At 50.4% G+C, this 70695-nt stretch overlaps 2 protein-coding genes across 3 annotated transcripts in view; both read right to left on the bottom strand.

Moving 5' to 3' along the window:
• Window positions 1-15861: 15861 nt before the first annotated feature.
• Window positions 15862-49288, bottom strand: FGF18 (fibroblast growth factor 18). The gene is made up of 5 exons (XM_070569047.1): window positions 49080-49288; window positions 48872-48908; window positions 35337-35517; window positions 23639-23745; window positions 15862-16962 (listed from the first exon to the last, which is right to left on the bottom strand). Exons 1-5 carry the CDS (start codon window positions 49109-49111, stop codon window positions 16696-16698), a joined length of 624 nt encoding a protein of 207 aa, XP_070425148.1. The 5' UTR covers window positions 49112-49288; the 3' UTR covers window positions 15862-16695.
• Window positions 49289-56687: 7399 nt separating this feature from the next.
• Window positions 56688-70695, bottom strand: part of NPM1 (nucleophosmin 1) — a 15379-nt gene continuing 1371 nt past the window's right edge. Inside the window, exons 2-11 of one of the 2 annotated variants that reach the window (XR_011525068.1) lie at window positions 69518-69597; window positions 68826-68945; window positions 68383-68476; window positions 67947-68053; window positions 67765-67832; window positions 63938-63995; window positions 63500-63583; window positions 62481-62582; window positions 60055-61414; window positions 56688-57041 (exon numbers count right to left, since the gene is read on the bottom strand). Coding sequence is in view for 1 of the 2 variants with exons in the window: in XM_008509692.2 (XP_008507914.1) it covers window positions 57003-57041; window positions 60055-60129; window positions 62481-62582; window positions 63500-63583; window positions 63938-63995; window positions 67765-67832; window positions 67947-68053; window positions 68383-68476; window positions 68826-68945; window positions 69518-69597 (827 nt within the window). In the remaining variant the exon portion in view is untranslated. The remainder of the gene's footprint in view (window positions 57042-60054; window positions 61415-62480; window positions 62583-63499; window positions 63584-63937; window positions 63996-67764; window positions 67833-67946; window positions 68054-68382; window positions 68477-68825; window positions 68946-69517; window positions 69598-70695) is intronic. The other variant, XM_008509692.2, reaches the window with a different exon arrangement.

The raw sequence follows: 70695 nt of genomic DNA on the forward strand, positions 1-70695 counted from the left end.
GAACTGGAAGGCACCTTACAGATCATTTGGGCCACTAGTTAAGAGACAGGGAAACTGATGCCCAGAGAAAGGAAGGAATTTTCCCAAGGTCCCACAGTCCCCAAAACAGGACTGGCAAATAGGTTCCACTTCATATGCCAACTCTGGTCAATTGGTTGTGGCTGCCTGGAGGACTGGAAGAAGTTTCCTGAGGCTTTATCTGGGCTCAATGGGAAAGAACATCAGCATCGATTAGTCATGTCTGCCGCGGGTGGTGTTGAGAGAAGGCAGAGTGGGTATTTACTTGACTGCAGAACAAGAGGAAAAAATGCATTGGCCCTCCTAACCAACCTCTACCTTCTCCCTAAAAGATTTAGCAACATCCTTACTCATAGGAAATGGTTCCAAAATAAGTCAAAAGGACTTAAAGGGGCAAAAAGCTAATGTCCAAAATTGTGAAATCACTTAGTAAAAGTTAGAGTGTACCAACAGCAATTCTTGACCATCACCCAGACCCACAACCCTGGAATCCAGGGAGTGGCTCGAGAGTGCTCAATTATAGTAGACACTTGTAGTTCCTATTTCCCCTTCCAGAACGGTGTCCCAGCTTCCTCCTACAGGACTGCCTGTTCCCCGTTGCATGCAGTCTATTCTCAGCTGTTCTGACCTGCCTCCCACCCCACTCAAGCCTGGAATTTGAATCTCACACAGAGAGACAAAGAGACTGGAAATGGTTGAGGCTCGTCCCCTCCAGTGGCGGCCTGCTGACCAGCTATCCAGGCTCAGGATGAAGAGGTGCCCTCGTCACAGATCACTGCCACGGTCTCTGTCTCCTGCTGGTCAGTAAGTTCCTTAAGGACAGGGGCTCCATTTGTTCACCGACGTATTTCCAAAGCCTGGCAAGATCTCTGCACGTAGTACGCATTCAATCATTTTTGATGTTCTTGAATGAATTAATGAATGCATGAATATAAGAAAATATACAAGTTCTGAATCAGAGGACAAGATTTGAACACTAGCTCTGCTTTTCACTAATCATTGGGCGAGACTTTTACCTCTTGAACCTTAGTTCTCTCATCTATAAAATGGATACAACTACACCCACCTCTCAGGACTGTTGACAGGTTTAAATGAGATAATGGATGTGAGAGTGCTTTATAGACTGTAAGTGATATGCTGAGGGTAATTACTCTCATCACCAACGTAAGGAAGATGTGGGTAATAGACCTGGATAATACAAATAAAAAGCCCACCCTAGCAGATAATTAGGGTCAGAATGAAGCAGGCATTGTCCTTGTCCAAAAACAGTTTGTGAGTCAATGTCTGTGTCAAGTTGAAAGTCACAGAAAACTTAATTCAAACACAAGGAGAATCTGTTGACTCAAGTCACTGGAAAATTTTTGTTACTGGCTTCAGGTAAGGTTTGATCCAGTAGCTTAAATGATGTCACCAAGGACCTACTTTCTAAGCACCAAAGACCCAGTGACTAAACACCAATTGGGTCCCCATTACTGAGCACATAGTAAGAAGGTAGGAGGTTTTTGTTGAGAAAAATTTAAAAATTTGCCTTTAATCCGACATGTAGAACAAATATAAACTTTGATGATTTAAGAGTTGGAGTCTTTCGTTGAGTACAATAGAAACTAACTTAGGTAAAAGAAATGTATTGGAAGAACTGATAGGGACGATGGAGAATGAGGTTTGGAAATGGACAGGGATCAATGATTGGCAGGACCAGGTCAGGAAGGGCCTTGGAAGCCCCTGTAAAGAGTCCCAAGGTCAATGGGAAAGCATGGAGGAATTCAACAGGAGAGTGACGTGCTTCTATTTGCGTTTCAGAAAAATCCCTCTGGCTGCAGCCCGCAGGAAAGATGGAAGGGAGAGACAGGACAAAAAGAGGCCAGAGATGAGGCTGTTGCTGTGTCCAGGTGAGAGGTGGTGGAGGCCCAGAAGCAGCAGTGGTGAAGTAGAGCTGAAGAAGCGCAAGGACCCGAGAAATGGTAATAAAGAGGAATCAACAGGATACGGAGGCAGATCGGATGTGGCAACAGAGTCAAGAATTACTTGCAGTTTCCGAGCCTGGCAGCTGAGTGGGCCATGGCACCATCCACTGAAATGGGGGATGTGGAGAGAGGATGGCTTCACACACCGGGTCTTGAGTGGAGGTGGTATAGCCGGCGCCATTTGTCCGGCAGAAGGCCTAGGCCAGGCAGCCTGCCCAGGGAACTGGCCAGAGAGGGATGGGCTGGAGAAGGATGCCCAGTTTGGTATCAAACGTCAGGGTAATTCCAAACTCTTTTGGGTACAGAGATGGGCCTCCAGAGCCAAGTTCTGGGATGCTCTCTGCCGCTGGCTTCCCGCCACGGGCATCATCTGCAGAGAATATTCAAAGATGTAAACAGGATGATTTCATCAAGGTCCGCGTGTCAGGGGACACATGTGCAGGCGATGGCAGCCCATCAAACCGTGGAAATTCTGACCCAGGAGCTTCAGACACAACAATGTGGAGGCTTCCCTCCCCCGTGTCCCCTCTGGCCTGAGCCCAGTTCTCAAACGTGGTTAATTAATGTAATGAATTATGACAAACGTGTATGGCGCCTCTGATTTGCTGACAGCTGATACAAACAGAGGCTGTGGCCAAGAATCCCAATGCGTACATTACACACACACACACACACACACACACATACACACATACACACACCACAACTCCACCAAAAATAGCTTGCAACTGGGTTTGTAATTCAGTGACTTTTCCATCTGTACTGGAACATGGCAAGAAGTGACTGCTGCTGCTAAGGGTGAAGAGAAGAGCTGGAAATAAATTGTTCCTCGTTTTTTTCTTCTCATGATGAAGCTGCTGCTCATCGCTGCCTCTCCCTCTGACGTATATTCATTGGTTACCTTTAGCCAACCTTGCTTTTAATGAAGGAAGGAAGGGACTCACATTCACTGAGGACCTACTATGTGCCAAGAACTTTATATAGTAAGTCAGAACTCTTTTGGTTGCAAGCAACAGAACTCCTATTGAATCAGCTTAGGGTAAAACAAAAGAGGGTGGGATGTAGAAAGGACCTTGAAATACCTCATATAATCAGCCAAAAATTGAATATTCAAACCAAAAGAAGGGCAGGGAAGTGGCTGGAGCCAGTGAGCAGAGCTGAGCAAGCTCACCCCCACTCGCTCTCTCTCTCTCTGTCTCTCTATATCCATCTATCCATCTATCTTACAGTTGATTCTCATTTTTCACGGACTCTATATTTGTGAAGTTGCCTACTTGCTGAAATTTATTTCCAACCCCCAAATCAATACTTGTGGCATTTTGATGGTCATTCAAGGACGCGCTCAGAGTGGCAAAAAATTTTAGTCTTCCAGCACACACTGGCCCGGCTAAGTTTGAACAATGCGACACTCCGCTTTCTTGTCTCAGCTCTCATATTGTAAACAAGCGTCCTTTGTAGTCTATTTAATGCCACATTTTTCTCATTTTCCTGCTTTCTTTGGCAATTTCACTGTTGAAAATGGTCCCCAAGCACCGTGCTGAAGGGCCGTCTAGTGTTCATAAGTGTGAGAAAGCTGTGATGTGCCTGCGGGGAAAATGCATATGGCAGCCAAGCTTGAGTTACAGTGCTGCCGGCTGTGAGTTTAACGTTAATGAATCAACAATGTATATTAAATAAGGTGTCTTTAAATAAAAACACAGATTAAACAAGGTTGTATATTGATCGGTTGGTAAAAATGTTGCGACAGAGGCTCACAGGGACCTAGCCGTGTGTTTCCCCTAGGAGCAGTGGTCCCTATCCCCAAATTCAATTTGTGGTGACTTCATAGAACACGATACCAGGAATCATGAGAATAGATTGTATCTCTTATTTCTCCTTCTCTCTGCTTGCCTCCCTCGCTCAAGGTCAGCATCCTTGGTGGATGACGGAACAGGCCAACAGCTCCCAGCCCTCATGTCTCATAGCTTCTGCCACTAGAGAGAAGCTTTTCATGGTTTGAAAACTCCTGAGTGAAAATCTGGGCCAATTCAATATGGCGGAAATCGGGAAGGTCGTAGTATACATGGCGTCTCCCACTGAAACCACATAAAATGCAGAAACAGCAGTTCCTAAAAGATCAGAAGTCTGTTCTCATTCTACTGAAAAAAAAGATTGAGCAGATAAACATACTAACACACACGCACACACACATGCACATTTGCGCACATTTATTTTATTCTCATTACACAGATTTTACCATATCTACAGACCACCTGTAACATTACCAACTAGTTTTCCTTAAATTAACTTTTTTTAATTTGCTAACATGCATTTAAAAGGAAAATTTATATTTCTGCCATATGAGGAAATTGATCATCAAAATAAACTTGTAACTGGTAAGATAAGAAACAAATGCTAGTCCGTGAGTCCAAACCCCCTCACCTGGAACTGACGGCATGCTGAGGAACAGAGGTTCATGTTTTCGTCTCTGTCACTGGACTGGAGCTCTGTTCGGGGGGACTATGTCTCGTCCATTTCAGCCCAGTGTGAGGCCTGCATAGAGCGACTGGGCAACAGGCATTCTAGGTCTAGGCTAAGATTGCTGCTACCCGCATCTCCCTCTCTTGGGAGGGGAGGAGAGGAGACTGACTGAAGAAGGGGAGCCCATCAAGAGGAGTGGAGGGACAGACGGAGGCAGAAAGAGAGCGCAAAGGGGCGCTGCCTGACCTGGCTGAACCCTGACTGGCCTCACCCCTCAGAATAGGCCTTCCGTGCACTTACAGGCCTCCCCACTCCATGCACACTCCCTGTTTCCTCGGCTCCTGTGTCTGGGCTGTACCCCTTCCTGAAACGCTCTCTCCTTTCTTATGACTTATTCTTCAGATTCTACCTCCTCTTCTGTATCAGCCGGGAAGCTTTCAGCAACACGTAGCAGAAAACCCAACTGAAAGAGATTTAAATACGAGAAAATTTTGTTATCTCAGACCATGAGAAGTCTCCAGGTGGGAAGGCCCCACATGGCTTATTTCAGCAGCTGAACAATGACATCAAGGACCCAGGTTCCTTCCATCTCTTTGCTCTGCCATCCTCAGTATAGCAGCTAGTTCTCTTCATGGTTGCAAGATGATTACACCAGCTCCAGCCATCACATCCTCACCAAAATCCAGACTCAGAAAAGGGATCACGACTTCCTTGTGTCTGTTTTTAAGAGTTAAGAAACTTCCATAGAATCATGCCTCACCACCAACACTCCCCCGTGCCCTGCCAACAGACTTCCCCTCACAGCTCATTGGCCAGAATAGAGTCATATGCCCCTGTCTTAAGCCTGTTGCTGGCAAGGGGAATGCAATTTGCATGATTGGCTCTGATCCATCAAGACTCACCCCCTGAAGATGAGATTGGGGCAGGCTTCTCTGAAGTCCATTGCCTCATAGGGGAGCAAGGAACCTGAAGCTGACCCACGTTCTGTAGTGAGAAGTCTGCCATAGTCACTTAAATAACTACCCTTCAGGCCACTTGGATAAAATCCCTCTCTGGTCCAGGGAAGCCTCATGTCTAATGCTTCAAATGTCTCCAGTCTTGTCTCCCCTTCTAGACTTTTCCGCACAAAGACCACTCCACACCATCTATCTCCTTTGTCTAGACTTGTTGATTTACTTTGCTCTTATCACACCACAGTGTAATTTATAACTTATCTGTTTATGAGTCTGTCTTTGTCACGAGGCTGTGTGATCCTTCCAGGGTGGGCCAAAATTGCACTGGGATCTAAGGTGCCGTGTGAATGCTGGTTACATTGAATTGACTGAATTGAATTGTGAGGGCAAAGGGGAGGGAGAGGAGGAGGGAGAAAGAAGCAAGAAGGAAGGAGAGAAGAGGACGAAGCAGTCAATAAAATACAGGCTTTGGTTGCAGACAAAACATAGGATGCCTGGAGGAGCCAATTCACTAACTGAGACGGAGGTTCTATTGTGGGAAATAATCATTCGTTAGCTTAAATAAACCCTTTTACCTCAATTACAGTGTAACAGCAGACAAAGGTATGGACTCAGCCTGGGGAGGGAGGCAGAAGTTCAAACCCACCACCGCTCCGCTAGCTGGCACTAATTGCCCCCAGGCTTAGGTCAAAGGTTATTGCAGGATTAAAATTGACAGTGAAAACAAAAGCAAGGCCTTGACTCCTGAATTAGCTAATTGCTCCCTCTTCTGTCGGCTTACCCTGGCTTCCAATGGAAGTGCTCTCTTGGCTGGCAGGTCCCTCTGCCCAACAAAGCAGCTATTTGCAACCCTCCCTGGCTAAGCTGCACCCTCGTTACCCTCAGGCTCCACCCCAGAGGGTCTGGAGGTGCGAAAGCAAGTGTGGGAATGCACTGGAGGCTGGGGAGAGCAACTTGGAGGAGCTGATTTCTATCCTTAAAATAACCACTGCATTCCATGAGTGCTCACTACATCCCAGGCTCTGTGCAAAGAGCTTTGTAGGGATCACATCTCGGGACCCTTGAAAAGCCCTGACGTTCTCCACTGAGGTGAACCGGGGCCCTGGGAGAAAGAGCTGACCCCAGGGTGGGATGGGAAATGTCCAAGATGAACCGGGGACATCTTGTCACAAAGAAAGGAAGCAAAGAAGCCATCAGAACATTACGGCAATGACAAAAGGACACAAGAGCCACCGAAAAGAGTCCTCACTGGTCAGAAGATATGATAGAATTAGAAAATCGCCATTTTGCCGTCTCCTGAAAGAATGGATTGAGGCCAAAGTTTTCGAACCTCAGCACAATTGACGTGTTGGACCAGATAATTCTTCGTTGCGGGGCCTGTGCTGTACATTGTAGGATGTTTAGCAGCATCCCTGGACCCTACCCACTAGATGCCAGGAGGAGCCCCCCAGTTGTACTACTGGAATTGTCTTCACATGCTGCCAAGTGCCCCTGGGGGACAAAATCCCCCTGGTTGGGAACCGCTGAGGCAGTCCCTGATCTTCGGTGGTTGCTGAAACCTTGAGGTGAAAGCCCATGAGGACTGCAACCACACCTGCCTCTAAGGCAGCTCCCAGAGGGCTTGAGGGAGGTTTGGTACCCACCACCAGCATCGATGTCCATCAGCCCAGGCCCCCAGCTTCCCCAACAAAACAGAAACCCCAGGTGAGTCCCTTAGTAACATCCCCTCCCCCATTTTTGCCAACCGAGTTGCCACTCCTACACTGAAACCCACAATGCCCCCCGGCCCTTTCTCAGCATCCTTCCGGAGGCTGTGCTCACTTAGCCAGCTCTTTGCACACGCTGCTGCTTCTACTAAAAATGCTTCACCCTCCCACCCCCTTCTGTTCCTGCCAAGGCTTCCTCATCCTTTCAGGTCTCAGCTTCAACTCTTCCCCTAGGACGCCTCTCTGACTCCCGCTTTGTACTCTCCTTGCCTATTGTGTCACTTGTCACAGTGTGTGGTCATTGTTAACTGTCTGTCTCCTCAATAAGAGCCGTGGGGGCAGAGGCTGTGCCAGATTCATCGCTTTTTCTCCGAGGAACCCAGTATAGCGAAGACACTCAGAAAATGTTGCAAGCAGGAAGGGGTGGGGGTGGCCTTGTGCTGTCACAGTGCTGGTGTGTGCACTTGGCTGTAGCATCGCAGCGTGACTGATGGGTCACACATGTGCAGAGCAGGGTGCACGTGAACCAGGATGTGCGTGCACAGTGCAAGAGTGCTGTGCGAAAATGGGGGACTCCGAAAGCCACAGCTTTGATGGTCTCACCTATCTCTCCTCCCAGCTTTGTCTCCCATCACTGCATCTTGCGCTTCCTGTCACGCTGTGTTTCTTTAACTTTTCATATCTTTTTGCTCCTCTCTGCCTTTGCACTTGCTGTTCCTTCTGCCTGGGCTGCCCTTCCCTGCTTTCTCTTTGCAGTTAAACCTCCAGTCAGCGTTCCAGAGTCTCCTGACCCCTCGTTCCATTCCCAGTTAATCCCGGTGTCCTCTGTGCATCCAAAGCTTTTGGGCCTCTGTCTATACGCTTCTCCAGTTGCTTCATAGTCCACCTGTCCACAGCATTGACCTCTGAGCCGCCCCAGGGCTACCTCCTGGGGTACCGCCAAGGGACTGTGTTGAGGTACCGCTGTGCTCCCAGCTGCAGAAGGCAGGCAAGCGGCCAGTGCCGAGGGGAATGTCTCTGGACATTTTGGCGGGGGGCGCGGTGCAGAGCCTACAGACGCAAGGATTGGACTAGAAGGGGTCTTCACACTTTTCTTGTTCATGAGTCCCTTTAAATAATTTTTTAATTATGTCATTTCAGTAGAATCCATATGACACACAATTAAGTTCATCTAAACCTAACAAATGCACACTGAGAAGAAATAAATGAGCAGTGACGAGTGACAGCAAATAAGAGATTTACACCCAAGTGAAAAATGAATGCAGATTTATAGTAGCCAGTAATCTTCTTGCAAAAGTTCAATGAAAATATTTCCCCTATAAGTCTGAATAAATGTTCAAGAAAATATAAGACACTAACTTCCATCTGATGCAAGATGATTTACTGGAAGATGGCTGTAGGAACAAGTCTGGAACATTTCACCTCCTCCTCCTGAAAACGGGGCAAAAGACTCCACAGAGACTGGACCAAGGAAGGCGTGGAGGAGAAACTCACCAGGCCTTTTCTTCGCTGAGAATGGTGACAGCACAATGGGACGCACTTCACCCAGATCGGCATTGCCCAGGATGCCTTTTCCAAATCCTGAACATTGTCATACTAAGATGGTTTGGTAGGTAGGTAGATAGATACACAGACAGACAGATAGATAGATAGAGAGAGAGAGAGAGAGAGATGGATAGATAGATAGATGGATAGATAATGCATGGAACTTAGCCATGAGTTCATGTCCCCTAAGTAAAATAACCTATAAAATAAAAATAAATGACTCCCTCCATTGACATTCCTTTTGCTTTTACAAAACCCTCCCTTAGTAGTAAATGCATTCTAGGACACATCTGGGGAATAAAAGAGACAAGGTAATTAAAAATTGTCCATACTCCCACCATCCCAATGTACAATCTATCTGAGTTCAGAATAACCCAACCTGGACCAAAACAGGATCCACATGTTGCCCTTCTGGAATAGATCAACACAAGACAGGGGGAAGCACAAGTTCTTATTTCAGATTCATAGCACCATGATTGAAGTGAGCGCCCCGCACTGATACCATCCCTCGTTCCGCGATCCGGAGTTGTCTACACCCCGGACACCGCCTGCATTGAGAAGCAGGGAGGATGAGAGGTGTACCCTTCCGTGGCAAAGCGGAGAAGGGCTCTGTGGAAAGGGTGGTGGGGAGGGGAGCCGGCTGGCACAGGGGCATTCTCCAGCACAGTTTAGGAAAGAGCACTGGGGAAGGCTGAGGGTCTGCGCACTGACTCCCACAAGATTTACTGTACCCTGGAGCTCGTGGAAAGCCCTCGCAGAGCCCGAGGCGTTCATGTCCCAATTCTGAAGGCCCTGGATTGGAACACATCCCTCATGGCAATAGGATAAGATGAGGGTGGGGAGAATGAGGGTCAGAGGAAGGTGCAGACCAGCGGTTCTCTAAGTACAGCCGCCAGACCAGCAGCTTAAGTATCCACCCGGAACTTGCAAAGTCTTGGGCCCACCCCAAGCCTGTTGCAGCAGAACTGTTGGGGTGAGGCCCTGAATCTGTGTGTTAACAAGACCTCTTGGGGACTCTGACGCACGCCCAAGTGGAGAGCCACTGAAATAGACTTTTCTTGCTTTTGTCCCTTTCTTCTGGTAGTAACACTTCCATATTCTTCCATATTCCTTTGAGAAACCACCCCTCCCCCACTTTCAGACCATATGGTTGGGGGGCTGGCCCGTGCCTCCCCGACTCCAGCTCCAGGGATTGGCCCAAGACCTAGTAAGGTCTGGCCACTGTCTCCCTGATTAGTTCAAAGTATGTAAGAGAGAGGATTGATCCAAACAGAGTCAGCCCTGGGACTTTTTTCTTTTTAAGATTTTATTTTTTCCTTTTTCTCCCCAAAGCCCCCTGGCACATAGTTGTATATTTTTACTTGTGGGTCCTTCTAGGTGTCCTATGTGGGATGCCACCTCAGCATGGCTTGATGAGCAGTGCCATGTCCGTGCCCAGGATCCAAACCCGCAAAACCCTGGGCCGCCGAAGCGGGGCGCACAAACTCAACCACTCAGCCACGGGGGCCGCCCCAGCCCTGGGACTTTTATTGGAGCATCTGGGAAAGATATAGTCTCTTTCCTCTAATATTATTAAGCCAGTAGGAAGTAAGCCTGGAACTACATGGGAAAACCTTTCTGAGGATGAAACCAACAGAGCAGAAAGCAGGGAGAGGAGACTAAGCACCTGGATCCAGCTTTGCCTGAAGCTGGATACCTGTGCACTTTTCTGTAACACAAGCCAATAAGTTTTCTTATTGGCTTAAGTCAGTTTTCATGTGCTTCTGCCACTTTTATCCAAAAGAATGCAGAATAACACAGGGACAATAGTGGAGAGTCAGGAGGAGCAGAGAGGTAAGATTCTAGAACCCAATAGACCTACTTTCAAATACTGGCTTCACTACTTCATCACTGTGTGACTTTGAGCATGTCACTTCACCTCTCTGCTCCTCTGTCCTTGTGTAAAACAGGGTAACATCAGTTCCCTGGAGGGCTGCTTTATGGTGTAAGAGTCATGGGCAAAATTTGGGGAATCAGACAGATGACCTTGAACAAGTGACCCCCCTTCTCTGAGCCTCAGTTTTCCCATTGGTAGGAAGCAGATAAAAATAACTGTCTCAGAGGATTGTGGTAAGAATTACAAAAGAGATTTGGGTAAAACGCCCACACTAGCCTGGTGCTCAATAGATGACAATCAGCCTCATGGGGGGTGGGCGAATGACCTTTCAGTCTGTGACGATTTTTTAAAATCAGCCAGCACCTCTGACCCGCCCCAGAGGGCTCACGCGGGGCCTGCAGCCACAGAGTGGTCAGCCTGGGAGGCTGGAACGTTGAAAGAGTTGCTCCTTCTGCAAGCAGAAGAGCTGGGCAGAAATTCTAGCAAGTGCTAATTGGGTCCACGAAGCTACCCGAGGGAGGGGAGGAATGCCTGATTAATTACTGGCCTGCTCTGCAGGGGGCCACACACCGGGGCTACCTGCCGCCTTCCCTCTGTGCCAGAGCTGGAAACCTCAGCCAGGGGGCCAAGCAGTTCCGGGACGGGACAACCAAGGGTGAGCCTTGCCACCATCTGGTCCCCAACTCCACGCCTAATGTTTGTAGCAGACCCGCTACCTAATTGCATGGTTGGGGAGCAGCCTTCACATCTTTAGCACCTAATTCACTATTGTTTCTTTGAAAGGCCCGGTCCCGGCTGGCTGCAGAGGGAGGGCTCTGCCTGTTTATGGGGCTTTCAAGCCCCGGGCATCCCAGCCTGGCCTTGTTAGGCTCCAGCTGGGCAGGCACCCGGGAGGGCATCTCCATCACTTCCTGCACTCAGCCTGGGCTCTCCTCCCCGACCCCAGGTTCACCTGGTGGGCAGGAACAGCCCCGGACACAGCCTCTCCTGGTTGTCAGGTCCTCCTCACTCACCCAGTAGGGGCACTTGACTTCTCTTGCCCCAAGTTTTGGTGCTTTATGCCCCTCTCCACCTCCAACTAAAGCAAGGATGAAGAGGAATGATGGGGGAGTGGAAAGTGGGAACAGAGAGGCCTGGCTTCAAATCTGGCTCTGTTACTATCCACCATGGGACTGGGGGCCAATCACCTTCTTCTATGGGCCTCAGTTTCCCCATCTACAAAATGGGCCTCCTAACACCTATCTTGCCAGTTTCTTGTGCCAATAAAATGCGATCATAGTAATAGTAAGGTTCCAAGAGCTCACTCTGCACAGGACCCATCCTGAGCCGGGCGTGGGCACAATCCTGGGATCGTAAGCGTTGATCCAGAGCAGGTGCCTGACAGATGTCTCTTCTCTCTCCTTCTCCAGTGGTGGGGGTGGGGGGAGGTGGCCACAGAGGCAGGAAACTGAATCCAAACAATGCCCAAGGCTGGGGCAGGCAGGTAGAGGGAGCACCCTCGATCCCAAACCCCCTTCTCTCCCTGATGCGGTGGCTGACCCCACTGTTCCTGCCTGCTGGCCCCTGGAAATGCTAGCAAGGCTCCGTCTTTACTCACTTCTGTCACTCAGTTACATGGTACCACATGGGTGTGAGGGACAGGGGATGAGGCCCAGGGCCGAGAGACCTCAGCCCTCTGCTCCTTGCCCTCGCCTTTTTGGTTCAGAGATACAAATTTGAGAAGGAAGCTAAGAGGGACCTGGCTGGCCACTGAAGGAGCCCCCAACCCTTGAACTCCCTGGCACAGCCCTGACTCACCTCCTCTGCCACACCCCATGTGTTTATTATCACCATCCACTGGTCATCTAGTGGGCTCTGTCATTAACACCATGGGTGCCCTGGAGCAATTCACCTCCCCTATCTGGGTAGTGGTTGCTTCCTCTCTAAAGTGACAAGGTTGAAGGGAGATGGAGAGAGAACCCCTGCATGGCTGCCTTCCAGGTCTTACTGGGCAGGAATAATCTCCAATTATTTGCTCTGCCATCTCTTTATTTATTTATTTATTTATTTTTTATTTTGCTGAGGAAGATTCATCCTGAGCTAAATCTGTTGCCAATCTTCCTCTTCTTGCATTTGAGCTGCTGCCACAGCATGGCCACTGACAGAGTGGCATAGGTCCGCACCCGGGAACCGAACCTGGGCCACCCAAGCAGAACGCGCCAAACTTAACCACTAGGCCATGGGGCTGGCCTCTGCCATCTCTTTCAACCACTATGTTGGCCTCATGAGGTAAAAACAATTGGATTAATGAGGGATACTACTCAGAAAAGATACGATGTGCCCAAGGTCACACAGCTGGGAAAGTGGCCAAGCTGAAGTCAAACTGAGGTGCCTTGGGTCCCAGGTCCCTGTGCCCTCTGTGACATTGACATCCTGGGGAAGGTGCAGACATCATCAGGCACCTGGGAACGTGGTCTGTATCCATCTCCTCCCTCTGGCGGGTTGGGAGAGGATGGACACAGGGCAGGATAAGGGGAACGGGCGAGGGGGGTCTGAAACCCTGTACCGATGCCAAGGGCTCCAAGCATCCAAGCCTGGGCAGAGTCACAGCTCTAGAGACAGACAGAACTGCGCTCGAATCCCAGCTCTTCTATTTACTAGCTGTGTGACCTCAGGCAGGTGACTCTACCCATCTGAACTTGCTCTATAAAGTGAGCCCCAAAATGCCCACCCCAAACGCTGGCTGGGTGGATTCAGTAAGATGGTGCTTGGTACTCAGTAGGTGCTCTGAGAGGGTCCCTGACTCAGCTGGACTGAGGAAACACTCAGCTCCTCTTCCAGCAAGCATCCTAAGAAGACATCATCAGGGCTGGGAAGTCTTCCCGCCAGTCCACGGTGCTTATCATTAACATATTTCTCATAGCTGCAGAAATGTCTAGAGTAAACAGAAGCTGGGCCCACATCTTCCAAAGTCGGGGGGTCTCTAGAGGGGCAGGAAAAGGACAAAGCACTGGTCCCGTTGCTCCCTGGGACGAGGCAAAGGCCCGGCGCCTGGCGTGGCAGGTGCCAGCAGCCCATGAGGGGGCGGGGAGCCAGCAGCAGGAGGCAGCCCAGGGTTGTGCTGAGAGCCCGGGGTGGCGTCAGGCAGCCCCAGGTTGGCATCGCTCGTCCTTCTCCACACAGTAGCCCAAGCAACCCTTTAAAGTGTAAGGCACATCACGTGTGGCTCTCCCTCTCACTCAGAATAAAAGTGAGAAAAATCTCAAGTCCGGGCCCCCTCCAAAACTGCCCCCTCCTCCCCCATCCACTCTGCTCCAGCCCCACTGGTCCCTCCTTATTTCATGACAGGCCTCCGCGCCTTGCTCTCTCTGTTCCCTCTGCCTGGAATGTCCATCCCCTCGGTGTCTGCATAGGTCTCCCCTCCAGAGGCCTTCCCTGGCCACCCTATCTAGCCCCGCCACCCTTTATCCCCTCACCTTGATTTTTCCTTATGATTTGCCACTATTTGACACATTTTATATCCCTTTGGTCTATTGCTGACCTTCTTCAGTGGGATGTAGCCTCCGTGAGGGTAGGGGCTCTGCTGAGTCCACTGCTGCCTCTCCAGCCCCTGGAACAGCATCTGGCACAAAGTAAACTCAACACATACTTACTGGATGAATGAATGAATGATTGATGGAATTCTGTCTCCACGGTTTTCTAGCTTGGATTGCTTTGGGCAGCATTTCACTTCTCTGAAACTTCTAGTGCAAAAGGTAGTGCACATCCATCTCATAGAGTTATTGTTTAAATTAAAGAGAGTGTGAAAGGAACTGACACATAATGGGTGCTCAATAAATGACAACCACCACAATTAACTATCGCAATTAACCATCCCCAGGGTCTCAGGCTCAGTTCCCTGCTCACGGAGGCCTTGGACACTTTGAGGACCTCTCTGAGCCTCCGTCCGCTCATCTGTCCAATGCAGCAGTTAGAAGTACCATGTCCCACACCGGGATGTCTGGTGGATGCCCAGGCGGTGAACGGGAAGCAGCTGGCAGGGGGTCTGGAACACAGTAGGTACTCACCAAGGGGCAGCTACCGCAACCCTGGGGAGTCTAGGGTTTGGATACCAGCCCAGCACTTTCTTATTCTGGGATCTTGGGGAAGCAGCTAAATGTTTCTGAGCCTCAGTCTCCTCATCGATTAAATGGGGATAATAATGGCACCTTCCTCCTAAGTTGTCCTGAGGTCACAGTGAGATTGTGCACTGAAAGGGTTTCACAAAGCCCTAAGGAGATGTGCTGTGCCAGGTGGGAGGGCAAGCACAGACACACGGGACAGGGCCCAGGGATGAAGAGAGAGGCCCCCAGAACGCAGGCAGGAAGGACAGAACCAAGAGCTGTGCTTGGCCAGAGCTCTGAGGCGGGGCGCAGAGGGAGCACGCAGCTCGGAAGTCCAGCCCCCTGTCCAGCCAGGAGCACTCTGCAGAGAAGATGCTCCTACCCACCCCCCCGCCCACCCGGCCCCTCCGCTCCGTAGGGCCTCAGTGGGGACCTCTCCTGGCCAGTTTCAGCAGGAGACACTTTCAAGGGAGGCGGGTGACAGCTGCAGGACCCCAGAGGAGGCACCTTCCTCCTCCGTCAACCTCCTGCCCAATCTGCATTCCATGCCATGCCTAACCCAGCTTCTCCCCATATCCTGGGCAGGCCCTGGGAAAGAGGACCTAGAAGAAAGGGCCCCTGGAAGTCAATGAGTTGACACACTCCTCACTCTCCAGCCGCTGAGTCTGAGGAGAGAAACACCAGGTCCCCACCCGACCCGGGCCTCTGAGTCCTCCACCACCAGCTGGAGCCTCAAAACCCAGATGTGGACCCCACAAACGACTCCAGCAATAATCCTGGGATGGCAAGCTCTGCGTGGCATGACTTTTGGTCTGTTTCTTTGAGGAACTCCAGTCCCCAAAGGAGTGCCTGGCACTTAGTAAGCGCTTAATAAGCATATGTTGAATAAGGGACGCTATCAGTCAATCAACGAATGAAGCAATAAATTAGTGGGTTACTGCACGTGAAGTTCGCCACGGGCTGGGATTGTGTGCGTTCTCTGATAAATTCCCAGTGCCTAGAACAACCCCTTGGCACATAGGAGGTGCGAGTGGACATATGCGAACAGTATGACTGAATCAGCCATCCAATCAAGGTCTCCATCTGCTTCCTTTCGGCTGCTTTCTCAGGGCCTAGCACGTGCTGGCAGCATAGCCAGTTGAATGAACCAGTGAAAGAATGAATGAGCAAGCCCCCGCCCCCCTCCTCGGTGCAAAGACCACAGACCGGAAGAAGGAAACACACACAGGGGCCGCCCCGCCCCCAGCCACCACTCCCTCACGGTTTTTTAAATAATTTGTCGATTGTTTTTAATTGTTGAGGCAGTAATACTTGGTTCATGAAACTGCAATATACAGAGAGGTGAAATAAATAGCTTATATATATATAATATATATAATATAGCTGGTTTTAAAATATTCCCTTATCATTGGTGTACCAGGTCACGGGAGTCACGGAAGGTGGGTAGCAGCATCCTCCAGAACCGCGAGCAATGCAGGGTCACCGTGATTGGACGAGGCCGTCTGTCGTCGGAAGCTGAGGCGCCGAGAACTCCGAGGGGCAGCCCTGCCTGCACGGGGTCTCGGGGCAGCTTGCAGCGGACAATAAATAAATGACTGCAAACCAGAGAGCGATTTTTGTTGGAGTTTGGGGCAGGGATAGGGGCTTGGGGAGGAGGGGGAGTTTGTTTGGGGGGGGGAGGGGGCGGGTACTACTTTCTCTTATTTTTCTTTTTTTTTTTTGCTTATTTTTTCGCTTTTTTCTTTTATGCTTTCAGAACCTTTGGGAAAAAGGACTTTGGTTTCTCAGAGTGTCGTTTTCCTCATTCAAGTCCTCCTCTGGGGACGAGTTTTGAGTTGTCTGTTCCTAGAGAGACAAGCACCTGTGCGTTGACAACAGGCCCTTTGCGTGAGTCTTTTGTCGTCGGGGGTTTCAAGTCAATAAAATCCTTATCGCTCCCCCTCCCCCAAGGGTTTTGGTTCAGTTTTTGTCTTCTTTTAAACACAATGTACAAAAATAGAGCTTCTTCCTTATTTTTCATGTAAAAATATTCCTCTGATGCAGTTCTCTGTGAGTGTGGGCGCAGCCGGGGGGCCTGGGGGCGTGGTCGGCCTAGCCGGGGTGTGTGGGGCGGATCCGCCGGGACCTCTTGGTCACCGTGGTGTATTTGAAGGGCTTCTGCAGCTCCGTCTGCCCCTTGGGGTAGCGCTTCATGAAGTGCACGTCCTGCTGGTTCTCCCGGGTCTTGGGGCCCTTCCGTGGCCGCCCCTTCTTGGTGAAGCCCACGTACCAGCCGGAGTACTTGGCCGACATCAGGGCTGTGTAGTTGTTTTCCAGGACCTTCTCAATGAACACACACTCCTTGCTGGTGCCATCAGGCTACAGGGGGAGAGAGAAGGAGGCGGTGAGAAGGGAGAGGGCGGGAGCGAGTGGCAGAGCTCTCTGGAGAGGGCACGGGCGGGTGGCCCAGGCTTGGAGCAGTGGCACACAGAGAGCCTGCCCCAAGCTTTGGCCGCAGCAATTTCATTTCCCGGATCTGTGGAGTGGATGTGTCATATTGGCCCCTGCATCCTTCCCCACCCGCCAATGAGGTAACAGACTCCCATTATCATTCAGGAATCCTTCCCTTCCCCACTCTCCACCCTGTAAGGCAGGGGCTGCCACCTCAACTCTACCGGAACAAGAGACCCAGATCTAGCCAATCCAAACACCACTTCCCAGTGATTGGTGCAGGGCTGGGCATGTGGCCTGAGCCATCCAATCAATCGAGTGTTCCTTGAGGCCCTCCTATAAGCAATCCCCCAAAACATAGGTTGATTTAAATGTGGGGAACACGTAAGGCTGAAGCAAGGCAGCCATTTTATCACCATAAGGGGAAATGTCGTCTGACAGCAAAGCCAGCACAGAGGAAGAAAAGCCACGAGGAAGAGAATGAGAGAAACGAAGTCCTGGTTGCACCCTTTGGGCTCTGGACCCAGCTGCCTCTGAAGCTCATTCTCTCACTGTTATGTGGGCCCATAATAGCTCCCTTCCTTTAAACCAGCTGAGATTGTGTTCTAGCAATTGCAACAGAAAGGAGTCTCCAGAGATGTGCACAAAACCTGACATGAAGTCGGCTACCCTACTGCCGCTCAACTCCACCGCTGGATAATAAATTACACTTAACGTGGGATGTGGTGCATTTTAATGTTGGCTGTGAAGAGCGAGCGCCTCCAAAAATAAGAGCTTCAGCATGGCCAAACTCCAAAGCTTGTGCCCTCAGTTGGGAGATTTCAGACTCCCGAGCAGACGTGTAAACTCCCTAGGAGACTCGTTCTGTTCTGCCGGCCAGGGAGCCCTAGATTCACAGTCAGAAGCTGAATCAACTCTAACACTTCCTCGTGTGACCTCAGGCTCGTTAACTCCCCTCTCTCAACCTCAGACTCCTCACCTTACCAAATGGGGACAAAGACCCCTGCGTCATGGAGATACTGCGAGGAACGACGCTCATAAATGAGCCTGGTGCACAGGATGAACTTGCAAAATCATTTCGGAAGATCAGGTGGTCCGGACGGGTCTGGCCTCCCTCCTGGGATCTGACCTGGCAAAGGGGGGGGGGGGGGGGGCGGGCAGGGCTTGGCACCGCCTCCCTGAGACAGCGAACGGCTCCATGTGGAAGAGTGGGAAAGACAAAGCTGGAAGGCTGAATTAGCAGCACTTGAGTTTCCAGCTAACATCTCCAAATGTAGGCCGGGCCCACTCCTCGTTCCGGACGGGTGCCCAGCCAAGTTGGAAGCCGGACGGTCTGGCTGTGTGTGGAGACGGAGGTGCAAGTTCCAGCCTTTTGTTTGAAGTGGGAAACGGGCTGGAGCTTCCAGGAACGTTCACCTTTGAGCGGAGGGCAAGCTCAGGCCCTGCAGACAAAGTGCTGAACTTTGCAGAAAGGGACAGGCAGGGTAAGAAAACATTGTCTGGAGGACCAGATCTTTCGAGGAGGCTGCAGGGCAGGAAGAGGGTGGGCCTGGGAGACACATGGGACCCAGAGGACAGTGTGGGGGAGGTGAGCAGTGAGGGACTCTGGCGAGGGCAGCCGGGGCATGTCTGCAAGGTGGGTCGAGGGGAGTGGTCTCTGGGCTCAGGGTCCCCCATGGATAATTCTGAAAGCTGCCTGTCCAACCTGCATCCAGGTCCCTTGGCCAGTCTGGATGGAACAGTCAGAGCAAACTGAACAAGGGCTACGCCAGGCTGTTTCCCCATCCTAGAATACCTGCTGCTGCCTGGAAAACTGCTTTCATCCTTCCAGGCTCAGCTCAGCAACCACCTCCTCTGAGAAGCCTTCCCTGACTGCCACCTATCTCCCTGGGCATTTCCTCCTCTTCCTTCAAGACTCCATTCAAGCATCAAGCTTTATGGGACTTGCATAGTCCATCTTCTGAATCCCCTTGGCACCCATTCCTCCTCCCACCCCCCAACAGAGCAATTCTATATCTGCATGCCTCCTCTTTAGCCCAAGAGCTTCAGGAGGTTGGGACCACTCCTCAGTCACTCTCATGGCTCAGCACAGGCCTTAGCCCCAGACAGGGGTGCCCACAGCACTTGTGGTTGAATGGGTGAGAGTTCTGCTGGGAGAGAAATGGTGGGGGTGACACAGGAAAGGGTCTTCATCTAACAGAAAATAGACTCTGCCTCCTGGATCCCTTACTAATGTCCCAGAGACAGTCATGAGAAGGGGACAGAGCGAGCAGAGGGCTGGAGCTCTCTGCCTGGCCCGTTTGGCCTCCCTACTCATTCATTCCACATTTATTGATTGCCAACCACGGGCCAGCCATTTCCACAGCCATTATTTCAATCCTCTTAACTCGCTGAGGTAGACTGCACCTGATAGAAGAAAACAGAGTCTGAAGAGGCAGACGGCCTTGCCCAAGGTCATGGAGCCTGTGAGCGGCAGAGCTGGGCTCTCAACCTGCATTTGTGCTACAGTTGCTTCTCCTCTGTCCAGTTCCCGACAGGTCCACGAGGAGAAAGGGTGCGCAAGAGCCGGCACTGCTGGTCCAAACACCTCACCTCCTCCAGCCACACAGCCACCATCCGCATGAAGCAAGCTCATGGATGTGCAAGGGCTGGCAGGGGGCCTGGCACACGTGCTCACACATGTCGGGTTTACTTATGACGGTTGTGGAGCTCACCTTCAGGCTGAAATTCCCAACACCCTGGAGCTCAGGAACCCCTTGGGAGGAGCCGCGGGACCCATGATGGTCACAAGTTCCCCACCACAAACTTACGCACAGCGGATAAGAAGCTACCGGCAGGCAGCACCTGGGCTTAACCCTTCCCTCTGCTCCGGACTACCTCGAGGACCCTGCCGATCGACGGCCCGCAGAGTTGTAAAGACACTTGCGCTTGCCCTCACCCCCAGAAATGCTGACTCAATTGGTTCAGGCAAGCAGGTCCTCAGTATTTAGAGAGTAAGTGAACATCCCATCCCAGAACCTTGGTGATTTAGTAGAATTTGATCATCTCTCCCCCACTGCCACCTCCAACTTCCGCCTTTCCAAACTGGAATCCTACTCCTTCTATTTGATCTGACGACTGAATCCTGATGATGTCGTTTGGCCCCTAGATACAGCCTTACTTGAAACTAGGACTAGCCCCCTACACATTTTTTAGTTACATAGGCAAAAAATTCCTTTTTTGCTTAAGGCATGTGGAGTCGCATTCCAGTCACAATCAAAGCGGTCCTCACAAGGAAGTGGTGGTGGGCAAGGTACCCCCTGCCCTGAAAGGGCCTGGGACCCTATGTTGCCCCAAAGAGGACCCACCAGTGATCACACAGGAGGGGACAGATGAGAAAAAAGTCAATCTGGGTAAAATCTCTAGAGATGGGGAAAAAGTGCCTAGTATGTAGTGCTCAACACTCAGCAACTATTGATGGAATGAAAGGAAGTACTGCCTCCTGGGCTGGACGGCTGTGGGGTCCAGAGAGGTGAAAGGGAGAAGATGCGCTCGGAGGCAGAGCTTTGGTACAATGCAGCAGAGGGAGCAGCTACAGCCAAGGGCCTGGAGCACTTGAAGGCTCTGTTGGGGCTCAATGATGTGCCCAGCTGCGGCCGGATATGTGCAGGGTTGGCACCTGGGGTCAAGACCGCCCAAGAAAGCCATCCTGGTGAACCACTCCAAGGGAGCCAGAGCCTAAGCTGAGGCCAAGGGCTCCCACGGTGAAGGAGTGACTTTGTGACCTGGCTTCAAAGAGGGAGGGGACCCACATTTAACAAGTAAGCAAGTGCCTCCTAAGTGCCAGTGTCGTCATTCTCATTTTACAGGAGAGGAGACTGAGGCTCAGCGAGGCCAGCGCACTTTGGTTCTCTGGGCTGTGATGTGGATAATTCTGGCTATCGGTTAAGAGTCAATCCCCCAAAGACAAGAACCATATTTCTGTTTCTTGGGTGCCCCTGCAGCCCTCTGGGCAGGCACGAGGAGGGCGGAGGCACGGATCCAGAGGGGCCCTCTGTGAGCTCCCAGTCTAGTGGGGGATGTAGGCATGAAGACAGACAGTGACAACGGGGTTAGCAGACGAGTGACAGAGGGTGGTGTGAGGTGCTGTGGGGTCCGGGGTGGGTGCGCTGACAGGGGTGAGGGAAGCTAGAGGCTATTGAAGGACGAGCCAAGACTCGGGGCAGACGGATGAGGAAGGGCTGTCCCGGCAGAGGGAACAGCATGTAAAAAGCCTGAAGGCCCCATCCAGGGAGTGGAGGTTGGCAGTGCCATGCGTCTGTGGCACAAGGAATGTGAGGGCAGGTGGCAGGGCCATGAGGCCGGGGAGCCTCCCCCCAGGCAGTATGGCCTTCCTCCTGGAGGTGGTGAGGACCCAGGGACTGGCTCAGAGCTGGGTTGGGAGTGGCAGGCAGGGGGGACCCGATCCTTCTGTGCTTCAGAAAGCTGAGGGTGGGCAGTGGGGAAAGGCCTAGAGGAGGAGCCTGAGGCTGGGAACCCCCGCCTGAGGCAGCTGAAGGAACGATTCCTGGGAAGGTAGAGGCCAGAAGGGAGGCAGGAGCCAGGAAAGGAGAGGACACAGCCCAGCTGTGAGGGGTAATCCCAGGACCTGGGCCTGCCTGGCCAAGGAGTCGCTGATGGAACAGCAACCCCAGGGCCTGCGGTGGCAGGAGCCAGAGCGAGTGTGGGGCGCTGGGCTAGACGGCGGGGACCCGCCCGGGGCCAGGTCGGGACAGGTGGATTTGGGGGTGCCCGTGCAGCCTCCCGGGCCGGTCCGGAGACAGGAGCCCCAGACGGTGCCGCCGCCGGGGGAGCCGCGGCCAGGGGGCAGGCAGGAGGGGCCGGGCCTCCGCGGGCCGCGGCTGCGCTGCCAGCTGAACCGTCCCCAGCATTAATGACGGGAGAGAGGGCGAGGGGCAGGAAATCGGAGCCGGCTCCTGTGGAAGCGGTGACTCAGCGGCCAGCCGGCGGGCGGCGGGGAGCGGCCCGAGGGGATGGGGCTGCTTTCTGACCCCAGGACGGCCCTCCTGGGGTCAGGATGCCGGGAACCGCGCAGACGGGGCGGGAGGGGCGCGGGCCGCACGGTGGGCTGCCGCCCCTCCTTCGCTCGAGGACAGAGCGCGATCCGCCCGCGAGAGCCGGTCGGGCTGGGAGGGGCCGGGGAACAAAGCGCGCCCAGGACACGGGGGCCAGGCCGGGCCGGCCCGGACAGAGGGCATCGCTAACCAGAACCGCCCCTGGCAGCCGTTTGCGCGAGCGGATTCCTATTCTTTTGCTCTTTGAGAGGCTTCACTTGGTGTGGGCAGCGGGCTGGAATCTTTGCTTTCCAAGCTGGGCTTTGAATCCCGCCCAGCTCTAGTGTGGGATCTGGGACAAGCGCAGGGGACTGGCCAGGCTCAGCCTACTCCTCTGTGAAATGGGGATGGTCGCCGTACCAACCCCACGCGGCCATTTGGGAGCATTGTTGCCCGGTGCCTGGCTGAAAGTATGGGCTCAATTAACGGAAGCTATTGGTACCTTATTATGAACAAATAATAATGGGCAAATACCCCGGCTCAGCTCCCTGGCCTCTTACACCCTCCCCAGCCACTTGGGTATGGGGGAAGGGAAGAGGGATGAGACAGGGGATTCAGGAAATCAAAACCATGGCTTAAACAAGAACAGGGGTCTTGCTGCCTCCTCTCAACAAGGTGTAATAAATGCAAATGATCAGCCAGGGCCTTGCCCCAAGCAGGAGAAGCCATCCTGCTTGGAATCTGGGTCTGCCCTCCACCCCCTCCTCCACCTGTCCAGCAGAAGCCCCCCTCCCGTTATACAAGTTGGATGTGGAGGTGAGCACGGTTCTTGCAGAGAGAAGGGGATGCAGAGCATGGTCCACCATAGAGCTACTGCCAGGAACACCTTCCAGTGGAAAACCCAAAGGAAGTGAGTGTGCGAACTTCACAAACAAGCACACCCAGGAGAAAAAGGGGCACCAAGCAGCAGCACCGGTGGAGGCTCAGAACCCCTGGCACATAGCTCCACCCCACCCACACCCCCACCCTCACCCCAATATTTTACATGCAGCTCTCTGGCCGGTTCCAGAGTAATAAACTCTTCCTGAAATGCTAGAACCGTGGGGCCCAGCGCTGACGAGTCTGTGGGTTCCGGAGGCGCTATTGCACGCGCTGTAAACCCTTGGCAACTGTTAAAACAACGCCACCGCCCCAGCCACTGGCCTGCGGTTCCCTGCTCCCAGACGTCAGGTGCATGCAGGCGGGGAGCCCCAGAGCCCCTGGAGGATTCTCCCACTACGGAGCAAGCCAGAGCTCCACATCCACCTGGAGAGATCAGAGCCCTGTGTGCTCCCCAAAGTCACAGCCACGGACTCCACGGCCTGGCAGGCTGCAGGCACAGAGAAGAGGGTGGAGGTGAAAGGAAGAGATTACAGGGGAAATCTCACACACACACACACACACACACACATGCACACAGGGACTGTTTTCCATTTAGGGCTGACGCCCTGGACACACTGTTCCAGCTACCGAGAGCTGCGGGGAGGGGGGGGCCCGCCCAAGTTCCCCGGGAATCCCAGACCATCACTCACCTTCCCCACGAGCTTGCCTTTCCGGTTCATACACAGGTAGAATTCCGTCTCCTTGCCCTTGATCCGGACTTGGCTACCAAAGGTGTCTGTCTCCACTAGGAGCTGGGCTTCGAAAGGCAGAAGGAGAACAAGTCACATTGTTTAACCAGGGGCAATGGTGCAGCCTAAGGCTCAGTGAAATGACCTCTGACCTCGTCCCTGGTCCCCCCACTCCCTTAAAGTCAGGAATGGGGGAGGCCTTGACAGGTCCCATTGGAGCACCCCGCCCCTCAGGCAGGGAGAAGGAATCTGTCCTCGCCTTTTCCCACCACCCAGCCTCTCTGGGCTCCACTTGGGACCCAGCTCACCCCAGCCAGAGGGGAGTTCTGCCCCTTGTGTGCCTTCCTCCTTCTCCCATGGCCCACCTCCCCCAGCCCCCAACTTCATTCCCCAAAGCAGGACAGCCAGCCATACAAATAACCCCAGAGAAGCAGCAGTCTCTGGAAAAAGGGGACAGACAGATGGCACGTGAGCACACATGGGCGCACGCGTGCACACACACACGTATGCACTCACTCTCACACACACAAGTAAACACACACACCCTTCCTTGGGGTACATCAAGCTACTTCCTCCAAAATTTAGGTCTGAGGCCCTTTTCTCCAGGGCAAACATCTGGAACCCCTGCTAGTGTCCCCTCTCCCCGCACACCTTCTTGGAAGTGGGGAGGTGCGGGGAGGGGAGGGTGGAGGCCCCTGGGGAAGGGAGGCCGACCAGGGTAGTCCACTTGCCTCAATCAAGGCCACCAGAGTTGAAAGGTGACTAACTCCCAGGAGCCCAGAAGTCCCAGTCAGGACCCAATACCTCCTGGTCTGGGGTGGGAGACCCCACGCTAAACCATTCATGCCCCACAGAGCCTCCCTCAGCATGGAGGTGTCCAGAGTTGGTCCCCAAAGCCCTAACGGAACAAGGACACCAAGTGGCCAAAGGGTGACTGTCCCTTGATTAGGTTTGCTGTGTCCAGACCCTCCCTTGTCCCTCTGCCACTTCACATTTTCTCCCCAGCAGGGTGCTGTGTGACTTTGGTAGGCCATGCGCCTTCTCTGAGCTCTCCTCTCTGGTCTTGAATCCCTGTGCCTGGCTCCGCCCCCCCATCCCCCACTCCCCCACCCCCACCAGCTGCCTTCCTCGCCTGTGACCCCCTCATTCCTCACCTCCCTCTCCTGACCCTCTCCTTCCCAGCACCTGCCCCTCCCTCACCCACAAAATTTTAATTTCATTGACAAGGGACTTGCTTCTCCATAACAAAAATCATAGCCTTAAATACAGTATCCTTGGAGCCACAAAGAGTGTACCTCAGTGCCCCTAAAATACACTAGGTATGATTTTAATAAAAAAAATTTAAAAATATATACCCTGGTGCCCTGCTGTGAAAATTAAAACCATCTGGAAGTCAGGATTTCCAATAATTAATCTAGCCCTCCTTTGACACCGCTACTAATTAAAATATGATACCCACCTTTCCAAGGAAAAAAAGAAGAATTTACATAAAATTTAAAGATCTAACAAGAATTTAGTAATTCTAGAAACACGGTGGGGGCACATTCTTCTCTGCGCCTTCCCCCATCCCTAGTAAACACTGAGTGGGGAATGTTCACCAGCCCCCAGATAGGGGGGTACCAGCCCTTCATCCTCCCTGCTCCCCTTTAATTCAAACTCTCCGTAACTCGCCCTGGTAGCTGGGTCCCTGGGACCCCAGGGCCGAACGTCACAGCAGCTCTGGGACTTGCTTTCTGCATCTGCTCACAAAGCTCAGGTCCCACCCAAGATGGGGAGTGTCGGGGGTCAGGAGGTCCCCACGCCAGGAACTGCTGAAGAAGGCTGCCCGTGCGAGGGAAAGGTGAGGCCTGGAATGCACAGACCTGGACACGCATCCCTTGCCCCACTGGCCAACTCCATGACCTTGGGCCTCAGTTTCCTCACCTGTAAAATAGGGATAGTCATCCCTAATCTTCAATGCTTATTCTGAGGATGACACAAAATGAGGCTGCAAAGGGCCTAGCACCCTCTTCTCAGAGGCCGGGGAGGGGAAACACGGTAACTGTTGTTTAAGTTTCCTAACAACTGCAAAACAAAGCTGTTGTCCCGAAAGAAAAAAAAGCAGGAAAAAATCAGATGTCCGTAAAAGGGCAGAGCGGGAGCGGAACCGGCCTCCCCATGGCGTGCCCTCTGACCTCGACTTCCTCAGCATACTCCAGGGGTGCTGGGATCCCACACTGTGAAGTGCAGCAGAAAATGCCTGGGGCTGGGCCTCATGGGGTCTGATTCCATTTCTGGCATCACCATCCTGGGCTGTGTGACCTCGAGCAAGCTACACCCCCTCCGAGCCTCAGTTTCCCTACCTGTGCAAGGGCGGGGGGAGGGTGGGAGCTCAACCATATTCTGCTTCTCTCTGGGTCTAGGAGAGGAGCACGGATGGGAGACTGTAGGAAAGGGGTGAGGCCACAGCGCTGCGGCCCAGGCAACCCCAAGTGAGTCTGAGGGGGAGACTTCTGTCTGCCCCTCTCCCGGCTCATGCCCGGGCCTCTGTCTTCAGAGCAGCGCCTGCTGCGTGCCGGATCTGGCTCCCATGGGAGCCCACTGAAGTCACACATCCCACAAGGTTGGGTGTTTTCCTCCCCACTTTACAGTGTAGGAAACTGAGGTTCAGAGAAGCAAGCCAGCAGGAGGGGCTGACATCAGGTCTGCCTGCCTCTTACTGCTGGGGCCTGGGCTCCAGGGGAGGGCCCCCAGCTCTGGGGAGACACAGCTCAAAGCACAAGCCCCCACCACCCCTCAGCCACAGCACCCCACGGGGAGCCCCGGCCTTTGCCTGAGCCGTCCAAAGGGCCTGGGGCTGGGGCGGGACTGCACCTCCACCCCGCGAGGGGAGGCTCTGCACGGGCTGCCACGCCTGGGGAGCCAGAAGTCTGTTCTCCCGACCACAGCAAGCCATGGAGTGACCTAGACCCCACTCAGCGCATGACATAACCAGGAGGGAGCTGGGCCAGAATTATGTAAAGTCTTTGGGGAGTAATAGCAGCAGCAGTTCTCAGAGAGAGAGAGAAAGAGAGAGAGGGAGACCCCACCCACCCAGGCCAGGTTTGTCCCGGAGTCTGCCTGGTCCTCAGCCTCAGGCTGCCCCCTCTCATGACCCAAGCCCCCAGGATGCAGCCCTCAGGAGCTAGAAACCTCGTCTTGGCTCAGTGCCCTTCTCGAGGCCTGCACCAGGCCAGGCAGGAGGAGTCGGTGACATTATCTCACGCCACCCCTCATTGGACCTCCCCACCACCCCAGCATCCCCTCCAGGCTGCACAAGTCAACAGCTGCCTCTCTCTGCACTCTTGCCCCCCACCAGCCTCCCCGCCACACATCTGCCAGAAGGTTCCTTTTAAAACATAAGATTAATTATGTCTCTTCCCTCCTGAAAGGCTCCTAGGGATCTCCAACCCACTTAAAACCCAGCCTCTTTATGGGGCCCCATAAGGGGCACGTGATCTGGCTTGCTGACCGTCCCCACCTCCCACCCTTGCTCACAGCCCTCCAGCCAACAGGCCTCCTTGCCCTTCCTCCCTAACTCACCAAGCATGCTCCACCTCAGGGCCTTTGCACTTGCTGTTCCCTCTGCCTGGAGATGGCTTTGCCCAGAGCTTCCCACAGTGGCTTCTCATCTCCTGGGTTGTCACTCAAACATCACCTCCTCAGAGAGGCCCCTCTTGGCCATGCTGTCCGATGTCATACCACCCTCCCCAGTTCAGCTCTAGCCATGCCCTGCTCCATTCTCCTCAGAGCTCTTCTCCAAACTGTCTGCTCTGTTGCCTTTTTGATCGTCTGTCTCTACCCACCCGAGGGTAAGCTGCATGAGGGCAGGGGCTCCTCTGTCTCATGCACCACTGATTTCCAGCACCCAGCCCATACCTGGCTCACAGGAAATGACCAATAGGTAAATTTTAGTAAACGCATAAACAGCCTTGTGAGGTAGGTATGACTAACGCTATTTAAGAGTTAAAGAAAACAAGATTCAGGGAGGTGAAGGGACTTTCCCAAAGGCACACAGCCGGTCAAAGCAGGGCAGGAGTTCAAACCCAGTCTCTGATCCCACAGTCAATTTCCTAGGCTGCCCCGTTCTCCCTGGGGTCGTTCACATCACTCACCGGAATTCTGAGCTCCCGCCCACCCAGCCCCAGCCTCCAGTTACTATCACATATTCTGACTCGCTGTGTGTCAAAGGGAAAAATCTGATCCCTCTCTGGGTCAGGCCTAGGTGACTTCCAAGGCCTCTTGCAGTTCTGCCCCTCTAGGAAGTATCAGTAACTTACATTTATTTAGAGTTTATGATGTGCTGGGCACTGTTCTGACTACTTTATATGCATTATCTCATTTAACCCTTACAATAGTCTCGTGAGTTTAGAATCATTACTATTATCCCCATTTTACAGGTGAGAAAACTGAATCCCAAGGTCACACCGTGATGGAGTGAAACCCAGGCAGGATTCAAAGCCAGGCAGGCTGACCCGGAAGTCTTGGTCTTGGCTGCCTACTCCCCGCCCTGCTCCTCCATGCCAGTGCCTCTCCTGGAGGGGCGAGTGAGCGAACACCAAGGCTGGCAGGGAGCTTCTTCTCTTTGACTTCACTCTTTTGGGGCAGAGGCCTGCGGGTGGCGAAGTCCGCAGAGCCAAAGGCTGGGGCCCGGCCCTCCCCAGCTCCACTCCCAAACGACCTTGAGGGAGGACGGGTGCCTGGGTCACCTCTGAGCCGATACTTAGGAGCACCAGAGGCTGGGTTCAGACCACAGCCAGAGAGGCAGGAAACAGCTTCAGATCTGGTCAAGGGAAGAAAAGGCTTTATGAACCAGAGGAGGGGTGAGTGCAGGATGGGGGCCCCACAACAAGCTCCCCTGTAAGGAAAGCCCACAGCGCCAGCCTCCCAGGACCAGCATAGGGCAGGAGCCCTGTGTCTGCCCATGCTGGGGACCAGGAGGACAGCAGGAGGGAGAAAAGCCCAAAGGACCCACGCCCTCCTTCCAGCTTCCAGAGGGGAAAGCAGAAAGAGAAAAGGGGGAGTGGAAGGAAAAGGAGCTGGAAAGAAAGCCCTTTCTATGAAAAACTCATGCTGTCCTTGTTTCTTTCTCTCCCTGTTTCTCTAAATGTGTGCAGTAACAATGATAATTTAAAAATAGCAGCTAATACTTCTTTGAGCATTTACCATCTGTCAGGCACTGTGCTTAGAGTCCAGACATGGAATGTCTCATTAGATCCTTACAACAGCCCGATGAGGTGGGAACTATTAAGCCCATTTTACAGATGAAGAACTGAGGCACTGAGCAACTAAGTTACCTGTCCAGAGTCACACAGTAGGGCCAGAATTTGAACACAGGCAGAGTGTCTCCAGAGCAAGTCTGAGACAGGGAAGCAGACAGAGGTACGGAGGCAGAGCAGGACAGACACACAGGCCGGCGATAACAGAGGGAAGAGAAGTGATATTGATGGATTGATTGACTGACTGATTCCAGTGATTCCCTAGCTAAGCCTCCTGGGGGGGGGGGGGGTGACCCAGGGCCTCACTTTGAAGACTTTTGGTTTGAAGGGTAGGAGATGGCAGGGAAAGGCACAGAGAGGCAGCCTGAGAACCAGAGAGGCACAGGAGACAGGACTAGAGAGAGGGAGCCCAGGAAAACAGAGCTGCAGAACACGGGCTGCTTCTCCCCCTGCCTCAGGGTCAACCCCCCAAGACTTCTGAGAGCAAGAGGGAGCTGAGGGTCCGTGAGAGGCTGGGCAGAGCGGCCCCCATCAGGGCCAGCTGAGTGCTGGCTGCCACGATGCCAACGCTGACAGTGCTGCTGGCTGCTCTCCAGGCATCGTCCTCCAGCGAGCAAATGTCCTTGTCACAAAAGGTGCTGGGCGGTCATGCCGAATCAGTACCCCCTCCCTGCCTCCCCCGAAGGTGGACCAGCTCCAGAGGAAGGGCGAGGGGTGCAGGTGGGGGAGAAGGAATCCTTTCTGGAGATGTTTCAGCATCACTCTCCACACACACCCACACACAGACACACATACACATTATGGCTTTCTCCAAAGGTGCCCACCGTTCCCCTTCTCCTAAAGTCCCCCAAGGAGATTCACAGGCCACGTGGGCTCGCCGGAAATGAAGAGGGGAAAAATCAATAGGATTGATCAGGAGCTATATTTAGTCCTGGTTGTAGCTCTAGTGTGGCCATTTCAGCTCCAGAGACAGTGAGATGAGGGTGGCCACTCCTCACTGGGGACAGAAGTTGTGGGACATGAGCTCACAGGGCAAGGGGTTTAGACTGAACTACCAATGCCCCTTCCCAGCTGGGAGGGTCCCTAGGGGAAGCGGGCCTGCTGCTCGCTGTATCCCTGTTGCACGGTGCACGGCTGCAAGGCTGGCTGGAAGGATGGAAGGGAGGATGGGAGAGGAGGAGGGAGGGAGAGGAGGGGGAACAGAGGAGGGGGGAGGAAGAGGAGGAGAGCGGGAGCACTGATTGGCAAAGCACCTACTGTGTGCTGAGCTCTGTGCCAGGCACTTGCCCCAGGGGGAACGACCCCGTCCACACTCCCAGTCACACATGTGGGTCACCATGCCTTCATTGGCTCAAGCATATACTGAGCACCTGTTTGTGTTGGTTCTGTGCGTGGGGATACAGCAGTGAACAAAACAGTCAAGAGCCCTACCCTCAAAGAGTTTGCATTATAACAGGAGAGACAGAGAGCAAATAACTAAATACCCGTAGAAAGTCAGACAGTGATAAGTGCTAGGAAGAGAAATATACCGAGGAGGGGATAGAGACGGGAACCCCCTGAAAAGGGACAACCAAACAATAGCCTAAGTGAAACGAGGGAGCAAAAGCCATGAGGATATTGGGAGAAGAGCATCCTCAGGTTGAGGATGCAAAGGCCCTTAAACTGGAACCTGCTTGGGGTGCTGTGGCTGTGCAAGGAGCGGGCAGTGGAGCCCGAGGCCTCAGTGGAGTCAGGAGCTGGGCCACCTGGCCTTCCCGCTGATCCAAGGCCATGGATTTCATTCCAAGTGAGACGAGAGCCTGGAGCAGCTGAAGGACAGTGTCACATTTAGACTGCCAGACGGAGAGTGGACTGTGGAGCATCAGACTCAGGGGGCAGCTGACTCAGCCACACAGCCAGCCCAACGGACCTCGCTCCTTGCTCAAACACAGCCCTCCGGCAGGTACCAGAAAGAGGGAAATGGGCACTAGAAGAGACCCTCCCACTCTCGTCACCAGCTCAGCACTGCCCCCGAAGACCCCACATCCCTTCCTGTGGGAGCCACACAAGTCAGCCCCTGATTGTGCTTTGGGTTGCTCAGTAATTATTTTATTCATTCATCTAGTACCCTTTAAGTGGGGGCCTGCTTTCTTCGTGGTCTTGTCCTAGACATGGGGACACACAGAAGGGTCACTGCTTTCAAGGAGCTCACGTTCTCAGAGGGACAAGAGTGAGCAGTGGGACTCGGGGAGGCTGCCCATGGGGCGGGCCCATGCTGGGGCAGCCTGACTCCCTGTGACCTTGAACAGCAGCAACACGGCCAGCTGGAATCACGGACTCACCCATGCCCGAGCTGGAGGAAGCCAGACTGGCACCCCGCCCCCATTAACCGTGAGGAAACCCAGGCACAGGGAGGGCCCGTGTCACAGAGAAAGTTAGGGGCCTCGGCTCCTCCGACTCAGAGTCAGCCCCTAGGAAGGAGCAAGGGCTCCAGCCCGGGACCTGTGGGACTCAGCACTGTATCCCAGTGCTCAGTATTTCTGTGCGGACTGAGTGAGGGACGCCAGGTGTGAACTGAGAGAAGACGAGGCCATACCCAACAGGAGGGCCCAAAGAGCCGTCCTCATGCGGCTGAGACAGCAGCCAGCGCTGGGCCAGCCAGCCCCTGCTGCTTGGAATCGCGCTGAAGCAGCCTCTCCCACCTGCGCTCACTTGCCAGGGTCCTACTGATGGCGGAGGCAGGGTCCCTCCTGGAAGCCCCAGGGGCCAGCTCCTGAGAGGGCACCCCGTCCTGAGCCCATGACGGTAACCCCCTGCCCCCACACAGCAATGAGTTCAGGTGGCTATTATTGACATTCCTGCTGTAATAACCATGTAACTTTGGGCATGAGCTGTTCTCTCAGTTCAGTCACCCCGTCTCACAGACGAGGAAGCAGCGTCAGAAAGGCCAACTCAGATGCAAGCTCTCCAGCTCGAAAGTTGTGGAGCTGAGATTCAAATCCTGTCCGACTCCGGTCTACAAGCCGAACCCCTCAAAAGACCACCTCCCTGGCTGACACAGCCCCTCCAGGGGGCTGCTCAGGGGCTCTTCTCACCACTGTCAGTCCTGGGAGGCTGGCCCACGGCAAAACGTTGTTAGTTTGTCTTTATCCTTTTTTTAAATGAAGTAGAGAAGTTGTTTTTTCAAATGAAAGCAGTCAGGAATATCGATGATGAGGCTTATGAAAGCAGAGATGCCCCCGCCCCACCCTCCCCAACGCTAGGGCCCCTACACCGCCCTGACAGCAGGCCCCACTGGCCCCTGGCTCTCCCCTTTTAAGACTCGAGTCCCGGCCCCACGGCCCTGCTCCTGCAGCCAGGAGAGGCTGATGCCCCCAGCATCCCCAGCTTAAGCACGCCCGCCCCGGAGGCAGGCGGTGGGGCCTTCTCATCCTCACGTGGCAGATGGGAAACCTGAGCCCAGAGCTCGAGATGCCCGTCCCAAGCTCTGGGGGTTGCTCAGAGGCAGAGCCGCAACTGGAACACAGGTGTCCTACCTCCTGGTCCAGTGCCGTTTCTTCAACTGCCTGCAGGACTGAGGTGACCAAACCAAGGGCAGGAAGGTGAAGGGCTGATGTAATAATCCCAGGTGGGCAGGGTGGCCCTCCCTCCAGCCTCCCACCTGCCAGGTGTCCTGCTACCTAAGCCTCTAGCCCCCTGGCCAGCATACCTCTCCCTCCAGAGCCCAGCCCACCTGCAGAGCCCTGAGAATGCTCTGGGATGCTTTAGGGGGCCACAGGGAGACCCTCTTGCAGCATAGCATGGTATGGAAGCCCCACTGACATCTACACAGACTACACCAGAGATGGCCCACTGCACAAAGCAGGCCAAAGCTCCCGGGCAGGGCTCCCAGACAAAGGTGGGCCTGCACCTTGCACCCACCCATGGAGCCAAGGCCCTGAGGATGCCATCGAATCTGAGATTCAAAGTGTTTGCGGGGATTCCAGATTCTAGGCATTTGTAGGCATGCTGTTTATACCTAGTGTTTGCTGAAATTCCCAACCTGCACTCTACCTGTGTATGAATGCGAGTCCCAGACTGCATCATTCTTTCAGCTGGACCCAGCCCTGAGAAGGAGGGAGCAGGTTCTTGGACCATTCTGGGCCCCCTGGCCTTACAGGGACTACTGGCTGCCCCTCCCCCACAAGCCGGACAGGCCCCTAACACAGCTCCGTCCTCCTGGCCCAGCCTGGCCACATAAATCAGCCTCCCAATAATATTTGTATTGATTATCTAGATTGGAAGCCTCAGTTGGCTCCATTGTCTCACTTCCTCTCCCAGGGCTCACAGATGGGGTCCCTTTGCCTCATCTGCGTTTCTAATGCGACATTTAAATGGAGCAGCAGCAGCAACCAGCAAGGCCTCGCGCTGCCCTCGGTGTTGGGGGGCTGGAGGAGTGATAAACATATTCCTTGAGAGAGAATTATTAAATCCTAGAGCTTGTGGAGCTGGAGGGGCGGCCAAGATGGGCTAGTCCCTGGATCCTCAAAGCATGGTCCCTCAGCATCACCTGGACCTTGTCAGAAATGCAGAGCTCAGGCCCCACGCCAGACCCAACCCATCAAGGAGCATTTTAACAAGATGCCTCGGTGATTCACACGCCTGTTAATGTTTAAGAAACACTGCTCTAGTCCCCTAGTACTATACAGAAGGGAAACTGAGGCCCAGAGAAGGCAAAGGGTTTCCTGAGGTCACATAGCAGGTGAGATTCCCTGAGTCTGCAGTTCAGGCAGAGGAAATGAGAGGGCAAGTGGTTTCTGGAGCGAGGGGCCAGCCATTTCCGGGCTTCTCTCCCTCCTGAGCTCCTGCCTCCTGTCTCAGGGCATGGACAGATGGTTCAGACCAGAGTCTGACCCCCCTGTACTCTCCCAGCCCGGAGGAGCCAGCAAGAGCTCCCGGGACTCCCCAGGAGGGCACCTCCCTCCCATCCCGGCCAGCCAGCTGCCCTGTCCCTGGCAGCAACTGGACAGCAGATCTCAGGGAAAACCACCACCTGGGTCTGCCCAGCACAGCCAGGCGTCCTGGGAGGAGGGGCATGGAGAGGGAGGCCCCAGAGAGGCGGCCAGCAGAGGGCCTGGGAGAGGTGAGGAGGACGGATGGGAAAGCTGTGGTCCCAGGGAGGGAGGACAGAGATGATGGGGAGCAGGGAGACAGAGAGGGACAGAGACCGAGAGGGGAAAGGATGAGAACCAGGAAGGAAGGGAGAAGGGCTCAGAGCGAGAAGCCCAGATAAAAGGATAAACAGCCAGGCTGAGAAAGGGAGAAGGGGCAAGCAGGAGGGAGGGGGACCGAGGCAGTGAAGACGGATGGCGCAGAGAGAAGGGAGGGGAGGCAGCTGGCCTGGAGACTCAGAGCCCAGCGTGGCCCAGCCCTGCCTGGCCTGGCCTGGCCCAGCCCCCAGTGACGGTGCAGCTGCCACTCTTGGGCCCTACCATGAGGTCAGTCCTGCCCCGGGGCTGAGGGAAAATAAATGGTGTCCAAGATAAAAGGTCCAAGAAATTATTTGTCTTGTTGTCACATCTTGACTGCAATGGGCAGGGGCTGGCGGGCAGGTGGGGGGCATCGTCCCAGAAAAGCTCAGGCTGGCAGGCCCGCAGGGTACACTCGGATCCCCGCCTAGCCCCACACCTGGGCCACCCGAGGCTGGGGCCTAGGACACCACCCAGAACCTGGCCTGAGAAGGGGCATGGTCAGTGTTTGCTCAGCATCTCTCCCCAGATCCCCTCCAAGCTCTGGCAAGCTGGATCCTGCCGCTTCGCTCACTGCTGAGGTCTCTGAGGGCTGGGGGCCTGGGGAGGGAGGGGAGCAGGGTGTCTCCCTCCTCCCAGCCCCCTGCAGGGGCAGCCGAGGCAGGGGATGGTTCCCAAACACCCCAGAGGAAGGCTGGGCAGCTCCAGGGTCAAGGGCAGGTTAAGGGGACTGTGGCCCAAGGTCCTGTGAGTGCCCATGCCTCACAGGTGCACAAGCTCAAGCTTCCAGCACACACACATGCACATGTACACACGCTAGCACACACATGTGCACTCACACACACCAAGCCAATTTCCACCACCACCAAGAGCATCCAAAAAGCATTATCCAGAGGCTCCCACCCCGAGTGTCTGAATCTGGAGTTGGTGGAGCAAAGCCGCAGGGCGTAGCCACGTGCTTTAGGCCGTCCCCAGGCAAGCCACTGATACCCACGAGTTATGGGGCATTCGGTTAGGGCTCCCAACAAGGCTCTCAGGGATGAGGGATGTGCTCTGCTTTCCCCATTTCACAGATGGGGAAATGGAAGCCCAGAAAGGCTCAGGGACGGGTGCAACATCACACAGCCAGGACACAGCAGAGCTGGAATTTGAACTCAGGTCTGGGAGGCCCGGGAGAGTGTGTCCATGGAAGGGGGGAAAGGGGTTGGCACCTACCATACTTGTCCCCGTCCTCGCCTCGGGCACTGATCCTACGGCCCAGGACCTGGATGTGCTTCCCACTGGTCCGGCTGTAGAGCTGGTACAGCCGCAGCTGCTTACGGCTCACATCGTCCCGAGCCCGCGTCTGGTTCTCTACATGGATGCGGAAGTCCACGTTCTCCTCGGCCGCCAGCACCTGGGCAGGGAAAGGGGCGTCTGTGAGCCACCTGGAAGTCTTGGGTCCCCTGCATGCAAGAGCCCCGTGCACAACAAAAAGAGCCAGGGCTGCCTTAGGTTGGCTTGGGGCCAGGCCTTGGCATACACTCATAACTGCCCCCGTTACCACCTCCATTTCACAGATGAGGCAACCGAGGCTCAGAGAGGTGTGGCAAGTTGCCCAAGGTGGCCCAGCCAGGAAGTGGCAAAGCTAAGAATCAGGCCTAGGTCTGTTTGACAACAAAGCTTGCTATCTTTCCACCACAGCTCCGAATTCAAGCAGGAAGTATGGAGGGGAGGTTTCTCATGTGACCTTGGTTTCTTCTGCCTCAGATTCCTTCCCAGCAAAACAGTGGAGCAGAGCCCCTGCTCTAACTCCATCCCAGGGTGGCTGTGAGGACAAAGTGAGCAGGTGGGAAGGAGAGTACCAGACGGAGAGGGATGGAGGGCATCTGGCTGCTGTTGGGGTGCACGGTGGGGAAGAAGGGAGGCCTGGCAAGTCCCATCCTGGGAATGAGTCCCCGGGAGCTGATGCTGGGGGCTCTCCGCTCCACGCCCCAAGGGTCCTCATAGTTGCCCACACCACAGAGCATTTGCACACATCCCCAGCCCCTCACGGAGAAGCCTTGGCTTTGCATCTCCTGTCAAAATCCCCTGTACCCCTAGAGGTTTAGTTCACAGCTGACCGCATCCTCCGGGAAGCTGCCTCTGGCTACACCAGCACGGATCTCTCCTGTTTCCCTTCCCAGAACATGGCGTCTCACCTGGACAACTTGCACCCACCTCCTCACCAGCCTCCTGTGTCCATCCTGGCCCCCTGGTAGTCTACCCTCCACCAAACCCAATCACGCATCACATTTTGATAAAGGTCCCCACCGTGGCCTCAAGGCCCTGCAGGATGAGCCCCTGACTGCTTTTCCACCTTCATCTCCTACCACCAGCCCCACCAGTCACACTGGCTGCCTTACTATGCCTCTGAGCATTCCAAACACAAAGCACATACCTGCCTCAGGGCCTTTGCACTTGCTCTTCCCGCTGCTTCCATGCTCTTCCCCAGATTTTTACATTCTGGCTCCTCTACTTCATTCAGGTCTCTGCTCAACGTCACATCCTGAGACAAGCCTTCCTTCCTTGACTGCTTTTCTGAGGCAGCCCCACCTCTGTCACTCTCCATCCCTCTACCATGCTTTGCTTTTCTTTCTAACATTTATCAACCCCACCTAACGTCTCTTTGTCTGATGTTTGTCTGTCTCCCCCGGCTAGACTGGCAGCACCCTGAAAGCTGGAGCTATCTCTTTCTTATTCGCTGCTATGTCTCCAGCACGTAGCACAGTAGAAACTCAAACGTTTGTTGAATGAATGAACATTGAACAGACCTGAAGTCCTGTCATTCCACTTCGCATTAAATTAGGTTTTCCTATGCCCCGCTAATTGTGTGCCTGTCCCATCCCATCTTAACCAGGAAGCCGAACAATTCTTGAAGCCCACACAGTGCCCCCGACCTGGGTTTGTTCCATGTGCCCACAGGGTCTGACAGGATGCTAGACACGCAGGATCCCATTGCCACGAGAGCACGGCCCCAACTCAGCCATGGCAGAGCCCTTGGGACCGCGACTGCTCACACATCTGTCTCACCCTTCAGCCGTGAGCTCCCAAGGGAAGGGACAGTGTTCTCCTCATTGCTACACCCCACGCCCAGCCCAGGGTCTCTGTCCCCCCGCTGACCTGTGCATGTCCTCCCACCCCAGGCACTTCTGCTGGGCCACATTACTTATCCTTCACTACTGCCCCAGGGTGGAAGCATTATCCCACCATATAGATGAGGATACTGAGGCTCTGAAGCTGAACTGACAAGGTCTCAGAGCGCGCAATGGCAGAGTCAGGCCCAGTCCTTGCAGCCCCGAAGTCCTGGTTTCAGCCTGACCCGTGGGCCCCGCCTGCCCCATCAGTGCCATCAGGGGCAGGACCAGGTTCAAAACCCAGAGTGTGCCCTCCCCTAGCTGAGGGGCCCTAGGCAAGTGACTATCCTCTCCGTGCCTCAGTTTCCTCACCTGTAACACGAGAGTGATGACAAGGGCACCCACCTCACGGGCTGCTGTGATTAAACACAGCAAGTCTTAGAACAGCTTCGGGCACAGAGGAAGCACTCAGTGGGGCTATGCTGAGAGTATCAAGCAGCCTGTGAGAGGCTCCCTGGGGACACAAGCGCATCACGCTCCCCGGTCCCACCGCAGGGCACTTCCTCGGCACAGATTACACTGTGGGAAGACGTTACTGCTTTTGATTATCTGAATCAATGCTCAATGCTGACTGCCATTCAACAGATGTAGAAACCGAGGCTCAGAAAACTTAAGTCGGTTGATCCGAGCCACACAGCCTCAGGGCACAGGGCCTGGCCGCTGGCCCGCCAAGCACGCACATCCTCCACTTCTACCACCCCTGTCCCCATTCACAGCCAGGATCTGATACCTGGGACCTGCCCCCTTTCACATCTTGATGCTCGAGGAGGAAAGAAGTCCAGTGCCGCCTGAGGCCCACACCTGGTGGGCAGGTGTCCTGAAGACCCCTGACCCGTGGCCCTCGACCTCCCTGGAAAGACTTCCCAAGGTGGCCCGGCCCTGTCCCCTCCCCCAAGGGCAGGCCTCCAGCCGCCCTCCCTGTCCTCCAGCTCTCCTCCTGCTCACAGGAGACCTTATCGACCAGAGGTCAAACCAATCTCCTCGCCCTGGGTCCCAGAGGGGCGCTGCCCTGCCCCAGAAGCCAGCCTCCCATTAACGATTTTCTCCCTGGCCCGCTGGACAGGGCAGTGCAGGCGACCCCGGGTCAGCAGGGCTATCCGGTGGCCCTTCCCCGGGATGTGAGGGCAACAATCCATCTTGCCCAGCTTCCACCATTTAAGCCACGCTCCGTGGCCAGATCAATCCCTAGGGAGGTAGCCGGGGTGGCCTCTGACACGGAAGCAGAGTCCATTCTCCTGAAAAGGCAAAGAGACCTCTGGGCTCCCTGGGAAGACCTGAGGGGGGGCGGGGGGCGGGGCTTCAGGCCTGTGCAAAGGCCGGGTCCTCAGCCCAGGGAACCCTGCCCTCAGGTGCCTCTTCTGGAAACCTTTCCTGCTTCCCGCCCAGGCTGGGTTAGGGCCTCTGGACACTGTAATGGCTTATTGTCCCCAGAGTCCAGCTTGTCTCGTTCATCCCTGGATCTCCAGCTCTGCCCCGAGGAGGCACCTGGCAAATGTTTGCTAAATGACCGTGGATAGGATGACGGAGCCCTGGAGGCTAAAGTCAGCCCCCCACTGACTACCCAGAAAAGCAGAGTGCCCACCCGAGGGAGGGCAAGGGGGGTTTTTCAAGCCATCAGTTGCTAAGCTGTCCTCCGTTCCAGGCACCCTGCTACGAAGCTCGCCGGATGTGGCACCTCATCTAATTCCCTCAGCCGCTCACGGAGGTGGGCACCAGGTACAGCCTGTTTCACAGGCGGAGCCTCAGAGGCACCTCTCCAGGGCCACAGAGCCCAGGGTCTGCCTGCAGAGCTCACGAAAAGCGGCCCAGGAACAATCTCTCCCTCCTCCTTTCCCGCCAGCTGGGTGGTCGGTCACTTGGCCTCACTGCCTAAGAGCGGGCCTGTCTTCCAGGCCTCCTGGAAGAGAGCTGCTCTCTGCCTGGCTGACGCCCTCCAGGTGCACAATCTTCAAGGCCGTTGAAGAGCTGCAGGGTGAAAGAATCAAATTGCCACGGCTCTCACACGAGGCGAGCAGAGCTGGCACACGCGGGACGGCCGCTCGCACAGCTGGAAGGAGCCTTCTGTAGCTCTGCCTTCCCCCACCCCACACACGCAGATTATCTTGTGGGTCAAAGTAGCTTTCCCACAGCAGAGTGGCCTATAGTGGGGTCCCCCTGCAGCCTGATACCCCAACCACCCCCCGGCCCACCCCTTTCCTGCCTGACGGCTTAGACTCTGGTGGAAACAGTCACTCTCCAATTCAGGAACTGCACAGAGGCAACAGGGGCCCGATGGGTTCAAATCTTCCCCCAGCTCTGCTCTAGGCCCGGCAAAAACACTGTGCTCGGGCACAGAGCCCATGGCCTCCTGCTGAGTCTCGTTCTGAGGGCTGGCAGCTCTAACGCACCAGGGGAGGCCGCTTCCCTGCTCCACACTCTGCCTGCCTCCCTGGTACCGAGAGGACAGCATCCACATGTGGTCCCCAAGGATCCAGCCCCTGCCTAGATTCCAAGCCTCCTCTTTCAGGCACCTGGGTGGGAACCGGCCCAGGGTGAAAAGAGGTTGGGGTGAGCCCCCACCCACCCCAGTGCCGGCCTCCAGACATCAACCCAGGCCCCCTCCCACTGGGGCATCCGACAGCCACCAGTGCTCCCTCTGGCTGAAGATGTCTGCCTCCCGCCCACTCATGACTCCGAAGGCCGGTTGGGGGCTTCCCATTCCCTCCTGGGTCACACACCCACCTCCCACAGACACCCGCCACATCCCATCACCTACACAGAAACGCACACCCCGCACAAATTCAGCAGCACAATGAGCGGCACTAACCGACCTCAGGTGTGACCCCGCTCCACTGCACGCCACCAGCTTATCTGATTCCGTGACTCTCAGCTCGCCCATCAGCAGCATGGAGACTGTTCATAACGTTTACCTCAGAAAGAGATTCTATTAGCAACAATAGCCATGACTTTTTTCCTTTTTTGTTTCGTTCTGTTTTCTAAACAGCCACTCCTTACGGAGCACCTCCTCTGTGCTGAGAACCGCTCTGGATGAATTAGCCTGTGTAATGCTTGGAGCAGCCCCATGAGGTGGCATGATTATTAGCCCCATTTACAGATGAGGAAACAGGCCCGGAGACGTTACATCGCTTGTCCAAAGTCACAGAATTGGTGAGAAAAGGAATCAAGATTTAAACCCAGCTCAGTCTGGAACCCAAGCTCTGCACTCCTTCACCTCCGCCTGCTTCCATTCTGCTTGCTCTCCTTCCCCTTTCCAGGACTGAATTGGTCCCAGCCACCAGCCACGGTGGGGCAGGGACTGGGGGGACGATTCAACAGGAAAGGGCTGAGGGCCTTGAGCTCACTGTCCCCACCCAGGAGAGAGGAATGGGGTCAGACTGCCCCTCTGCCCCGCTCCCCATCCTTGAGGCCTCCTAAGGCAGGTCGGTGCCCCTGTCTCTAGGCAACCTGCCCAGAAAGGGAGGGTCTCCCTGGTCCCAGGAGGGGCAGCCCACAGACTTCCGGCCACATTCCACCACCGCCTGCCTCCTCCGGCAGCAGCAGCAGGCCAGCTGTGCCAGGCTTTCAGAACATCTCCGAATCCTGGCTTCAACCCTGAGCCCTGCGCCCGACTCCAGGAGCCGTCCCCAGTAGAGACAGTACCCCTCTCCACCCCAGAATGCAGCTCCCCAAACTCTTCCTCGAGAGCAGCCTGGACTCAGCCCAGGAGCCGCTGCTGCCAGCCCCAGTGCTCCGCGGGTTGTTATTATCGTTGAGAGCGAAACTAACGTTGGCTCCCACTCCGCGGGCACGCGCTCAGCGCCAGGGCCTGAGGTAAGCACTTTCCAGGGACCGTCTCCTTATGCCTCACACGACCTGCGCAGGTCGCAGTAATTACCATCCTCGTGACAAAGGGGGACACAGAGAGGCCAAGGGGCTCACCCAAGTTGTACAGAAAGTGACAAAGCCAAGATGTGAACCCCTCTCTGGCTCTAGAGCCCATGAACTTCCCCCAGCTGGCAGCCCTGGACAGAAAAGGGAGGAGGAGGAAGGCCGGGCCCCCCCACTCAGAGCTGGGCTTAGATTGACGGCCCCACCCACCCTCAGGCCCAGAACTCTCCCCTCTCTCCTGTCACATTCCCCACACCCAACCCAGCCGGACAGAATGACGCTGCAGAGGGCCCTTCCCCACCCCCAGCCTGTCCATTAAGCTCCCAGGGCTATCAATGTATTGATTGGCAGGGCCGAGCCATCAGCAGGGGAGGGGGCACTGCCACCCGAGGCAGCTGAAGGAGAGCTCCCTTTCCCCATAGATCAGCTTTCTCCGTACAGATCGTCAATATGGGTGCCACTGCCAGGCAAACCTGGAGCCAGCCTGGGGGAGGGGGCAGGAGCCCTAAAGACCCATGCTCCCTTCTTTCCTCCCTTTCCCCTTCCTCCAATCCCTGTCTCAATTCCCTCTCTCTTAATGCCCCTGGGTGGGGAGAGTGGTCACACATGTCTAAGAGGCAATAAACAAGCCCTTTATTCCATCATTCGATGCCCACCATGGCCTTTCACATCACTCCCATTCCTGAACTTGATACGCCAGCCACCACGACCAGCTTGGAGTCCCCTGAGCACATCAGGCTGTCCCCCGCTCCACGTAGAAATGTTCCACGTGTGCCTGCAATGGCTTTTCCATACACACACACAGGCTCACAGTGTCTTCACCTGACTTGTTCCTATTTCAAGATTCAAATGGGGCACCTTCTCTGGCCAGATCTTCTGGCCCCGCCTCCGGTTTCAGGGCCCTTCAATCAAAGTTCCCTCTACACCCTCAAGCCCCACCCCCTACACAGACCCCTCAGATTTCTCTCAAGCCCCCAAGGGCTGGGACAGGTCCCGAGCCCCCTGTGCCCCACCCCTGGCATGGGGCAGGCAGGGGAGAGGGCCCCAGTCCAGTGCCCGGCCCTCAGAGAAGCTGCCCCCCCACCCCTCCACTCACTGACCCACCATTCATCCTGCAGGCCAGGTCTGTGCCAGGTGCCGCAGGGCCCGCGGGACAGGTCTGGCCTCCCTTGTCTTCCAGGAACCACGAGCTGGTGGATAAGCAGGGCTCTAGACACGTCAGAGTCCAGTGCGTAACTGCAGCTCCCATTCACTTAACACTCACAATGAGCTGCGCGCTGTGCTGAGTGCCTCCCCGGGTGACCACACTTCACCCTCACAGCAGCCCCAGAGGGAGGGGCCATCCCCATGCCTGTACTGAAGGCGATTCGCAGAGGCCAGCAATTCACGAATCCGGTGGCTACCAAGCGGTTGAGGCGGGGCGGGGCCCAGGTGGGCGGGACCCAGAGCCTGAGCTCCTCTACATCCCTGTGAGCCCCAGCAGGGATGGGTCACAGGACAGTGACCAAGTGCTAAGGGGTTCCAGGGCAGAGGTGAGGCGCAAGGTGGAGGAGGAGGGGAGAGTGGTCAGTAAAGCAGCCCGAACCTCCAGCCATGTCTTCACAGGGACACTGAGGAAAAGCTGGAGTCTTGGGTGTCTTCTTCATCCCCCTCAAAACTCGGTCCAGCCATGCAGCAGGCATCCCACAAAGGCTGGCTGATTGTTGATGAGGAGCAGCTCATAACTGAGTGCCTACTGCATACCTGCTCCAGGACATGGCTACAATCACTCCTCCCACAGGCCTGGGGAGTGTATTATTATCCCTATTTCTCTCATGCTGAGGAGGCAGAGACTCAGAGAGGTTAAAGATCTCACCCAAAGCCACACAGCTTGTGAGTGGTCCAAGGAGGATTAAAGCCAGATCTAAGTGCAAAACCTCAGAGCGGAGGAGGCCTGATGTCACCGATGTGAGGAGCACACCCTTCTCAGCTCGCCCAAGCACCCTGCAGCGTGACACAGACCTAACACACACACAGGGCATGCAACTGCTGGAGCAGTTGCTATGACTCACTTCTTTACCGAGTGTCAGCCTCGGTGCCAGCCGCTCTGTATGCATTCTCCCATGGAGTCCTCACGATAACCTTTAAGAAGTAGGCGCTTTTCATTACCCCATTGTACAGATGGGGAAAACTGAGGTGCCGAGGGTTGAAGGTTAAGAAATTCGCTCAGCAGCACAGACAGGATTCAAACCTAGGTCTGTCCTCTGCCAAAGCCCCTGCATTCAAGCACCGCAGAAGCTGCCTAGCTCACTGCCCTGATACCCAGCCGGGTAAAGCGAGACACAGAGAGGGAGGTCGCACAATGAGCCAGTCTCAGAGCCAGGACTCCTTCGCAGGGCTCCTGAGAGTCTCTCTGCTCTGTGGCCCACAGGGGGCCTGTCCTGGCCCCATCCTTGGTACAGCGGCATTGTAAATGGGCCTGAGGCCTCATGCCATTTAGTCGTCAGAGCAAATGAAACGCAAAGGTCTCCCAGCCCCGACCAGCAAGCCTGACTGCAGCCCAAGGGGCCCGCCTGCCTGCCGATGTTCCAGAACAAACCCCCTTGCTCAGACCATGTGCTGATGGCAGGCCTCAGCCCTGTGCGGCCCCGTGGCTCTCCCCAGCCTGGGCCACGCCGCCATGGCTCTCGCGGGCCCTTCTCTGGGTGCTCTGCCACGGGTCCTTGCAAACGGGGAAAACCTGACCCACTAGAAAGTGTGGGGCACCCAGAGGTTCATTGGACAGCCCCCGGCCTCAGAGAGAAACAGTCAACAGCTCTCTGTCCCCAATCCCTAGGAAAGGACCTTACAACACTGACAGGGAGGGAGTAAGGGAGCCCTCCCAGAGGCAGAGCGACTAGGTCTTGAAACCCAGACGCAGAGTTCAGAGAACTAGGCTCTGCACTCCCCCTTGTCCACACCCTTAGGAAGTAGGCACTGTTTTGTTGGTTGTTTTCTTCCCCTTTTACTAGTGCAGAAGCTGAGACCCAGAGAGGTCAAGTAACTTGTCCAAGGTCGCACAGCAAAGACAAGGCAGAGCGACTATTTGAACCAGGCTGGCAGACTCCAGAGCCCTTATAGCGCTGTTTAATAAGCCTGGGTCCTAGAGTGGGCAGCCCAGGGTTGAATCCAGCTCTGCCTCTCTCTTGCTGTGCGACCAAAGGCAGGTTATTTCATGCCTCTGAGCTTCACTTTCTTCATCTCTAGAATTCCCCCATTCCAGGCTGGTTGGAGGTCAAGCCTAGATGCTGTGAGAAAGCAGCCATCACGCAGTGAGCATGTAGTACGTGGTGACGGCTACCAGGACCGTCAGCCTGGCATGCCTGCACCCATTTCCCAGCCCCATAGCTCCCCTGCGGGAGGACGAGGGCAGAACCCAAAGGTCCTGCCAAGGATAGGAGGCCTCCTCCCTGTCCCCCTCCATCTGCCTTTGGGGGCCAGGGCAGGACGGAGGCAGCAGAGTGGCCCTGACACACTGCCCCAAGCCTGCAGACACTGGTCGTGCCAACCACAAGAAATTTTTAAAATTCACCCCCTTATCTCAGAGCAGGTGACCCCACCAGGCTGCAGGAATGCTGGCAGGGTGCCCCTTCCCCTCCATGCTGGGAAAGAAGCTGGGAGGAGAGTGCTGAATCCCCCAGGCCCCACCCCACAAAAACACCCACCTCTGGCTCTGGGACCCTTTCAGACCAGAACATTCCAGGAAGATCAGGGCCTGCAGACTTCGAGTCAGATGCCTTCACCCACAGAGACACCAGCCTGGGCTCTGACCATCCCTGACACGGGCATCCAATGGGCTCTCTCATGAGGACCCCTAGCATGCCTCCTGGGACGCTGTTTCCCCACTGGTATTTTTTCTGAATAGTTTCAGCATTCTTTCCAAAAAGTCTGCCTGGTGTGGTGAAAAGAAGACAAGATCTTGAATCCAGAGTCTTGAGTCTTAGCTGTGGCCTTGAACAAATCCCTTCCCTACTCTGGGCCTCAGTTTCTCCATCTACTCCAGTCTCCCTTGTAGAATGGCAGGAAGAATGAAACAAACTTCCTGATGCAAGAGCCGCTTGGAAATTGTCACAGGCAGCACTTTTTCACCTCCCCAGACTCAGTTTCCTCCTCCATCAGACAGGAGGAGCGTGCATCCTGCCTCAGACGCTTCACAGCGTGGGAGAGGAGGGGCGGCACTCAAGGAACTTTGTTTGACTGGCACTCTCCCCTCTACACTGGGAGTTCCTTGAGGCCAGACACTGACTAGCCTTGTTTCCAGCACCAGCAAGAAGCAGGCTCCCAGTGAGAATTTGTTGAATGAATATCTGACTGGAAGGATGGATAGCTGGATGCTGCTGCTGCTTTAAGAAATTAAAGAAATTAAAAGTGCTATCCAATAGGACAGCTTCCTATCCTCCTCACGTCCCAAAGGACTCTGCCTCTGGCTTCCCCATCCTCACCAGCTTGAAGAAACGTTCTAAACCTCACTGAGGAGGCCAGGTGTGGGGACGGTCAGGCCCAGAGCAGGCGAGGAAGGAAACTTCCAAACTTGAACACATAGTGCGGGGAGAGAGGAAGTGGCGCTGCGGGAGGGACGAGGGGCGGGTGGAAGCCCCCTGCCCTGGCCCGCCTCACGCCTGGCCTGTCTGGGGAAGGCCAGGACCTAGCCGAGCCTGGCGGCAGGAACAATGTCAGGCAGGTGCCAGCCGAGCTGCATGAAAGGCCCAGCCCGGTGTCATTGTCAGCGCTCAGCCAAGTGCAGAAAAGCAATTGACTGGTCACGCCGCTTGCTCCCCTTGGAAATTTTTAAAATTCTTCCGATTTGAGCTATCCGCGGTGTCCCAAGTCGTGTGGAGAAGGGATTTTATTAAATTCCCAGCTTCCCGCTTCCTGGGGTGGCTGGCGGGTGAGGGCGGGGCTCACCACATGGGGGGAGGGGAGGGCAGTGTCTGGCATTGACTGTGCTCATGGAAATGCGGCTAGGGGCAGGGGCCCATTCGGGGCCTGGTGGCTGATGGATGTGAAGAGGGGAGGAGCCCAGAGACTCCATTGCTAGGACTGAACCAGTCCCCCAAAACCACAGAGGTGGGGGAGAGAGGGCACAGGGGTATCCATTTCCCAGCAGAGCAATGTGCCCTTTCGGGTGGAAGAGAATTTGCAAAACTTCTTCCACACCTATCATACATCACTTCAGCCTCATGGCCACCCATTTCACAAATGATGAAGCTAAGACTCCCAGAGGTCTACACATAGGGAAAGATGGAGCTGGGGTTCCGGCCCAGTCTACCTGAGCCCTTCCCACCATGCAGGGAGGCCTCACCCTAGCCCTGCTCACCCAGGGAGCACTCACTACCAGTGCACCTGCTAAGAGCAGCCTGCCCAGGAAGTAGCTGCTCTCCCAGTGTCTGCCCAACTCCTCTGCAGGGAGCAGACTTCAGACTCCCGGCAGCCAACACATGGGTCCCCCCCCATCTCTACCTCCAATGGCCACTCCACCTTTGTCCCTAGATCATGAATGCGGACAGGAGCCTGCTCACCTTGCCCCTAACCTGCTATGGTAATATTGCTTTATCTTTTAGGAATCATAGGTACTTTTGAGAATCCGTGGGGAGCTGAGAACCTCTCCCAGACACAAGCACATTTGTGCACCACTTTGCATGCAATGTTTCATGGACCCCTTCCCCCATAATCCCATCCTTAGATATTCTCAGGGTGCATGGACCACGGGTTAAAAACATCAGTTAGTCCTCGGCAGCTTGGAAAGGGAAAAAGCTGCAAAGGAAGGAGGAGGTAGCAGAGGTAGGAGAGGAGGCTCTCTCACCTGCTTGGAGGCCTAACCCAGATGGACCAAACCCAGACAGACCACCCAGCTCTTCCCTCCACCCCCAGCCCCCTCCCGACCGGACCGACCGGGAGACGCAGGCTCTAGCTCCAGCCAGGAGGTGGAAGTGGGATGCAGAGCCCAGGTTCCCTCCCTCACACTCCCCCAGAGAGCACAAAGACCACACAGCAGCCCCTCCTGGGCCCCCACTTCAAGGACCAAGAGGCAGCTGGCATCAAAGTCCTCGGCCATCTCTCTACCTCCATGACCATTTCATCATCCCTACCCCCAGGCTCGGCACTCAGGAAAAGAATTCTCATCCAGGTCAGCCAGCAGATCCCCTGGAATGACCCTGGGGCCTGCCCTCTGCTTGGGGACTCAGCTGCAAACCAGGCAGGCCATGCCTGGCACTGGCCTCTCTGACACCAGCCAGTCCCCACCCCCGCCAAGACACAGGGTCACATCTGCTTTGGCAAACAGCCAGTCTTAAGTTACTGACTCCAGTTGTATTGATTCAAGGAGTCACTGGGGACCCCCGCCTGCCCAACAGGAGGAAAGAATCCATCAGTCTGTCCATCCATCCATCCTTCCAGCCCCCGGCCCCAACTAGCTGCCCCCAACCCAAGGCCTACCCTGATGGGAACAATCCCCTCCCAGGAGTGGGAGGAGAGAGAAACAGACCCACCACCACCAAACACTGCAAGAGCACTCAACACACACAAGACTCCCCACGCCAGAAAACTGGGAGAACTACCATTTTCCCTGCTCTTGGCACCTCGGGAATCCAGAAGGCTAAGGCCTCAGCATCCTCTCTAGCCCTGTGAGGACACCAGAGGGGGAAGGGACAGACAATCTCTTTCGGCCCAGTCCAGCTCCTCCTCGGGCCCCCGAGGTCACAGCTCTAAGTGGGTGGGGGTCTAGGGCAGCTGGCACTTCCTATTCCCTTTCCCTTTGCCCCCCCCCCCCCCCCCCCCCCCGCCCCACCATGCTGAGGCAGCCCTGGTCTGGTTCTAATCGGGGCTGAAGTCGGCTCCCTCTTTCCCTCTTCTCTTTCCCTCCCCCCGCTTTTCCTTCATTTCCACGGCTTTGGAAGCCCGAGCGTTCCAACTGTCTGCGTGCCAAGACCTTCCCGAGTCTGAAAGCTGCTGAAGTAACAGATCAGATTTTAGCAAGTGCTTTCCAGGCTGAGCGCCAAGCCCTCTTCTGATTCACGGAGAGGAGCGAGCGAGAGCGGGGAGTGAGGCGGGGAACCAGCGGAGGGCTGCACCACCTTGGGCGAGGGTGCGCGGCGCGCGGCCCATTCGGGAGCGGCCTCGCGGCAACGGCCTCTCAGCCCAGGCGCCCCGCTCTGCGCCCTCTCACCCTAGTCTCCCCTATCCTGTCTCTCTCTTTCTCTCTCTCTCTCTTTCTCTCTCTCTCTCTCAACGCTGCAAACGCCTTTGAAACCACAGAGTAATTTACAACTGAAGCTTTCTCCCTGGACTCGAAATCCACTCGGCTGAAAGGAGCCTTTTTGTTTGGAAGAGCAAGCGGAGATGTTAAGGGACGGTTGGCAGAGAAAATCCCTAGGTCCCAACTCCCCGCCGGTTGCGGGCAGTGGGGGTTGGAGCCAGGAACATTGCAGCGACTGAGCCCGCAGGCTCCGGGGATCTCCTCCCAGCCGAGGCAGCAGGGGCCGCGGCAGCCCGCGCCAACCTGAGTCCCGCAGCGGAGCCCCATGCCCCAGGCCGGTCCCCCGTCCGCGCGGGGCGCGCGCGGAGCCGCCCTTCCGCGCCCTGGGAACAGGTGCACTGGGCTCGGAGCCCAGGAGGGGTGGGGCACAGGGAGGGGGCGCGGCCCGGGGAAGGGGGGTCTGCGTGTACCGCGAGGCAGGGGCGGGAGAAGGTGAGAGTCAGGAGCCCACGTACCTGTACCTGGAAGCACAGCAGCAGGAAGTGTAAACACCTGCGGGAGAGAGAGCGAGAGAGGTGGTCAGGGGGACTTGAGGGAAAGGGGCGCGCGGACAGACTGATACGCAGTCGGAAAGTCAGACGAACAGCCGGCCGGGAAGACAGAACCACAGGCACACGGACAGACGGCCAGGCAGGGTGGGCAGTCCCGCGCGCGAGCGCTTACAGGCAAGTGCAGGCGGAGGGCGCTGAATACATCGCTGGGCGGGGGGGAGGCGGCGGCTCCTAGCCCAGCCTGCACATGTCCGCTCCGCGCGGCCGGGACCGGGCGCCTCCGCCGCCGCCGCCGCCGCCGCCGCCGCTGCTGCTGCTCCCTCCTCGCCGGCTGCTGCTGCTGCAGACTCTGCTGCTCCGGGGCGCTCCGCAGCGCGCCCTGCGGCATCAGCGCCCCGCGCGGCTCCTCCCGAGCGCTGCGCCCTCCGGGCTGGCGCGGGGGCTGCGGGGCGGCCGCCGCTGTGCAGGAGGCTCCCGGCCCGTGCGGGGAAGCTTGCTCACTGCTGGCAGGCCGGCCGTCCGGGCGTCCGCGGGACGCTGGCTGCCCGACTCACTCCGGGGGCAACATGTGCTGCGGGGCTGGAAGCTGGAGCGCGCTCTCCGACTGGGGCGCGGGTCTGAGTCGGGCCAGGGGTCAGAGCTCTGGGGCCGGGGCGCGCGGCTGCAGCACGAACGCGTCACGGCCGCTCCGTCTGGGCGCCCGCCGGCTCATGTCTCCTCCTCCGCGTCTCTCCGGCCGTGCGCATCGCCGCCTCCCACCACTGGCGGCGGCCGGGGCGTTTTCTACGCGCGGGCGGCGAGGGGGCGGGGGGCCGGGGGCGGGCCCGGGCCCGAGCCGGCACAATGAGGATGCGGGGCCCGGGGGCTCCCCCCTCGGGGCGCGGCCGGACGGGCGCTCAGCTCGCCTGGGTGCGCCGCGCCCACATCAAAGGCGGCCCTGCCGGCTTGCCTGCCTGCCGCGGCCTCTCCACTGCCTCCTCCTCCTTCTCCTGGCGGCTCCGAGTTGGAGGGAGGCACTCAGACTCTCGGCGATGGGACCGGTAGCTCCGAAGGGGCAGAGCCCGCGAGGCTGCAGCTGGCGAGCGCTGGAAGCCGTCGGGGCTCTGCGCCCGGGCGCAATGACCCGCGCCGCGACGCAAACGCTGCCGGAATTGGGCAGGCGGCGGTCTCCAAGAACGCAGTTAGATGCAGAACGTCCTCACTCGCCCACATTCGCTACTCGCACTCGCTTGCACCAGCGCTTGAGTGGGGAGTGAGGAGGGGACGGGCCAGGCCCAGCCCCCGGGGCGGCTCCACTTAAGGGGGGTCACTTTTACCCGCCCTGTGAGTCCACGCAGGACTGTAGCGTGCCCCAGCCGCCCTCTCGTACGGCCGGCCATTCTGATCCTGCTTCCAATCTCTCTGTCCCTACTGTTGAGGGGGAGGGGGTTTCCAGGGCGTCTCTTACCCCGACTCCGGGGCTCCCGGGTCGGTTCTTGGGATCCCAGCTGGACTCTCCGGTAGGCGAGGAAGCTTTGGAAACGCACGGCTGCCACCTAGCGACCCCGAGGCTTCGCTGCAGTCCCAGCCCGGCGCGAGCAACAGGCCCGGGCGGAGCCAGCAGGACTCTGGTCAGCGACCACTCTAGGCCCTCACCCGGCCTCCTGGCTGAGATTGGCTTCCCTTTGCATACTAAGCAACGTGACTCTTTTAACCAGGACCCCCCTGCGGACATCTCTTCTCACTGCCTCCGCCCCTTCAGTGGCATCACTTTTGTCTTTCCCACCAGTCTGAAAATGGAGGTCTTCTTATCAAACACAATTGCCTGTCTAGAGCCAACAGCCAGGCTCTGCTTTGGCCTGATGCTACTGAAAACAGGTCATGGTGGAAAAGAAACTGGAGAACAAGCTCAGAACGCAAAACTCAGGAATCCAGACTATTTGGTTAAAAACCTCCTTGCGTCATTGGCTGTGGGTGATATTCCCATTTCACTAGAGCATAAACTGAGGTAGGTGCCGTCGAGCACTGCTATAGAGTTCTGCTATAGAGAACACTGCTATGTGGAGAACATGAAACAACAGTTGTTGCGCATCTCAGGCCTCTGCGAGCTATTTTAAGTCCCCTTTCAAAGCTGAGGCTATCTTAAACAGATAGCCTTTTTCAGCACTGGACACAAGTGCAGAAAACCTTTTCAAAGCTAAGTGCTGAGTGATGGGGAAAGTTGTTGAAGTGCTGGCCTGAATCTACTTAGACACTCTCATCCCCAGAACTGGTCCTGCATTAACTGATAAGTCCCAAGTCATGGAGAAAATGAACATCATGACAGGATGCAATGACAAAGGACAAGGAGAGAGGGACAGAAATGCTCCCACTGGTGCCCGAGTCATGGCCACCACCCTTGATCTTCCTTACAAGACAACCTCTGACAGCCCAGTCAAGAGGTGGTTTTCACTTACCACCTGCTGAAGGGGGTGTTTTAAGTATCTCCTAGCTAAGAGTCATACTTCCAGCTTTCTATACTATTAGTGTTTTCTATTAACTTTTGAAGGGAATGAGTATATAACTATGTTCTATCTAAAATGCTTGCAATGTTTTCAATGCTCAGATAAAGCCTATTTGTCGATCTCACACATAAGACTATCACTCAAATAAGACTGACCAAAAAGTCCGATTAAGAGAACAGTTATGAGTAAACGCACAAACTCGAGTCATAGGTCCTGGGTGTGATTATTACCTCCAACGTTTACTTATAAATTCCAGCAACAGTCTGAGACTCTGCTTCCTCATCCACAAACCACGACTAAGAACATTTTCACAACTCAGAGTTGTTACTGAATGAGATCAGTCTAGCGCACAATGAAGGCTCAAAGGTTTTAGCTATTAACAACCCTAATTAGGGTTTTCAGGTTTTCACATTATTTTTTCTTCACAATTTCATGAAGTAGGAAGGTAGGATCATTCTCAATTTACAGTTGAAGAGGTGTCTAACCAGAATGTCTTTTGACTTTGTCTAGCCATTTGACCATTCTTTTCCCATCATTTACACCTTCAAACCTAGTTTTCACATACCTATTCACCGTACACATGAATCTTGAGTTTTCCCTATCTAAACTTGACATGTTTACATAGCACTTAATATGTGCCACTAGTCTGCTAGTCACTTTCATCAATTCAATTATTATTAATGATATCCTACTGTTCAGGCCTTGGGTGAAGACAGACAAGGTTCCTGTTCCTAAGAAGCACTTCACTCCTATTAGGAAAAACAGGCAATAAGCAAATAAACCACAAGATAAATTTCAGCTTATCAGTGCTTTGAAGGAAATCAAGGGGATAGAGAAGACCTTAGTCACACTTAGACTGACCCAAAGGTGGGAGCGCCAGCCACGCAGAGGAACACTCCAGGCCAAAGATGTCAAGTACCTGCAAGTTCAAAAAGGTGAGGTGACAGGCAGGGATAGCCAGGGGGAAAGAGGCAAGAGATGAGGGTGAGAACAGGTAATGCTTGGTCATGCCTCCTAGGCCCCTCAGAGCCCAACACGCAGCCATCAAAGGCCTTTTTTTTAAGGTACTATGTAATTTTTAAATGCACCTAAGTGTGCTTGCAGTTTGACAAACGTTTATACTTACGTAAACACCTCTTTCTCAGGCAACCTCCCCACACCCATTGCTGGTCCCAAGTTACCATTAATCTGCTGGCATCGGATTCTAGGTTCACATAAATGGAACCATACAGTATGCTCTTCTGTGTCTGGCTTATTTTTCCTCAGGATGTTTTTGAGATTCATCCTCATCCGTTGTTGCTTTTATCAGTACTTCTTTTTTATTGCCAAGTAGTACTCAACAGTGTGGATATACCAATTTGTTTGCAATTTATCCAAGGCTTTGCAACTAAGGGACAACATCCAGTTTGTTTTTAAAAACCTTAGTGCCGGTGCTAAGAATGAATTGCAACAGTGCAGTAAGGAGGCCAACGAGGCTGTTACCAGTCCAGGCAAAAAAGTACAGCAGTTTGGGGTACGTGACTGTGCTTGGTGTTGGAATCGGACACATTTAATTTCCAGCTCTAGGCTAGTAAACTGGCAATTTTCTGAGCAGCCTCTCATCTGTAAAATGCCTGCTTGTCTTAAAGGGAGTTGAGAATGTATGCTGACTGCTAGCCCAATGGAATGTAAGCGTTGCAGGACGTTTCGCTGTTTTTGCTTAACTGCACTGAGAACTTTGGGACTCGGTATGTGTTTAATTGTTTAGATTCTTCCTATCTTATTTTCAAGTGAAAGTAAACTAACAACAACACAATCTGACACTTCTTTTCGACCTCTCCCCAATCTTAAACATCGCAAAAGCAGGGAGTCTGTAGAATACAGATATTCTGGCGACACAAAGATAAGAGAATCTCCAGCCTAAGAACACAGGACAAGCACAGCCTCAAGCCTTCCACAGATCAAGTAATTTAATGAGAAAAGGTGATCCTTAGCACAAATGAGGCTCTAACATTTTCTCAAAACCAGCTCTTGGAACTTTCACAGCAGTGGAACACAACCTGTGCTGCCAAGTTCATGAGTCGGGGAGCAACAGGCCCTTTGGTGACAATTGGCTGGAAGGTAGCTCTAAGACTTTCTGAACTAACTTTAACCCTCTATCTCCAGAAGCCCAGACTACCTGTGACTAATAGCTCAGTATATACTGGTGACTCTCAATCTTTTTTCTTGAACAATTTCAAACAAGAGCTCCACCCCCTAGACAGTGTTTACCTCCTTTTGTTAAGCTAGTTGTTGTCAAAACCACATAGTAGCTTCTGCACGCTTTGTGACATACCACTATAAGCCTCTTTATACTACCCATCACTTACATGATCTAGTTTAGACAGCTGATTGGCTCTCCCTAAACAGCCTTATTTTATTGACCTAGTTTGATTGAGGCCAAAGGTAACAGCTCTGTAGCATTCTCACCCATGACCTAATCTTACATAATTATTTGATATCAAGTGAAGAGAAGCTTCCTTCAGTCAGTGCATCTCTGCCCTCCAAGTGCTCTTACAATTTTCCCTTTTGCTTTTTCAAAGGATTTGTTCTGATGATCCGTAAGTTAAACTGGCTAAACCACCACTCCCACCTAGACTGTGGTCTCTCAATGGCATTCTTTTCTTAAAAGGAACTCCTTGGAAAAATGTATCTTTCCAGGTCTGAGAAAGCAAATGAACAAGATGAATCTGGAATATTCGGTCACACTATAAAGCAAGAAGCTTGGTGTCGAAGACTACTAGAGTCTGTGATGGTAGGAGCAAGCTAGAAGGGGAAATTCCATTGGCTAAAAGATAAAATACAGTGTTCAAAACACACATAAAAGTCTGAATTCAGGATACTTTGAAACTCGCCAGGCTACTTTCAGAGTTGGTAGGACGTCGAGCCATTCTGAATATTGGCAAAGGAAAATAAAACATTAAAGATATTTATTTCAGAGTTAGGTACAAATGGAAGCAATAAAAGTGGAGATTTTAAAGAAGATGCCTGCAGAATAATGAATGATATTACTAAGGACTAAGCTGTTAAGAAACATTCATATTCAGCAGATCAGCTTAAGGTAGGGAATATAGTTATTCCATCAGCGTACTAAAACAGGCAAACTCCAGACCCACCTAAACCAAGTAGTATTCCTAGAAAATGTACTATAAATTCCCAATATTTATGAGAATAAACCAGCTTCTCCTACAGCTTCCTCTACGATAAATCAAGATCAGTACTAGGAAGAAAAGAAAAGCAAGAATGTTTTCTCCTTACGGGTCTTAGTAATAGGTCAATTTTCAGATTACCATCATACCATGATATTTAGTTGGCTGATGTCTAATAACTAGCACTAATACAGGGAAATCTTTAATTTCTGCCCTTCCAAAAAACAAGCCCTACCTGGAACCTTTTTCAAAGATGGATCTGATGAGCTTTAATGAGTGAGAACAGGACAACCAGTACGGCCAACTGCTTTCCCTCAGAATGGTGAGAAGGCCTCCTGGGTTTCCTGCTACATAAAAGTGCCCATCAGCTAAACCAAAGTAAGGTTTAACCTCTGCACAAAGCAACTCAAATACTAAAAATTTCAGACCTTCATTCTGGTTAAGGCATTATCCTCCAAGTACACTTCCACTTCTGAACATGTTAAGTAAGTGATCATTACCTACCATTCTCGTATCACACACTATAATGTGAAACACTATCTAGGGAAGGAATGACAACTTAATGTACTTTGGGTAACTTTTATTTGGGATTTTTCTATCACTTTAAAGTAGATCATCTTTTAAACCTCAAGTATATAAACGTCCCTTAAAATGGAGGTACTTTCCAATGAAACAAACAACACTGAAAATTTACCATCTCCTATGAGACTCCCCTAAAATAAAGGTATAAAAAGAGAAGCTCCAAGAACAGAGATGTCCTGGAGAGAGGAAACTGAATAATCAATGAAGAAAACCACAACCTAAAGGACTGGTCAGTCACTGACACCTGCAAACTAGGATTAGACAAGACAGACTGCACCAACCTTTACCCTGACCCTCCAAAATGAGACTAGTCTGAGAAAAAACACCCCAGAGATGAAATGGCAAACATCTGCAGACACTCCCATCAAAATATCTGGAACTACATAACCCGGTCAACAAGCACCACTCTCCCAATCAATACAAAAGGTAAAATAAACAGGCTGAGAAGGGATAAAATGAGCAAACAATGCATGGGATGAGAACTCCCCTCAGACTTCAGATACTACATCCCCAAAGAACCAAGGAAGAGAGCATTTGGAAGTTCAAAAAATAAAACCAACATAAATTTGAAGACAGAAAATAAAGTCTCTCTCCTAAAGTTTAAACAAAAAGGAATGAGGAAAAACATCCAAAAGAATCAAACAGAAGACCTAAGAATGGAGGGGAGTTTAGTAAGACACTGAAATCTCCCAAGAAAATGGCCCAGAACTGGAGAACAGTCCCACAATCCACTCAAGGCCCAGAACAAGACTACAAGACACACAAAATTTCAGAACACCAGCAATAAAGCAATCTTAATTAGCTCTCAGGAAAACTAGTCATATACAAAAAAACGCATGAAAATGGCAAGACTAGGCTAAAAAAGAACATATTTAAAATCCTGAGAAAAAGATTTAGCCTAAAAGGAAGCATTGAGTGTTATGTTGAAAATCAAATCATTTTCACATATACAAGGACTCAGAAAATACTTACCTCATCTGTTAGGAAACTACTGGAGATTACACCACAGCAAAACAAGACTAAGAACAGGAATCTAACCCCAAGCATCATAAAACTGAATCATGCTAAAACAGACAAGGGGGTCCAAAGGAGTAGACCCTGAATGTCCCCATGTAATCACCACATACAATAAATTAATTTTTCTCCTATGGATCTAAAAGGTATTAGTTATGTACTATTTGGGGCAGAGTCAGAAATCATTTTCTGTTCTGAATCAGATTAAGAACCATGTTTTAAAAAGTCTGCCGCAGGCTGTTTAACATGTCAGATTTTCTTTGGGAATGAAAACGCTGAGATAGGTGGATAACAGGTCTGATGGAACATTTAGAAACATGTTTGTGTGGTTATAATTATCAGGAGGTGAGAAGGTATAAAGACTAAATCCTCACGATGAAAAATAGATTGGTTAACGCTAGGAAGCAGAACTATTTGAAGGGGTAGGGCAGGAACTGTCTCTCATGAGATTTTATGACACTATTTGACACTTTTAACTACGTACATTTCTCTGACAAAGTATAAAGAAGATAAATAATAGAGAAACAGTGCTACTTTATTAAAATACTGAGTTTATTTCACATGTATATTTTTGTCTCCCCACCATTTCCATTTGTCTGACCACCACTACTACTATGTCCTATCATAACATTCCATACATACTTAAAACCAAGCAAAGGGTGGAGTTCCATCTTTAAAAACTAAACAGGCATTTTGGACAACACATTCTTGGCAATGGAACCTGGACAACATTTATCAGACACGGTAGGGAAAGTTCTCACTCTGCATTATAAAAAGGACAGCCAGATATCAACTGTTACAGAAATGAAATAAGACGGAAAATTTTAACAAACTGTTTAAACTATTTTCTTAAAGAGACTTCCTCCACTGCCAGAGATCTTGAATAGCCTGGAAAAAAAAAAAAAAATGTGGTTAAAGAACCACAATACTTCATAGACACCAATAAATTAAGCCACGTCTCTTTGTATAGTTCAACATATCTATTTTTCATTCTACCACCAAAAGGGTTCACTCTAGACAATTAAGAAATCATTTCAAGGAAACTTATACTCAAATGTAATTTTATTTCAAATTTAGACACTAAATCGTGATTATTTGTAAGCAAAGTCAATTATACTAAAATACATTTAAGAGCTTAGATATCTTTAGTTAAGGAAATCAAGAGGAAAGGTAAAGACCAGTTTAGCCAATGCTGCCTCCATGTCATCTGCTTTAGGGCTGCCAGATTTCACACATAAAAATATGCAACACAAAGTAAAACGTATTTACGTCTAAGCCCATGCATGTGTACATGGGACACATACTAATTACGTTTGTCTGAAAAAGACTACGTATACCTTACATCTCTTTCTTTTTCTCTCTTTAGTTATATTTCCTTGATGATGTGGGATCAATAGTTCCTGTTTGGCAGAATTTGCTCATAAAATTCCATTTACATTGTAACATCCAAATTATTTCATTTTGTCCACTGAACACTCATTAATGAGCATGCTTGGCATCAGCATTCTGAGAAAATACATTGAACATGTTCTGCCATATCTACTACTCCGACTTGCTCCTATCTGGGTATAGTACTCAACACCATCTTCCATGACATTACTTGCTTTTCCACTCTTGAAATCTCCTAATGATTTAAAGTGTCTACTGACAAAAAAAGCATCCCCCAAAATTTCTGTTCTCCTTCAATACATGACGATTCTATTCGTTCTTACGTTGATATGTAGTAACATCCATGTAAAAAATCAAATTCTTTAGATGAAAAATTCATTTCAAATGATAGCCATAAGTATAGTATTATCTATTTCAAGTTGGCATTTCTTTTCCTATTCATAAATAATGTTCTTTTTTAAGAACAGTCACGACGTTTCTGACTCTTTGAAGGATTCAACAAGTTCATTCAACCAATGGAGTACTTCAGTGGAGTCTGCTCTTCAAATTTACATAATCCTACTGGCTAGAGAGACATTTAAAACTATGAACGAGAAATAAGGAGGTTTTACCCAGCAGATTATTAAAAATGTCACCAAGAACTTTTGGGGCCTTTTCTTCAAAAGTTTGCTTTCAGTGCTTCTAAGAAACAGGATCCTCTCAACCAGTATTGTTTAACACAGCCATTGGGTTTCAAATGCAAGGGAACTGAATACCAAATGCCAACAAGTATCACAAAAATCCTCCCTCCACTCATTCTGTTCGATATAAAAGCTCAAGAACAATTTCCCAACACTTCAATAGCAAAAGAAACATCCCCTGCTGCTTGACCAGTATTATGTAGGACAGCACCCACCTTCTATAAAAGGATTCGTGCTCTCCTTCAATTCTGAGTAAACACTGTTTACACTTTTGCACAAACATTCGCCAAAATTTGTATCTGTAGTCTCTCCACAGAAAGCAGTACTTTTCTCACTCTTAATTCAAGAGTTTTTGCAAAAATTTGCTATTATTTCTCAAATCCCACGTGGAAGGACTTTACTAGCCAACTCCTCACAAGCAACTGTTCCCACAAGAAAAACTGCAGAAGCAATAGGAAAATTTTTCACACATTGTGATTACTTCCATCTACAGCTATGCCATCAAAACGTGAGGCATTTATAGTTTTGATAACTTGTAATAGTAAATTGAGCTATTATATTTATTACATTAATTACTACAGAAATTTCATCCTGGTACTTGAAAATATGCTTTCAGTTTTGTAGTCACAAGATACTTCTGACAACGAGTTTGAGTTTAGTCATTTCAGCTGCAAGACTGATGTTATAACACTGAGTGGAAGGCCCTCGCAACTCTGGTTGTTGGTATCTGAATTTTCCTTAATCAAAAATTTTATTTTGGTACTAGTTGAAGAAACCATGTATTTTTTATGCTTCCCTATTAGTACGTGATGATTTGTATCTGACTTCCCACTATTTTCAATGTTGAATTAACAGTTGCATACTGCGCAGTTTCAAAACTACTCGTGTTTAATAAATGTCCATTACTAAGAAAATTTACATAATTTACACTCGCACTCAGGGGCTCAAATATACACAAAAAAGAGTGGCAACCAAAAGAAGTGAAAGCTACATTTGATCATCTCAAGGCCACATCAATCAAGGCTAAACTCACAACTAACTGTAAACAGCACTGAGCCACTGAAAGGATTTCAAACCTAACAGTATGGCCATTTAAGTGATTTAAGTACTAAATATGGTGGCAGATGACAAATTTCTTAATTCACTGTAAAAAGCTAATACAGGAGAGATTTAGGAAGTCCTGACAAAGACCATTCAACACAAGATGTATCCTGTATATACATGCTGCCCAGCAACCCTATGTAACGGCTTTTACATTTTCCTTCACATCCCGAGTCAACAAGTAAAAACATGCATGTGAATTTTCTTCTATTGACAAAATACCTTCATGTGTAAGAAATACAAAATCTAACAGCTGACTCAAGCTAACATATTGAGTATTAACTATAACTTGGCCTCTTGCTTCCAGATTTTGCACTTTAGGTTGATTTCGGCAAAACGTGTTTCCCGTAAGATCTATGAAAAAAAAGGCACTCTCTGCCAACTCACAAGAAAGCACAGACCAGACTACCCCAAGTAGTCGCCAAATGGAGCACGGCAAGAAAAACCACAGCTCATTTCCTTCGCCAACACAAAACCAAAAGTAAAACTGAGCTCAGTAACCGAGATAATTGACCAACTATATGAAAGCTGGGAAGAATGTACTAAAAAAGTTATCTTCTCAGTCTCCGCCAACTAAATTCTTATGAGTTTCCACGTATTTAATCTGAAGTATTGTCTGTGGTTAGGAACCTTTAAAAAGAAGCCAACACTTAGAGAGACTAAAAGAACAATCATAATAAATCACAATGAAAATTTTGAATTTGGTCATGGTTAGAAGAAAATTCAGTTACCTCCTGGTCAGTCATCCGGAAGCAATTCTTCACATAATTGATGAACTTGGCTTCCACTTTGGGAAGAGAACCACCCTATTGAGACAAAAGCATTATTAAAGATAAGTATAGAAACACTGTTTTTGAAGGAGACATGAAATTCCTCAAAGATTTGCATACTATTACATGGATCAGTAGTTCATTCCTTGTCTCAGCTCTTTCAATTTAATATCAAGTCTTTTTAGGCCCAAAAAGGTCTACTGGGCAACATATTACTACTTTGATGTTTTTCATAGTACCCCCTTACTGACAGGGTCTGTCAAAGTTTCAAATTCTCCACAGCCACTTGAAAAATACAAAGTAAAAGCTACACTTGAGATTCTTCAGGCACTCAAATGTCAACTTGACTGCCTACTGTATTAGCTAAAAGTCAGTTTTATCACCACTCTACCACCCAGGACCAAATACAAAACAGACACGTACCCCCTTTTCAGTACCACATAGACAAGTGACCCAAACTGTTAAGATATGACTTCCTACTAAGAACCTAGGTACAGCACAACACTAACTTAGGAGTCAACGTCAGGAGGTATATGAAGTCAGATGTGGGTAAAAAATTAAAGTTACTACATTTCATTAATCTGTAACTAAAATTTGGCATTACCTTTCATTATGGACATAGGGAAGAACCACAACAGTATTCCACCAAATTATTTTCAAAATATTTCATCATCAAATATTTTCAAAGCATTACAATTATTGGAAATATACTGAAATATTTATATTCACAACTACACTTTGGAATTATATTATTTAACGTACTAGGTACATCACTTTCATTTCCTTTTAGCTAACTAAATTTTGATTTTCCTTGTAACCTGAATCTTTTATGCATTTTAAAAAGATCAAGGTGGCTTCACGAATGCCAGAAAGACCATGGCACAAAACAGGCTAGTACAGTATAACATACTTAATTGCCTCTATCACCTAGAAAATAAACCTCACTGTAACTTCCATTTTTAAATTATCGTCACATACATTCTTATTTGATTCATTCAAATATTTATTGAGCAGCTAGGGAGATACAAAGGTGATTAAAACATGATCAAAGGTGAGGCAAATGCACAAGTTATAGAAAGCAAAGTATAAGGTTCACTGAACCACAGCAGTCAAAAGAAAGTGCTTTAGGAGATCGAGTGAGATTGCTTCCAGCCTGGAAGGGGGCATGGGTGGGTGGCAATCAGGAAAGGGGATTGAGATTAAAATAGAAGACTTCAGTCTGGATTGTTGATGATACTCAGTATGGACTATATTTCTCTCCTTTTCCTCTCCCCATCTTTGGGCTTAATTTACCAGTAGTGCCCAGGATTGTTCAATGCGCCTGCAATTAAACCAAGGAGATAGGACCATATTAAAATGGGGGGGAGGGGTAGCTAAAAGATGTCATATTTTAGCACTGTATGCAAGGAATAAAAATCAAGAAAGCAGTGATACCAGGAAGGCTAAAAGGTTTACAGCAGTACTAAAGCAAAAATCAAGAAATACATTCTGGTTCTAAAATGTTATTTTTCCAATTGACTCATCAATGCACAAGGAAAGGAAAACTACTGAAGCCATGTAGAACCTAGAGAACATAAGAAAAACGCGGGAAAAGAAGTCAGCAACTTTTCCTCATCATCCCACACTTATTCTCAGTAACTGGGACCTAACGTAGTATTCCTCGAGTAAAGCTTCTCCCAAATGTGTTAACATATTTAAACCGATTATTCCATCCTCTGCAAGTCCAGAGTTCCCTAAAGTTGACTTAAGTTTAGTCCCCTAGTCAAGTAAATAGCAAGGAGAGAGAGAGAGCTAATCCTCTTCTCACATTTCCACTATTTGTAAAAGGAGACTAAACGTAAACCTATTAGTCACTCAAAACTTCTAGATATTACCAGATGTATTGACTGGTGACACCTTGGTGTAAAAGACAAATAGAAGTGACTCAATTTGTTGGAAACCATTTTTGACTAGAGTAAATTTTTTTAAACTTTAATACCAAGCAGTCTACTTTTCCAGTCTTTTGCAATTTTATGAAAGACTCATATGCCCTCTGCTGGTTCTGTAGCATCTTACAACCAGAAGAGCAGGCAAAGTAAAGTGTTCTCACTGATCTCACTTTAACATCTACGGTCAGAATATTACCTTATAACCAACTTTCTTATATTTTTTATAATGGAAAATAAAACACATGTAATTTCAAATACATAAAAAAAATCACCATAGAGATTATAAATGAATGTTAAGTTACCAGTAATCCATTTTTGAAAAAACTTCATACCATAAAAGGGGTAGGTATATTAAGGATAACAAAATGAGGAACAGTCCTGTTTCCAACCCAGGGAAAGGTATAATTCGGGGGGGGACTAAACCTATTGCACTTCTTTAAGAAAGATCATTTTACTTACTTTTTCTATACTTGCTTGCATTTTTGCTTTAATGTCTTCTACAGAACTAGGTCCTTTTGGTGTTTTAGGAGTTTTTTCCTGTTTTTTGAAGGATTCTTGACCCTGGAAAAAAAAGTTGAATTTCAAAAGATCAGAATAGTACAGCTCTTAAAAGACCCATCCTACCTGGATTTTCTCAATACATACAATTATTCCTACAATCCTTCTTAGTAAAAACAAGCATACAACCAGAGCCAAGTTCCTATAGTATAAATGAATTCATGTCTGAACAATTACCTTTTGTTCTTAAAATCATTCCTTAAGAAAGGAATAGGAACAGTTTGAGCCTTTATACCAGGTCAGTTCTGCATTTAAATTCCATCAAAAATGAAACCAGAAGGGCCCCAAAAATAAAGCAAGAAAATCAACGCAACTTGCTGCCTGGGATCCAATTCAAAGCATTTAAACGATAATCTGTGAACCCAGGTAACGAGGGTTTTTTTAAGCTTCCTACTTGGTCCTGACACGCAGCCAGCGTTGACAAACTGCACTATGTGATAAGTCTACCTCTCAACAAGGAAGATCACTTAAAGGAGACAACTGTTTATATCACAATAAAAATCTTTAGCTGTCTCCCCGACTAGAACGCCAGCAGCTGTATATACGTCAATGATCACCAACAATCACGTTTTAGCTCTTTAGATACCAGTTACAGATGTTCTCCAAAAGCCTATTAAATTTCAGACAGACTAGATTCATCCACAGTAGAATCTAACTTTTCTAACTACTTCAATGAAGCCTGTATTTGTCTATTTATGTTGCCACTTTTTTTTTTTTTTGGTGAGGAGGAATGGCCCTGAGCTAACATCTATCTGTGCCAATCTTCCTCTATTTTTCTATGTGGGATACTGCCACAGCGTGGCTTGACCAGTGCTATGTGGGTCGGCACCCGGGATCCAAACCTGCAAACCCTGGGCCGCTGAAGCAGAGCACGCGAACTTAACCACTAGGCCACTGTGCCAGCCCCTGTTCCCACTTACTTTTGATCTTGGCGTTGACGGTTTGGAGTCTTTTCCATTCTGGTTTGACTTTTGTGCATTTTTGGCTGGAGTATCTCGTATAGACTGCAATTAGAAATTAATCTTAATCAATGCACCCCTACATGACATCAGTGCAAATAAACTGCCCCAAACCATCTAAGAAAAGCAGCAGTCAGGCTAAGATGAAAACAATCACTTTGACAAAAGGCTGCAAAAGGGAAGACGGAGAAAGCCCCACAGATGAAGAAAATAGATCACTCCCCACTATTAGCAAAGTTTTCAGGACAGCTCTACTCAGAACCCATTTTAAGTATGAGATCATCTCCACCCAAGCCAGCTTTCATTAACTTGAAAACAAAGTAAATAGCACTAAAAAGTTTCCATCATCTTCTGTTACTAGCTATTTCTGACAATCTTTTAACATTGTATCATACTTACTTTCTTTACTGGAGCTTTTTCTTCAGCTTCCTCCTCATCAAAATCATCATCATCATCACTACAAATGAAATAAGTCGTTACTAGTGTTTCAATGCACTCACAAACCCTAAAAGCCTACCAAGAAATTGGCTGAACCTATAAGCTTAGCCAAACAACTGTCATGCTTTGGCGGCTGACACAAGAATTGAAAGCAGGAACTCAGATATCTGTACATTCATGTTCACTGCAGCATTATTGACTATTGCCAAGAGATGGAAACAACCCAAATGCCCTCAACAGTTAAATGGATAAAGAAAATGTCATAGGTACATATAATGGAATCTTCAGTCTTAAAGGAAATCCTGTCGTGTACTACACATGAATGAACTTCAAGGACACGCCAAGTGAAACCAGATAGGCACAAAGACAATATTGTATGATTCTACTTCTATGAGGTATCTGAAGTCAAACTCCTTACAGAAACCGAAAATAGACTGGTGGTTTCAGGGGCTGAGGAGAGGTGGAAATGGGTAGTTTTTGCTCAATGATATATTTATCAGTATTACTAAAAGAGTCTGAGTTTACACAACAATGTGAATATGATTAAAACTATTCAACTGCACACTTGGAAAATGGTTAACATGTGTTATGTTTTTTACAACTAAAAATAAAAATTAAAACTTGGGGGGAGGTAGTTAAATCAATTAATAAACAGAAACACAACCCATGTTCACGGATCAGCATACATAATATTAAGGTGGCAACTCTCTGCAAATTCATCTACAGATTGAACAAAATCTCTACAAGAATCTCAGCTGGCTTCTCTGTAGAAATCAATCCTAAAACTCCTATCAAAATTCAAAGAACCCAAAGTAGCCAAAAACAATCTTGGAAAAGAACAAAGATGGAGGGTCCACTTAGTGATTTCAAGCAGAACTCTATAAACACTACATAGTAAAAGAAATCAAGACAGCGTTTTACCGGCATAAGAATAGACATGCCTCAAGAGAAAGGAACTGCAGAATCTAGAAACAGACCATATATTTATGGTAATTACTTTCAACAAGAATGCCAAGACTATTCAACAGGGAAAGAAGCCTTTCACACACAAATGGTGCTGGGACAACTGGATATCCACATGTAAAATGAAGTTGGCCCCCTACCTTTCAGCATATACAAAAATTCTAAACGAAACAAGGATCTAAATCTAACAGCTAAAACTGTAAAACTTCTAGAAGATTTCAAAATGGTTTCTTACATTTGACATCAAAAGCACAATCAATAAGAGAGAAACTGGACGTGGTGAAAAAAACTTTTGTGCAAAGGACACCATCAGGGGAGTATAGCAAGACAACCCAGAGAATGGGAGAGTATTTGCAAATCTGATAAGGGACCTGTTTCCAAAATACATAAAAATTCTTACAATTCAATAATATAAAGATAAGGGCAAGTACTGGTGCAAGCTGCAACATGGATGAAGCTTAAAAACATTGTGTAAGTGAAAGAACCCAGTCACAAGAGTGCATACTGTATGACTCCATTTATATACAAAATCCACAATAAGCAAATTTATAAACAACAAAGTACATTAGTGGTTGACTAGAACTTGGGAAGATGAAAAGTTACAGCACGGTTACTTTCTGAGATGATAAAACATTCTCAAATTGTGGCAATGGCTGCACAACTGTGCATATACCAAAAACCACACAACTGTACACTCTAAATAAATGGATAAATTGGGGGGAAATCCAATCAGTGGAAAAGCCTAGGGAAGTCTTTATTAGCAAAATAGTGCAACTGGTTCACGTTTTCATTAGTTCACAAACCAAACATCATATACTGACCAAAATCTTTTTCCACACTTTAGTCTAAATGTAAAAAAAGGAGTACCTTCATCAATGCGCAACTAAAGAAACACCCATCCTTCCAAAACTGGGGGGTAAAATTTGGTGTGTTAACTAGAGTAAGCATCATGTAGTATACATAAAACCATATGCAGTCTTTTAAGTGATTTTTAATAGTGATTTTGTCAATTTTGGCTTTAGAACCCAATCCCTACAGGTGTCTCCCCCTAGCAGAAACAAGATCACAATGATTTCTATAAAACCACTATCATAACCAGTTTCATTTATTAGAATATCCCCTAATAAAATGTAGAAAAGGTATTTTTATGGAGGACCACACATTATGTTGTCTCTAACTTTCAATGTACTAAATGGTTTTGTTTTTCTTGCTTATATCAATAGAGGTCAACCACCCCACACCATACTCTTCCCATCTCCCAAACAGGACCCATCGATTTCCCTTTTATCTAGTTGGTTCCAATTCTTCTGGGACAATGGCTTATAATTTCCAGATAATAACTATTTCAACTAACAAACCTTGAGGCATCTCTTTACATTTTCATTGCCACCTAACTAGTACAATTTTCTACTGAGATGTGTTACCCTCCAGACATCCATTAACTGTCCCTACGACAATCCTCTCTCCTTAGATGTAAAACTTACTGATTTAGAACTTCACAACATCTATACTTCTCATTCCTCCCTCACTACCTAACCAAAGAAAACAAGAACACAAACTACCTTACATTGTGATTACATCAGAAATTATTCCCATTTTAAAGACAGGAAATCTTCCAAAGCCCAAGCAGAATCAAGATACCAAGCATGTGACACTCCAAAGCCTTTCTGGAAAGAAATGTCTGACTCCAAAGTCTCAATGAATATGCTACTGGACATTCACGTGCAAACGCACACAACACACAATGGTAACTTGAAATCACCAAAGAGTAAATAAATTCAAGCCTAATTAAGCACCATATGCCATCCATATTTCTCATTTCTGTTTTCTAAGCCCATTTCCCATTCTTCTCTTGAGGTATATTATTTTAAGTCTTACTAATGGCAAATCTTCTTAGAGTAGTAATAGTCAAACACCAGCTATATTGAGTTTCTTTATAAGTTTGACATGCAGGTAATTTTGAATTTTCTAAGCATTTAACTCTTTCAGCCTTTTCCTATTTTCTGCCTTCACTGTGATGCTCAAAGAGCTTTCTTAAGAACTACCAGCTTGGCTAGTTGAGGTTACTGAAAACCTAACTTTCAGATTTGATCATTAATTAGTGCACTTTCTCTCAGAGTCTTAGATTCTATTTGAATTATGTTTTCAGTAAATATATACAGACCAACTTAGAAACTCAGTGACAAAGCTGACAATTAAAAATCCAATGTATCAGAAGTTATTGATATCGTTGCATGCAAGAAAGATCAATTATGAATAGTATTTTATTTCATAGTGTGCATGTTGCTGTTTACCATAGCCTGACTTAGGTTAATTTAATAAACCCATCAAATCTTGTTTCCAACCAAATTTTAAATTCTCCATGAAAATCCTATTGTCTTATAGGATCTTATTTTCTCAGTAAGGACCATGGGCCAAAATCCCTTGCAGGAAAAAAAATCCTCATGTGAGAACTTCCAAAATAAATGTGGCTGGACTGATTCAGATTCTTTCCACCCAATCCATTTTATTATAAACTGTTCAGCATAAAGTACACCAGACTTGCTAGCATACAGTAATGTATCCACTAATTTACTCAGGAAAAAGGGGCCTAGTCAAATACATTTTGGAAATGCTGCTTACTCTATCCTTCTGAAAATCTGCAATGCACTGCATTTTAAGGTTCATAGTCTGATAATATCCTTTAACTCAGCTCATTTAACAACCACTGACCATTTACCCTTTATTTAATTAAAACAATTAAACTCCACAGGATGACTTTGGTAAAGAATTTTCATAAAAGTTCCTCCCATAAAACTATGTCAAGTTTCTAAGAACATACTTACTCTTCATCATCATCTTCGTCATCATCTTCGTCATCATCATCTTCATCGGCAGCAAGTTTTACTTTTTTCTTGGAGGGAAAAGAAAAAAAATATATATATACACACACATGCATGATCAAGTGCTGATTCTAATCACCGAACAAAGGTCAGAATAACGTATCTGTGGTAAATTACATCTATACCTGTGGAACCTTGCTACCACTTCCAGGGGCAGAACGCTTTCCAGATATACTCAGGAGTTTCACATCCTCCTCCTCTTCATCTTCTGATTCTGCATCTTCCTCCACAGCTAAGATAAAATCCTTTATTAGCCACTACTAAGACTCAACCGAGAACTCAGGAAAAAAGGGCATTGACAATATACAGTAATGAGTATTTAAAAACAGCGAATAGAAAACAGAAATTTTTTAAAAAGGAATTTTGGGGGCTAATACTTATTACTAGGTTTTTCAATGTAAAAAACCACAGGCTTTTCCAGTTATAAATTATTGGGTTCACATATGAACCTATTATAAAGACACTAGTATCAGAACTAAGCATGCTTTATAAAGTCCAAAATGGGAACAAAGTAACTGCATTAAAAAAGAATAAACAGCATAATACAGAAAAATAACATACCTACTAAGTGCTGTCCACTAATATGCACTGGCCCTGAACCACACTTCAATCGTAAGACCACAGGTGGCGTTATTTCAAAGCCCCCAAGGGAAACCTAAGAAGGAGAAACTTATATCACTAAGTATTATGAAGAAAATAAGGTTAAATGTTTGGTATAAAACTGTTCATAACTTAGAAATATTTATGTAATAGCCATTAAAGGTAAACCCGTGAGCCAAATGAACAAACCAGTGAACTGGTTTTTCCACCTCTGATAAACAAGCAGCAACCACCCTGTTCCAAGAGTTGATCATTCAACCCCAGTGACAGAAGCAGCAGCTGTGACTATTGGAAGGACCAAACTCGATTACCCTTTCTATCTCCTTGATGTAAGGTAAATGACACCTACCTTCATGCAAGAGAACTAGACTTTGACAACTAATCCAAAGTATAAGTGCCCTTACCGTGGGCTGTACAGACATTTTCAAAGTTGCCAGTGTCACTTTAATTGGACTGCCTTCATAATTCATTGCCTCTGCTTCCACAATGTGCAATTCATCCTTTGCACCAGCCCCTAAACTGACCTGTGAACAGAAACAGTACTTCAATTTAAATTCCCACTATTTTACAATCCCCTCAAGATGTGTTTTTTAAAAACCATTATAATCTTTTCATTATTACCACTGATGGAAAACTATTTTGAGCACATCATCTGCAACTTTTTTATGTGACCTTGCCCATCAATTTCTCATATTCAGTAAATCTGAACAAATGCATAAAAACACATCTGATGACATAGTTGTGTAGGTCATCACCCGTTCACAGTATGGCCCACCTACTACAAGTTGAGCAGTCTCGAGTCTAGCAGAGGCTAGTCTCTGTGGGAGGACACAAAAGACTGACCACTGTCCTAAAGGGCTTTATAGTGCTATCGAAGCAGCAAAGTAGATAAATATGGAAAGGTGAACAAGAGTGTCACTGGACTTTACATAATTACTAAAGGAATGGTGAAGACGCAAAGTTTGGTTATCACAGGCATATACAATACTCAGTTATAAAAATACTATTATAAAAGTAAGTACTAAGCCACACGAGTAGGACCCAAGAGGCTGAAATCGAGAAAGATTAAGTAGTTTATTTTGAAAAGTTTAAGTACCGTTCTTAATGATAACTGGTGCTCATTTTCATCATTATCCACCTTAAAGTGATAATCTTTGTCAGCCTTTAGTTCACAACCTGTAAATGAAGAAAAAGCAACTATAACATGGAGAAAAACAACAATGAAACTTCAGTATGGGTAACCAAAAAGATAACGGTTAACTTGTGAACCAGTTTTTCACCATTCTAGCTACCAGAAGGCAGGGCAGATGTATCTCTTCCTGGATTTCTTGAATACAAATGTCTATAAACATCAAAGAACATCTATACAGGACTTCATAAAGTCCACTTTCCCACTATACTATTTCATTCTCAACTACCCTATTAGCATTCTCAGGTAGAAATGAGCTCACAGATTTAGTAAGTCTGTAACTCAAAGAAGTATCTGAAACCAAACCGTACAATGTTGGTAAAATCACACTATTTAAAAAAGCTGAATTACCTACCTAAACTCCCAAGAAATGCAGCAAATTTAGAAACAAGAATGGTTACACAAACGCCTACATGAACTGTTCGTATTTACAACAGAAAAACTACAAATGGAAAAGAACTAAACTTGTTACAGGGGCCAACATTTCAAGTAACTGAAATGATGAACATTAAATTATGTTCAGAAATTATGCTTAAAGCAAGAATAGATATATCCTAAGGATAGTTCCGACAGAAAGGGTTAACACAAAAATATTCTGGTGTAAACTAATCAGAAACCCCAGGTATTCAAAACTGCTAGAATAAAAGCCTGCACGTGTGATGCGTGGTATCTACTCCCATTCCACGAATAGGCAAATTGTTTAAAATACCGTGAGAAGAAAGCTTTAAATGATTGCATTTAGTTGTCGTCTAATAGTTATTGGTACATACATGCTTCAATGTCATTGCTCATTTAGCAAATCTCAGTATGGTATACAAAGAAACAAATCTGGGGCAGGATCTGCACCTACTTTCAAGCCTGACTGACACAAAGAAATGCCTTCAACAATCAAATTCACTGAGACTGAAAACCGAAGCAGACCTCTCCTTAGTATGGTACTGTGTGCTGGGGAGGTGAAGATCCCAAAACCTTGGTATAAAATGAAAAGCTAACAGCACCAGGTTAACTGAACTCTCAGCACATTTCTCATCTTAAAAAAACAAAAAAAAAGTTGTTTGCTCGATGCCGCACAGAAAACTGCCTCC

This window comes from Equus przewalskii, chromosome 13 (genome assembly GCF_037783145.1).
Source record: "Equus przewalskii isolate Varuska chromosome 13, EquPr2, whole genome shotgun sequence".
NCBI lineage: Eukaryota > Metazoa > Chordata > Mammalia > Perissodactyla > Equidae > Equus > Equus przewalskii.

Excerpts from the sequence above, each read along its gene's own strand:
- FGF18 (XM_070569047.1), bottom strand. The coding sequence starts at position 49,111 with ATGTATTCAGCGCCCTCCGCCTGCACTTGCCT. Across the intron at positions 48,909-49,079 it reads CCCTCCGCCTGCACTTGCCT|GTGTTTACACTTCCTGCTGC; the intron begins GTAAGCGCTCGC and ends TCTCTCCCGCAG. Across the intron at positions 16,963-23,638 it reads AAGGCAAGCTCGTGGGGAAG|CCTGATGGCACCAGCAAGGA; the intron begins GTGAGTGATGGT and ends CTCCCCCTGTAG.